General features: G+C 45.4%; 1 protein-coding gene across 1 annotated transcript; it reads left to right on the top strand.

Moving 5' to 3' along the window:
- Positions 1–5,803: 5,803 nt before the first annotated feature.
- Positions 5,804–56,702, top strand: CREB3L4 (cAMP responsive element binding protein 3 like 4). Its single transcript, XM_078668525.1, has 10 exons — positions 5,804–6,073; positions 12,668–12,846; positions 16,137–16,404; positions 30,248–30,387; positions 31,239–31,325; positions 41,812–41,918; positions 48,544–48,612; positions 50,045–50,129; positions 53,614–53,710; positions 55,238–56,702. The coding sequence occupies exons 2-10, from the start codon at positions 12,676–12,678 to the stop codon at positions 55,600–55,602; spliced, it is 1,389 nt and encodes a 462-aa protein (XP_078524651.1). The 5' UTR covers positions 5,804–6,073; positions 12,668–12,675; the 3' UTR covers positions 55,603–56,702.
- Positions 56,703–72,089: the final 15,387 nt, after the last annotated feature.

Consider the following 72,089-nt stretch of genomic DNA (forward strand, 5'->3'; position numbering starts at 1 on the left):
AATCTCTTGTTTACTCTTTCCTTCGGGTCATATCCATTTATCTGCGTCTGCTTTGAGGCGGAAGTACAGGGTCTTGGGATTCTCTCCTTGGATCCCTCTTTCTTTCATGAACCGGACCCTGTAAGCCGCGGCGTCTAAGCCGAGGTGGTCCAGTATTATAGTTTTAATGTCTTGATAAGGTGTATCTCCCGTGGCATTAGCCACCTGGTAGGCGGCTTGCGCTTCCCGGATAACAATGGGGCCAAGAAAAATGGCCATTTTTCTTCAGGCCAGCCACAGGCCCTAGCAGCTCTTTCGAAATTTGTCAGAAAGGCGTCCGGATCGTCGCCGGCCACATATTTTTGCAAGGACACCCCAGAGGGGTGTGGTACTTGCATTCTCCTTTCCATCAGAGGTGTACATGGCAGATTGGAGGCCTTCTATTTGTGCAGTCATAGCGTTCTTGAACACCTCACGGTCTGCTTGGGCCGACGTCATTTGGCGCTCAATGGCCCACTCCAGCTTCTCCTGCCCTTTGATTAGATGCTGTATTAATTGATCCATTTCAGGTGAGGGGTTGGAAGGGGAAAATCCCACTTCTGACACCAGTTGTGGCGGGGTAGAAGGAAGGGCACGGAGACCAGACCTTGGTAACTAAGATTTTATTTTTATAAAGGTTTTCTTCTTTCTTAGGGTGAGTCTCTCCCGGGCCAAAATGTCAGGATCCGTAATTTCTTTCACACCGTTTGGTCTTCCTGGGTCTTGGGGCTTGTAGGGACTTCCTCTTGGTGTTGGTTCTCCAGTGCGGGACATGTGAAAAGAAAACACTAATGTCAGGGAAACTGCTATCTGGGTGTTTTATCGCATAAGGTACCCGGGGAGTGAAGGATCACCTGGTGCACGATTATATACAGTGTGTAAGCATAGGCAAAGAGTAGTGAGGGTACGTGTTTTGTGTGGGGAGCGGGGAGCGGGAACACTCGGTTTCCTATTTACAAAGGCCGTACGCCACCAGTGACTAACTCACTCAGCTGCTTTCTGTCAGTCACTCCTCGCCTCCCCATCCAGCCCGACACACGCTGACGTACCTGGCTGAGCCACACTCCTCCTCCGTGAGTGTGGCTGGGCGGTTCGCGGTGACGGTGGCCTCCAGGCACTGCAACCTCCAGGGCTGACGTCTCGATTTCCCCAATTCTCGCCTCCTTTTTCCGACCGTCTTCTTCTCCTCCGGTATCCACACGTTCGCCTCGGCAGCACAAGAACTCCTCGGTGATGTCACACGCCGACCTCTTCTCGTTTTTCACCAATCCCTGGAGTGCCGCGTCATCCGGGGGTGTGTCTTCCTCCTCGAAGCTGTTCTGTTTAAAGGGACCGTCCTCCAATTCATCGTGATGTTCATTCCACAGCTCGGCAGCGTCTGTTCTCCACTCGTTCTGGTTGGGGTGTAAAGAGGGGAGGGTCGAGTCAGCGATCCACCACTCTACTTCTGGCACTCTTCCCTCGGTTGTTCTAGTCCCCCTACTACACCCAGGTTACCTTTTCCCATCGTCCACCAACTGTACCCATCTGGTAATATCCCTCTGTTTCAGAAGCTTCGCAAGACTGTCAAGCAAACAATTCAGCGTTCCTTGGGAATCCCATATAGGGGACAACATGCTATAGTATGCGATATCCAAAAGGAATCTGACCTCGTACCAGGTTCTTGCTGCCGCCTGTAGATATTTCAGTCTTCGGGATCCTGGTGAATGATAGTTTGTTGTCATCCGTAAGAACAGATATGGTCACAAGCTAGGGTTGCCCTCTTTCCCCCATACTGTTTGACCTTTATATCGAACTCTTTGCTCAAAGTCTAAGAATGAACAATGGGATAAAACCCTTTGAAGTCGGTGCATATTCCAGGAAGATTTCTTTATATGCAGATTTAATGGTTTACACTTCAGATGTAGTTTCTTCTTTCCATATCTTATGACAGAAGCAAGGGAATTCAGTAGATTTGCAGGATATGAGATTAATGAAGAGAAAGCAGAAATAATGGCTAGGAACCAAAATAGTGGAAAAATAACAGGTGTTGCTGAAATGAGATACTTGTGGATAAAAATTAACAAAGATATAGAGAAAATCACATCGATAAATGTGGATAAGTAATCTTTATTGTACAGTTAGTTAAAACTCACAATTTTTTTTAAACTTACGATTTAAAAAGAATAAAAATAACTTTCAAACTTTAAAATACATGGGTCGGCATTATCTCGCTTTGTGAGGTAATGAATAAAATTCATGTTTTCAATTTAATTTATCGGTGTTATTATGTGAGCTGGAGCCCCAATGTGTTACTCGAGGAACGCTATCTGTCTGCAAATAATATAAATGTGGATAAGGAGGCCTGTGAGATCGGAAAGATATTAAAAAAGATGGCAGAATCTTCCTCTCTCTATATATGGGCGGATTAATTTAGTAAAAATGTTTGTTCTTCCCAAGCTTACTTTTTTGTTGATAAAATCCCATTACATTTCGACAAAATGGCTCTTTTGAAACTACAAGGGCGAATAACCTCATTTATTTGGGTAGCAAAGGAATACACCTTTTTTTTGAAGGATCTGAGATGGAAAACAGGTAGGTAGGAGGCTTAGGACTCCACGACCTACAACTTTATTGTTGGACTTTTCAGCTTAAAAACAATAGATTATGCTTCTTCTACGTCCAAGTGAGACCTTGTTAGGGGTTATGTTCAGGGCTATGCAGGTGGGCTTAGCAGAGGAAGGCTTCTCATACAAATTTGAGGCACCAAAAATTCTACAGCTACATTTTCAACAGACTTTAACTGAACCTTCAATGGTGTTACTTTGTGTAATGAATGTTTATGTGCCTGAGTTATTTAATTGCCTCTCTTATCTTACCAGAGAGGTATTGACATCCTGTCCATTACACAAGTGTAAAGCCTTGCTATGAGGCCATAATGGTAGAAGAAGCGACCTTCAACATCTAAGAGGCTTTGATTAACACCACAGGAACGGACACACACATATCGTTTGATCCATCAACATTTGACGATGTCGAACTAAACTGCATTGAGACACTCGTAGAATCCTACAAATTGGGCAAAAAATCCTGCAATTAGTGTCAAACTAATAACTTCAAACATATCACACAAAACAAAAACAGATGTGGAAGAATACACAGACTGAACTTTCACCACTGATTGACAATCACAACCTATAGCATTTTAAAATAACCTGCCAATCTTAATATTAATTTAGTTTAATACATATCATGAGTGCATAAGAGTGTTGCACACTGACCACAGCAATAATTTGTAAACTCTGCTCCTATGGTTCTGGAGTTCTGACTTCACAGCATACATAAATGCGCCTAGTAGTTCCTTGCAACATCATAGGAGCACCCCTCTGATACTTACGCACATAACATATATGCTTCCCTATAAATCATGCTCTCCAAACCAACAACAAAGAATGATGCAGCATTTTACATGTACGGCTGGAAGTTTTTCCAGGTTTCATGACGATGGGTGAAGCGCAAAGCTAATGATACTGTACATTACAATATGATTTGGGGGTGACGTACACAGCATTGCCAGCCATGACAGATATAGGACAGAAAATCTTTAGATTTATTCATCATGAACTGCAGTTTTGAAAAACTAAATGCAGATGTTGCATTGAAACACAAAATGCGACAGAGGCTGTCAGCGATTTCTCCCCACCCAAAGGCTAGCTTAGGTGCTTAAACTCTTCAGAAAGACACTCGGCGTTTGGGTAACAATCTCACCTCTTTCTACAGCTAATTCTTAAAAGAATTTACTTCTCTAATAAAAAAAATTGCAGCCTAATGAATTTAATTTTTTCGAGCTTAGGAACCTTCTTTGTACGTTTTCTGCCATGTTGGTCACAAAGTGACTGGTAATGCTCGGCCAGTTCATTATCTATTGCAGAAATCTGTGTGAAACCTGCAGGGGATTGGTTTCAGACCCCTAATTGTTCATCGTTTACAGTTAGATGTAGCAAGTATAATAGTTTTAATAGCAGAGTCTGTTATGGGCAGCACAGTGAAACTGGTGGTAAGCGCTAAAAATAAATATAAAAGAAAATAGTGTAGTAGTGGACGGGTGGCCACTATGTTTTGAAGCGAAATTCTTGCGATAATAGTCTTTTGGGGACCGTTGTGAACTGGTGTCTGGCTAGGAAAACTCGAGAGGCTGGGTGAATCTGTAAATGAGATTGCTAGGATTTTGGCTGTGTCTGGTATCTGCAGTTCTATAATACTTCATTAGGAGTCCTTATCCTTGGCTCCACCCCCTCCGCATGGGACTCCTGGTGGCCCTTGGAAATTCCCCCACCCTGATGGACCACACACGAAACCTCAGCATCATTCTAGGCTCATCACTCAGAATGAACCGCCAGATCAACTCTGTATCCTCAACCTGCTTCAACACCCTCTGCTTGCTTCGAAAGACTTTCAGATGGATCCCAACCGAATCAAGAAAAACTGCCATGCACGCATTCATCAGCAGCAGAATGGACTGCGGCAATGCTCTCTATGCTGGAATCAACAAGAAACTCTTTCGCAAACTCCAGACTGTCCAGAACGCCGCAGCCAGACTGATCCTCGACATACATTCCTAGTCGCAGTCACATCACCCAACACCTCCGTGATCTCCTCTGGTTTCCAGTCGAAAGAAGACTAACCGTCAAACTCCTCAGCTATGCATACAAGGTCCTCAGCTATGCATACAAGGCCCTTCCCTACACCAGACCCGCACACCTGAACAGCTGCCTCTCCTTCCACGCACCCAAATGACTCCTCCGATCGGCCCAGCTCTCTCTGGCCACCATCCCACGGATGAACAAGACCAGAACGGGATGAAAGCCCTTCTTCTTCCTCGCAGCCAAAGCTTAGAACACCCTCTCCCTCCGGCAATCTCCCACATTGCCCCAGTTCAGGAAGGTCCTCAAGACCTGGCTCTTCGAATGACCCCAGCACTCAAGGGAGACGGCCGCCTGCCCCCCCAGCGCCTTGAGACCCTCACAGGTGAATAGTTGCACTTTACCAACCCTGATTGATTGAGTCCCTTGTAAAATGTGGTGAGATGGTCCCTGCCAGAGTCCCCTGTAACATGTGGGGAGGTGGTCCCTGCCAGTGCCCCTGGCAGCACTGAGCATTGGCGTGGCAGGTGTGCCGCGGACCCTAATGCAATCAATGAAAATGGCACCCAAAACTCAGGGTAGCAAGAGCTATATTTGGCTATGGAATGGGCCCCAAGCATCCTTGGGCGAAGGACCACCAAACTAGTGGTGTTGCCTTTCTCAGCGAGAAAGACCATCCATTTGTGCATGTTTGTAGGTTCTGGGAGAGCCGGGAGCTGATACTCGAATAACATTCTTTGTAAAATATTCTGCTATTCTAAGTATATACACTTAGGAATAGTCTAGCCAGCATGAACATTGTTTCAAAGTGTTTTATCTTGTAATTGTTGCTTTACCTTTGCATTGCAAAAGGGGAACAATACCGGATTTTAAAGATTTTCCAGTTTTTTACCGACCAGTCCGGTGAAATCCTGTTTGGGTGGCAACTCTGCATTGCACTTGTGGCAGTTTCAGTGAAGCCACTTTACAATTTCAAATTCTCCCCTCTCTCCATCATTCTTATGCCGGTAAATCTTTCTGAGGAGGATGACGGGTCACGACTGGTTGCTACAAGCATAGGATGGTTCTTACAACTTCTTTCCAGGCCTCTGTGCACGTCTGCACCCGCCACTCGCGTGAACCCGGACCCTTTCCTGGTGTGAGCTCGCGCAGTGTTTACTTCCGCGTGCCCCGGCGCACCTCTGGGGACGGCGCGCGCTACGCTCCCGTGTGCGTCGAGGAAGCGCAGCGTCCGCACCTCCGGCAGGGTAAACAGGCCCAGCCCATGAGCCCAGGCACCGGGCGGGGGTGGAACTTGGACGGGCCCGTCCAGGATGCGGAGATCCTGCTGCGGCGCGAGCCGGCCTCCCTGCACGCGCCCGCGCTGCCGCAGAGCTGACCAGGGCTACCCAGGCACCCCGCGACCGCCGCGCTCCGCATTTCATCAGAAAAACGCAAGTTGAAAGCCTGTGATTTTGTATTTTTTAATGGAAACCCTCGAGGGAGGAGGGATGGCGTTCGCCTCGGGAGCTGCAGAGCTCGCTGTCTCGTATTCTCTGGTGATGGGGCGCACTTCCCCTCAATCTCCTGGGAAGTGGCGGGCGGCATTGCTGGGGAGAGTTAGTGTGGCGTATTTTTTTTATTTTGTATTTAATTTTCTGCCATCTGCAGAGTTCTAACTTTTTTCCAGGAACGTGCGCGTGGGGATCTTTCCCCTGCTTTGTCTTTGCTTTCTGAGACTTGTAGTCTTGTTTTATGTTATTATCAGTGCTTTAAATGTAAAAAGAAAAGTGCCAGTACTCACCAAATTGATTGAGTGTCTGATAGGGACGTGGCTTCGAGTCAGGTATTTAACAATAGCGTCATTGTATTTATTTATTTTATTTACTTGAGTTTTATATAGCGCTGGCTAGACCCGGATGTATCAGAGCGCTCTACACGAGGAGAGTTACATAGGTTACAAGTTACACATTGTTACTTTTCTTATTCAGTGCAAAAGCCCCCTAGTGACTTTCTGCTACGTTCCTTCATATGTGCAGAGCGTGATTGGTGCTTTTTGCAGTTTTATATAGTGCGAAATTGGCCAAAGGGCATTAAAGCTTTTTACTTGAGAAGCAGAAATTTTAGATGAAAACATACTTTTTTTTAGTTTTTATGGTACGGGGAGTTTGCCTAGAATAACAGGATTGGATTTCAACTCCCCGTGCCATAAAAACAAAATAAAGTATGCTTTTGTGTAGAACTTGCACTTCTCATTTAAAGCGCTTTAATACCCCCCTGCCAAGTGTGCACTATACATAACTGCAAAAAAAAGTACCTATTGCGCACTGTACACATGAGCCAAACTTGGCCTAAGGTGTTGGGTGCTCCGACAGACAATGACGAGTACATTCCAGCGCAGCTGCCGTACACTGACGGCGCAAAAGTTCCAAAGTGAGGAGCTCTGTCTGTCAAGCCACATCTCCTTACTGCTGTCACACTGTCAGTTAAAAGTGTAAGGTAGCAGTAGCAACCTAGCGCAGGAATACACTCACTATTGGATGTCAGAGCATCTCACAGACACGCTCCCTCCGAATGTATTCAGCAGCACCTGCGCTGCATGTACCCATACCTCAGAGCCTGACCCCAACATTCCTCTAGGAGTACCGGTACTCTCTTGACACAAGGGGAAGTTCCGGTACTCTAGGGGAGAGAAGTGCCGGTACTCAGTACCGATGAGTACCTGCCCATTTAAAGCACTGGTGGTTACAGGGCCAGCTTTAGGGCAGTGCGACCTGTGCCGCCGCACTTGGCGCTGACCTATGAAGGGGTCGCTGACCTCAGGGGGAGGGGCGCTGTGTTTAGCAATAACTTATGATTGGAGAGATGTGGGGCACTTTCGTCGGTAGTGAGAGAATCCGAGGAGGCGGTCATAGAGTGTGGGGGTGCCAAAAATGATTGTCGCACCGGGCACCATCAGCGCTAAAGTGGACCCTGGGTGGTTATAAAAATCGGGACTGGGTGGTTATAAAAATCGGGACTACAAGATCCAGAATGCAAAGTTGAAACCTGGGCTAGATGAGGAGCTTGTCACACACAGACCCGGGAAATGTGAGAGCTCAGCGTCCCGATCGGTTACGTGAGTGTGATTTTATGTCTTTTGCCGATTTCTTAATTCTACAGCTCTAAGAATGCCGGGAATTGTAGTTGCACCTTTTACCTAATATGCATATTTTCTACAGTTACTACCAAGGCTTTAAGTCGGATGAAAAAACTTGGAGGGGGAAGGGGGTCTCTCAAAGCGGCGTGGCCGATGTAATTAGGGCGTGGATTAAAACACCTAAGCTAAAAGTGGTTGCTTAGTATAGTTTGAAACCTGACTGGTAGTTTGCTGCTTCTGTCATTGCATCCAGATGTATAATACAAGTAACAATACACTTATAACAAGCCAGGACTATTGGCTTTGCCAATGGTTTTTAGTTGCATAAGATAAATATAGGCAACAACTATTGCTTCCTTGTATAGAATATTGAAAATGCTTCAATTCTCAAATGACTGTCAAAGAACTATAACGAGTTTCTTTGTAGTTAAATCAAAACCAGTAAAGGGTGCTGGTGCTGCCAGAGTTAAGATTTTTTTCCATCCTGAGGTTAATGGCAAAAATGGAGAGCCTGATAGGGACCCGTCTCAGCATCTGCCTTTTAGAACTGCCAGTGCTGAGCACGGGCAGGACCCGGCCCACTTAAAGCCCTGGTTACTAGCATACATATTATCCTGGATAGGCTGTCTGTAGGGACTCGTACAAGTGTCCTTGGATGAAGGGTTGCGCTGGTGATGACCAAAGCTGCAAATAATGCATTTTTTTTTTTCTTGAGTGCACACAACTAACCTGAATAACCACCGGATAACCTGCTCTGCTAGCTAGCCAAATATAGTTGTTGTAGGCCGTATGATGTTTGGTGCATGTGGCCACACACTTTTTCTTATCTTGATAAATATCGTATGCCCTGAAACCATTCAACAGATAAACCAGGAGCTGTCCACCAATTGCTGCCATTCTTGTCTCAGAGCCTTCCTTTGTTCACTGGTCCGAGCTCTCAAGCTCCCAGGTCCTAGTGTGAGTACCTCATCCTGTGCAGGAATTACTTTGCATTCTGGGACTTATAGTCATGTGTTTGCCCTTATAAAACCTGGCCTGCATATCCCAGAATGCAAAGTGAAAAAAGACAGACTGGATGAGCTATGCTCTATGTAGTGTATTTGTAGAGCGCACCTGTTACTCCAAGGAGTGTCCTGGTGCTAGTGCAGAGAGAGCAGTCAGAGTGAAATGGGAGGGAGGCACCTAGGGACTGGAGAAGAGCCAGGTCTTGAGTTTTTTCCAAACACAGGTGTAGCCTTGATGCATTTGAGCGTCAGTAGTTTATTCCACAAGGAGGGGCCCCCGAAGAGAGAAAGATCTGCCCCCACCTTGCCTTCCTAACCCGCAGAACTTTGGCAAGACAGAGATTTGCAGAGCGGAGGTGTCACTGAGGAATATAGAACTTAATTCTATTTTGTAGATTGCCCAGGCTGGTTCCGTGTACAGCTTACGGAGTAAAGAGCAGTATCTTAAAGATGATCCTTTTTCTCACCGGGAACCAGTGGAGACTCTGAAGAAGTCCTGTGGCATGGGAATTATGAGGTAACCCAAATATAGTACGAGCTGCTGCATTTTGAACCAACTGCAGCCTAACAAACAGGTATTTGGGTAGGCCCATGTAACATCCGTTCCCATAGTCCAACCGTGATGTGATCAGGGCTTGGATCACTTGTTGTCTGGCCGTAAAGGACAAGAGATACAGGAACTTTCGCAACATACATAGCAGGACAAAACAAGTACTCACCACCGAATTGACTTGGGTGTGAAACAGCAATTGTCTGTCAAATTTAATGCCCACGTTTTTCACCGAGGAAATTTGAGTCAGCAGAGGAGAGGCATCAGATGGCCAGGACTGACAAGGTACTTCAGCATCTAGACCGAAGAAGAGGAGCTCGGTTTTTCCAGCATTACATTTAAGTTGATTTAAAGATAGCCCCTTAACACTGCAGTAAGGCATTTATGGATGTTATCACCTGGGAATGCCTCATTCTTCTTCCAAGAAAAGAGCAGTTGGGTGTCATCAGCATATGACACGATCTTGATCCCTAGTGACGCCGACAGTGTGACCAAGGGAGTGAGATATACATTAAATAGAGTAAGGCTCAGAGCCGAGCCGTGTGACACTCCAACCGTCAATTTACGAGAGTTGGCAGAAAAAGGGGGACAGCACACCTCTTGTCCTCTCTCCTCAAGAAAAGATGCTAGTCATGTACCTTGGAAACTTTGAAATCTGACCACTTCTTGTCCTCTCTCCTCAAGAAAAGATGCTAGTCATGTACCTTGGAAACTTTGAAATCTGACCACTGTGCATGCTATTATCCCTACCACTTACAGACCATGTATAAACTCAAATACTGGACGCCGCTGCAGACCTTCCACCATTTTCTTCTCTGCCCCAGGCCACTTTCTGGTCAGTGCCATCATTGCCGGACGCAGGGCTACACACGTAATTTTAAAAGCATTAGCAAAGGCAATAGGTCTGAGAGTCATGTGATAACGCATGAAGTTTTAGCACATTAGAATGGGACACACTGGAGGGAGACAGCAGCAGACTGAAAAGGCTATAGTTACAAAGTAGTCCCTCATTCAGACCAATACAAGCACTCAGGAAGAGGTGGAAGGATACACTCAGAGATCCACTGGAAATAGGCGAGAGATATATTTCATTGGGCTGAGCCAAGACCTGATTAAGTCTGAAGCCAAAAGCTGAAAAAGGCTGGTTGAAGAAAGCCAATGGTATATTGCAGCAAAGGGTCTGTTTGAAGGCTGCACTTTCAAAACAAAGATTTAAATAAAAAGAGAGGAGTTTACCACACTTACAATAAACTTGTGTTGAAATATATAGCATTATAGATTGGTAGCTGTGATTAATGGGGATGTTTTTCACCAAGGGCTTCTGAGCGAAGTAAATTGACAACACGAGTGAAGCTGTAGTTGCCTATGATGTCACGAACACTCCATCTCCAGCAGTGCTTGAAATGGAAAAACAGAAGTGCAGGCACTCTGTAACAGAGCCCCTGCTTGTTTCTGAAAAGTGCCAGTACTCTCCAATTAAAAGTATTACGTCTCTCTTGAGCAGTGCAGGTACTCTCCCTCTCAAAATAAAAAAGTGCAGGTACTCCGTACCGGACAGTACCGGCCCATTTAAAGCACTGATCTCCAGACTTAGAAACCTCTCTCCTCCCTCTTTTCCCTTTCTCTTCCCTGGGTCACAGTTTGATGACGAAAAATGTGTTACAATCCATAAAAATGAGTGCCAGGGCTCGCCACCTTCAGCTGCTGGCAGAGATGAAGCACTGTTTTGGATTACTTGCTGCATTCTGGCCCGGTCACAACAATGGAGGCCTCAGTGGTTCTGCGCCGGTCCATTATGGTGATGCTGATTCTGAGGAGGAGGGTATGGCTGTGTAGGGACACCTACCACAGTAGAGCGCTGAAGAGAGAGAATATGGCTGCTGCTTTATGAAAAGACTCCTGCCTTCCTTTCATCTTGTGATGTTTCATATTCACTTTCTCTTTCTCTTTCTCTTTTTCTCTCTTTCTCTCTTTCTCTTTTTCTCTCTTTCTCTCTTTCTCTCTTTCTCTTTCTCTCTTTCTCTCTTTCTCTCTTTCTTTCTCTCTTTCTCTCTTTCTCTCTTTCTCTCTCTCTCTTTCTCTTTCCTTAGTGTAAAAGAATGAGTGCCGGTGCCCAAAAGGTCTTCTCGGAAGCCCGGCAGGCGCTATTTAATGTCAGTGAGCTGAATACCCAGACTGCTAGGGCTGAATCCACCTCAGACCTCTTTAATCCACTACCAGACACTGTCTGCCCCTATGCCGCTCTGGCAGTTTTCAGCTTTTCTCCCTTGGTGATGTTTTTTCTGTCTTTCTCTTCTTTCTCTTTTGTGTGTTCTTCCCTCTCTTGCTCTCGGGAAATGTCTGAGGACAAATAAGTGCCGGTCCCCAGAAATGACTGCTGGTACCCCACCGGCAATAATTAAGTACTGACCATAAGCCTGGTGCTGACTTTTTCAAAATGGTTTCCATTTTATTTGCGTTACAGTCAGGCTCTGACTTTCTAGAGACAGGCGGTCAGTAGAGGCAGCGAATCTTTGTCAGATGAGTGTATCACCATTAAAGAGCTAAATAAATGGGACTTTTTGTGAATGTAATCCTGTCATACACTAATTTGTAATGTGGACACATTTTAAGAGCAGCACAGAGTATTTTTTTCGGAAAAGAGTGCACTCGTACTTCAGAAATCTTTTATACACTTTTTTTTGCAGTTTCATATAGCACAAACTCGACCCAAAGGTATCCGAGAGCTTTACATGAGCACCAGTTGCATTGACGGACAAGTTCAGTTAGAATGTTTTTTCTTCAATTTTTAAGCACGGGGAGATCAAATGATTTTCCCATAATCCCAGGATGTTTGAGCCTCTTGCTAGACAAGAACCATGGTTCCCCAGCTTGAAAGTCAGCCTCTCTGGCCATTAAGCCACACCCCCTCGTTAGGTCGCCCTTAGCTGTTTGGCTGCAAAAGGCCTATTATGGGCATACCAAGACGTCACTGTGGCTTACCGTCCTCCCATTGCTTGGTTTTATTGTCACTCTGATGTACTTGTTTCTTAATGGATGGCGTTCCTTATCCTAGCTTGTTTGTCCCTCCTCTGAAGCTTGGCTTCTTTACCATCTCTCTGACTGGCTGGCTACTATCCCTCCACTGCTCATTTTAGGGGATTTGTTTTCTTTTTGGTTAAAGAACACATGATAGGGCATGTATTTTCCAGCTCTCTCCTCTTCCCTCAGCATGGGCATCAGGCCCACCTGGGTGTTCCTATAGAGCAGAGTGTCTTCCCCTGAGCTCCCATCGTGTATCCCAGACTCTGTGATGTGTCCAACAGGTATCCACCGGGGTCCTTTATTAACACTGGCTCGGTCTCATCATATCCAGGTGCTACAATGGACCAAGAGAACGAGGAGCTGCTGGGGGTTCTCTTCGGACAGCAGGACGAGCTCTTCTCCAGCAGTACGTTCCCAGACGCAGAGAGTGGCACCTTCCCGCTGTCCGAGCATGTGTACCGGGCTGCAGCGGAGAAACTCTTCGAGGAGTGGTCCGTCCATGAAAACCGGGTAAGGCTGAGTCCAGTGCATGTACTTTGGGAAGGCTGTGGCAAGAGGTGGGTTCAGATGGATGGAGCTTGTCTTGGTGTTGCTACAAATTTACAGGCTTGGGACAGTTGCAAGGGACGAGTTGGAGAAGGTAATACGGATTGGGCTAGGGGCAGGTTTAATTGAGGAGTAGGGCAGGTGCAGAGTGACAGATTGGGGTGACTTTTTGGGGTGGGTACTAAGAAATGGACTCGTGTTCGGTTCTAAAAGATGGGCAGGGAGCAAGGACAAGCGATGGACTGGGAGATAAAATGGATGAACCAGGGCAGGTAGAAGAAATGATCTAGGCAGAAGCGAGAGGACTGGGGTTGGGGCATGCACAGATAGTCTGAAAGAGGGCAGGTAGAATTGGATGGGTTTGTGGCAAGTCAAAGTTTCACTGGGTTTTTTTGGGGAACAAACTTCAAACGGAACACACACACACAACATCTCAGACCTGTCAGCCAAACTCAGAAGCAAAGCCCCTGTAATATTCTAATGCATCATCACAATCAAAGTAGCAATATTCAACCCTGCATTTAAAAGGGATAAGATTGGGTGAGGGTAGGGGTAAAAAGAGTGGGGTGGAGGGAAGGGGTAATCAAGAGGACCTTTTAGATCCAGAAATAGAACTGATCCACACAGTGCAAGCACAGGATCTCCTACTTTCCACGTCACTGGCTTATGTTGACAGACATTATCCAACAGTAACTCGCCATCAGCTAAGAGACAGAGAACAAGTACTGAACGTGCACAGCTAGCCACTATTGTCCTGAGAGGGAGTCACCCACATTTCGGCCACCAAAAGAGATACATCTCCCTTTTCTATGTCACCTTAGATCTAGCTGGGCGCCACAGTGATGCCTCAACTCCACAGCCTAACAGCTTCTATTGCCCGAACTGGTACTACTTCTCTTGTGTCTCAACGCTTACATCCAGAAGTACTATAATCCTCTTATTCTTGCTGTGTAGACTGTTTCAAAGAGTTGTCATTTTAAAGTCTGGTGCACCGATCCCCATGTCTTTTAGCTTCACAATAGTAATACCCCTTGCTGCGTCTTAGTATGGTTTTGAGGCTGTAGGGCTGTTGGAAGCATTTTTAGGCCAAAGCATGTTATGAGACATTTTGTCAGCTTGCAGTGGGCTTATAACCCGCCCCTTCCATACCATTGTTTGGCCTTATTGTCACTCTCATTTTCTTGATTCAGATTTGCTAGATCATGGGGGCTTTCCTTCCTTTTTATGTGTTTGTTCCTCCTCTGGAGCGTGAATACATTACATGTGACATTCCATTGCTCACTTTTGAAACACAACTTTTTAAGTACTCCACAAGGGTGCATGTGTTTTCCAGCTGTCTCCATTGTACTTTTATCCCCCCTTCGCCGCCCTCCAGGTACCTCTCTCTTGCCCTCGTGCTTCCCTTCCAGTCTCTGCCTATGTTGCTTTCTCACCGGTGTGCTTCTCTGAGCCACCTCCAAATCGCTCTTCCACCCACTTGCTCCGCACACCCATGTCTGCTGAGTTGCTTCTGCCCACTCACGCCCTTCGTGTTGCTTCCACCCAGGCATGCCCTCCGTTTTACTACTTTCTCGCCCCCACGACCCGTGTTGCTTCTGCCCCTGCCTTACTTCGAAGTGCGTCACCCCATTAACCCTCCTGTCACGTTTGTCCCCCGAGGCTGCTTGCCCCATGTCGCTTGCCGCCCCCCCACTACAAATACAATGCTTTAGTCCGCTTTTTTTACCGTCCCAACTGGGATGAGTAATTAAAAAAAAAAACGGCATCATTTTGTGGGCACATGCATGCAGCCGGCTGCATCAGAATTGCATTTTTTTGTTTTATTCTTTAGCCGTGCTGCACAGCATCTGCTATGCTGTGCTGCATGACTAAATACAAGTAGCAAAGTCAATAGGTCCAAAAGGCGAGGTCTATTGGCTTTGCCAATGCTTGTTCTCTAAGGGTGCTCATGCAGTCTGAGGGGATCAGATAATCTGCAAATAAGGCTTTAATGAGAACCCCCGAACTCGAGCATTTGTGCATATTCTTGCAACTGAATATGTGGCATTCCTAGTTCTAACCTTAGGCAACTTTCCCTCAGCCGGGTCCAGTGCTAGTAAGGTCTCCAAGTGGTCCTTGAGGGTCCCCTGAGTCAAAAGGCTGGGGATGTCCACTGCTGGACAGGCTGGCGGCTCGAATAGTGGGGTGAGCTGCGGATACTTACCGCTGGACAGACTGGGGCAAGTAATGTTCTGGGTGAACACCGGGTAAGGCAAACTCTGCAACTCCTGGAGGCGGAGGGTAAGGAAGTAAAGGAAGCGGAGGAGCCTGTCTGGCTGCTTGGCAGGTGTAGACAAAAGAGAAAAGATCAGTTAAGCCCAGAGGGCAACCTGGCCTACAAGGAAGACTTGCTAATCTCTCACCAGGCAGGTGTAGCAACCAGTGGTGCAACAGGTTTAACGCCACCAGGGCCTGATAATTGCTGTATTTTACTATGCATGCTGCAGTTAGGGACGCTTATTTTCCTTTCTTTCACTTGGGCCCATGGCACCATGGCTATGCCACCGGATGCTTCTGAGAGGCTGGTCAGGCAAGAGTAGAGCCAGATGCCTGACTCTCTTAACTCTGCCTCACCTAAATTTGAGACAACAGCCTCTTGGGAATTTTCACATTTTTTCAGAATCCCTCATATAGAATTTTGCCCAATAGAAATATCTTGTTCTCTCAATATTAGCTAAAAGAGATTTCCCTTAGCTTATGTGAAATATGTTCTTTCATAAGTCTCAACTAGTGGTTCTCAGAGTAGAGCGGTACTTGTTAGACAAAATTATTATTGCATGAGGTTTTTGCATTTTGATGTATTATTGTTAATTCTATAATCAGATTGCCCAAAGTAATATGTTTTTTAACATTTTAACTGGTTTGAAACAACACAAAAAGATGAACACTTTATTTAAATTGTCTTTAAAACAAAGAGTTGTTACTGCCATTATTGCAGGATCCCTCTGTTAAATAATGCAGATAAACAGACTCTGAAAAACACACACATACAGACATCCACCGACTTGCACAGACTCTCTCACAGACATCCACACCCCTACTTCCCTCCCACAACGAAAGCTACCATTATTAAATTGTATGTTGGTGGCCAGGGCGTATGTATAGTAGTAAAGGGATCACTGCTGTGTTGCCATGCCTTGCTTACCCCCCCCCCATTTGCTTGCTTCTACTGACTGTACCATGTGTGTCCCAATCTTTGTGCCCTGATGTTTTAGGCCATGAAAGACCGAGACGATCCAGACGACTTTCTACAGCTGATGATCAACCCAAACGACGTGTACAGCTCGGGCACCCCCATGGAATCGCCAGAGAGCGACAGCGGCATCTCTGACGACCACCCACCGGATAGCCCTCAGCACAGTGAGACGAGCCAGTCGGAGCAAGCGTTGGCAGCGCCGTACGAGGTTGTCTTTGACATTGGCTCCCTGGGTACCATCAAGAGCGAGCCGGTCCATGGCGATGACATCATCTCCATACAGCTAGGTCAGTGCACTGGTTTAGAAATGTAGCCGTATTGGGATTATTGATAGAACCTTCTCGAAAGGCCTGAGATAAACCTCTGGGCTTCACCCAGGAGGGACTGACCTGCTAAGCAATTTTAAGGATTACCAATAATTATGTGGTCCTCTCTTCCACTGCCTTCAACTAGATCAGTGCTCCTATAAGGTAAAGAATAGGGAAGGCAGCCTTAGGGCTATCTTGCTAATGTTGTTCCGCGAGGTCAGGTCCCCACTGAGATGCATCTCTTACATGTCCATGAAGATCAAACCTTAGCTCCATCTCACAAATCCATAGGGAGTGGCCACGACATCTGGGATTGTATCCTTTACCACGTCCAGTGGATCACAAATGCAAAAACTTAGATTTTAAAAAAATATGGATGAATAGAGATGCAGATACAAGTGAACTGGCTGTGGAGACCCACAAGCAGCCTCCGCAGCAGGTACGGCCTAAGCAAACCATCGCGTTAGAGTTACAGCCCATCACAAAAACAAGAAGTTACAATATTGACTTTTCTTAGGACGTAAAGTCTGTGGTTAGGTGTGCGGCAGGAGTCTGAGAGAATGCCTGGGGGAAGGGCTGGAAGCGTGCCCACAGTTGCACCACCAAGTTACCTTTAAATCACCTTTATGCAGGGTGACGGGGATTATGCAAGACTGCAGACTTTTGCTCAATATATGGAATTGCCACGCAGTGCGTCATGTCTTCTTGAGTAACTAACAAGCAGTTCTAACAAAAGAAATTGATGCTCTAACACATCAAACTGAGCCGCTGCCTATGGAATGCAGTAGAGCTTGTGACACCTCTCATCTGCTGATGGCCATTGGGAGGGGTTTAAATTGTGTTAACTGCAAAGGGCGGGCTTAGGCGAGGCTCCTTTGTGGAATAAAGGAACTGCCTAACACTGACCCATTTAAATGTAATTCAAACTGGTGGAAAAACGGGTTTTAATCTGACATGATACTGGATTTCATTTTCTAGCCGTGCACATTTTCCCTGCAATCAGTGTTGTTAAAGCAGCAGTAATTTAGAAGAATCCTAATCAATTTACATTTATTTTTAATATCTGGTGTGTGGTGCTACCGTGTATGCTGCTGAATCCGTTCAATATAAATATGTAATGTATATTCTGTTCTGTAGATCTGCTTAATATTGTAGACAAGAATAAATATGTCACTGAGCTTAGAAGGCAAGTTTTAAAGTTTAGCTGGTATGTGCAGAATAAAAGAGGTACACATGTAATAGGGTTATGTACCGAGCGAGTGGAACTCTATATATGTTTAATGCCAACTATTCTACTTCTGGAAGTAGAACGGACACTATTAATAAATGGTGTTCCTCTGCTGTTACGCAAGACCAGATCATTAAATATTGCATAATCATCTAAAATTGCACCCACTGAGGCACTATTGGGAGGTTCACTCCCACACTGCGCCAGAGGTATATTTTCTTTTATCATTTTTTACCCACTTTTAGTTGCACCCATCCAGGACACCCCGACTGTCCAGTAGTCGTGCCTTTTTTCAAAATCTAGCTGAAGGCTCTTTGTGTATCTTTCAGGATATTTTAGCAATGCGGGTGAACAGTTCAATTCTGTTGCATGTGCTTCGCATGTGGTTAGTGCCACCTGAGTTGGTTTTATCTGGCATGCTGTGGCAAGAATCGGAGACGTTTTAAGGCACGGGCAAAGTGGACAATTGTCCAGGGCCCCCACCTTTCAAGGGGCGCCTTGGAAAGAAAACTTTATCTCACCTCTGCTTATTTCCATAGCTCAACTTTTCTTTTCTCTGCCTACTTTTCTCTACCCCTGAGCCCGTTTCTCTTTGCCTAGTGGAATCTTATTGATTTCTGGGGGCCCTGGAAAGACATATTTTAACTGTTTTTGTGTGAAGCCTGTTTTTGTTAGTTTGACTCATGTTGGATTCAATTAGTAGAAAATAAATTACAAAATTGAAAGCTGTTACGTACAGGGGGCCCCAAAACTATGTCTTGCCAAGCGCCCTGAAAATTCTTATAACGCCGGCAAGAATGAACCTCACTCCAGGGTTGCAACATGTTTGCTTAAGGGTCAGCATTAGTCTCTTCGGTTTGATACACATAATATTTATAATAGTTGCATTGAGCCAAAAATGGCTTCTGTCTGGGGTGGTTGTATGTCAGGACCACGCAGGCATTTATCACGCCTGCCTGAATTACGCGGTTCGAACCACAAATGTGTCTTTACAACACATGCCTTTACTGCGCAAGTCATTACAACAGCTTGGCGCAGGGAAAGCGCTGGAGTTGAAATAGTAGAATTTACCATTCCAACTCCAGTCTGTGCAACAGTGGGGAAAGTGTTGAACTTAAAGTCCAACATCAGTACAACAACGCTTTCCTTTAGGCAAATTATTGTAACGACTTGCACGGTTACGGAACGCGTTGTAAAGACACATTCGTGGTTCGGACCTGATTTTTTTTTTTTTTTAGGCACAGCGTGGTTCGAGCTGCATTGAAAATGCTGTTTTCTGGGGCGTGGCTTGGATGGCAAGGAGGCAGGAGACCTAAGTCCGGAGCTCCCGACCCCCAAGTTTGAACGAGCGGCGCGCATCATAGTCCAACGCGAGAGAAACGAAGCCAAAAACAAGGGAGGTGTGTGGGAACCGAACCGGCACCCCACGAGAGGCTCAGCGAAAAAAAAGGGCAGAGAACGAAGCTACGGCGGGGGAGAAGACGAGCTGCCAGGGGGAGAGAGGAGCGATCCCAAGATGGCGGCGTGACTGAAGAAGACCCGGGAAGAAAACAAAGCCGCACAAGCGACAGGCAGAGCCAGCCCGAACACAGCATCCAACCGCCCCGGCCCCCCCCCATCTCAGGAAGGGGGAGAGAGAGAGAGAGGCAGTCACGACGAGCGACCGGAGCAGCCGGTATAACCGCTGGGACGCAGCAACCAAGTAAGCGAGCCCCGGCTTAACGAACAGCGCGAGCAGGTCAACGCAGCAAACGAGCTGGCTGTTTATTCACAACGCGCAAGTCCGATAAGGGCTGAGAACTAAAGGGCAGCCATTTAGGCACAGCACGGGCAGCGGCAGCGGCAGCGAGGAAGCCAACAACACGGCGGCCATCTTGGTAGAGGGGAGGAAGCACGGGGCGGCCATCTTGCTGAAGCAAGCTCACAGCGGAACAGCCCCGGTGATAGCCCCAGGCTTCACGACCAGCGCAAGCAGGTCAGCGCAGCAAACGAGCGGCCCGTCTTCTCAACTCGCTATTCTGATGAAGGCTGGGAGCTAAGGGGAGCCCTTTAGGCACAGCACAGGCAGCGACCAACAACACGGTGGCCATCTTGGTAGAGGGGAGGAAGCACGGGGCGGCCATCTTGCTGAAGCATCTTACAGCGGAACAGCGGGGGCACCGGCCAAAAGCAAGGCGGACGGAGGCGGCAACAAGGAGCAGGGCGCAAGCTCGCAACGCGGTATAGGCAAGCCGTGAGTTTCGGACAATATCGTCGTGGAGCGGCTGGTAACAGGGCGATCACCCCTGTACAGAGGAGAGCCAACAACGACGAGCGGCCATCCTTTGTGAAGGGGTAAGAGACACGGGGAGGCCATCTTGTTGCAGCAGCTTGTCGCTGCAGTAGGCGGAAGGCGGAGAACCAGCGCAGGCGACAAGGGCAAGAGTGGGGACCCCTCTAGTTGGCTGCAAATAAGGCGCGATAAGGCGCTAGCGCGAAACCCAGAAGGCGGCGCACACAGGCTGTGGGCTTTACAAGGACAGGAACAGCCGATAACACGGCGGCCATCTTAAGACAGAAGGGAAGCACTAGGCGGCCATCTTGGTGAAACGGCAACAGCAAAGTGAGAAACAAACAAGCACACAAGCGACACGCACAAGCGGGCGAGCTCAGGCAGATGACGTTGAGTGGTGGAACGGAAACAGCGGTGGGACACGAAAGACTAAGCACAACAAGCACCCGACTAAGGAGATAGAGGGCGCAGGTAGCCACCTCGGCAGCAGGTACACACGAGCGCAAGGGGTGGAAGGGGAAGCCCAGAGAGCTGTGGAAGCTGTGAGCCACGGCCAGGCCCTAACGCGAAACGCGCAACAAATAACCACCAGAAGAAGGGCAAAAAGACTAGAGAGTACAGCGCAAGAGGCTGGCGGAATATAGGACAAAAACCAGAGTGGTCAAGTGGCCACCCAGGTTCAGAGACAACCCCATAACGTCGTTAAACGCCCTGAGGGACAAAGAGGGAAAAGGGGGAGACAAAGCCGCAAAAAACAGCCGCCCCCAACAGAAGGGAAACGCAAAACAAACCAGGCCAAAAGGGGAACCGAAGCCATGGCAGGCAGAGACGGGAAACAAGGCACAAACGATTTGAAAAAAAGCAAGAACGAGACTCCACCCTCTCCGGGCAAGGAGCGCAACAACCATGGGGAAGGCACAATCACGCTAGATATGCTCCTGAAGAAAATAACAGAGGGGAACGAGCTGGCAAAAGCCACGAAAAAGACAGTAGACAGCATTCAGATGGAGCTAATAGCAATCAGAGCCGAGCAAAGCCGAGCCAATGGCAGAATAGACGAGGCAGAGAACAGAATAGGCATGCTGGAAGACAACGCAAACATAACACATAAGGACCTGGGGCTTGTGATAAAAAGAACAACGGCACTACAAAAGGCCATGGCGGAGCAAGAGGACAGGAGCCGCAAGGGGAACATAAGACTCCTGGGGGTTCCCGAAGAGGAAGAAGATACACCGGGGGCATGCGCCCTGATGCTGGAGGCCTTAATACCTAAAATCACCGGACTCAGCTTCGACAAACCGCTGGAGATCACCAAAGCTTATCGCATACCAGCCAGGAAGCAAATGAACAGCAATGCCCCCAGACCCATAATATGCAAACCCCTAAGAGAAAATCACACAGAGGCTATATTTGCGGTAGCCAGGAAGGGCCGCCCGATGCTGCTAAACGGAAGCAAAGTAACCATCACCCAAGACTTCTCCAAGCTAACAGTCGAGGCGAGGAAAGGCTTCCTAGCACAAAGGGAACACCTGCGGAAAAAGAACATTGCATTCACTTTTGCGGGGCCGTCCAAGATGAAAGTGACAGATAGGCAGGGAAGCAGAATTTTCGACGACCCCAACGACCTACACCGATACCTACAAGGCCCAGAACCAGAAGAGATGGAGCTACCAAGCCCCGGGGCAAAGCGAAGGGCATCCTCTGACGAAACACACGAAGGAGGCGAATAAGAAGGAATGCTTGGTGTAACACGCATGCGCAGCCATGCACCTAGACTCTAAAAACTAACGACAACAACAACAACCTACCTCACAATCACACAACAAGAGCAACCGCAGCCATCGAGACTATGATCGTAACGAACAATATACCTCAGACAATCGCACAACAAGAACAACCGTATCTACCCCTGAGCAAAGCCACCGCAGCCACGAGAGGAAGGGGCTGGACACCGACTGCCATATCCTTTTTTTTCTTAAACAACGGCGAGGGCGGAGGGTCGGCTAGCACCAGAGACTTAGGAAGAACTTGGGGGGGGGGGGGGTGTGAGGACCCTTGCTGTCGCACACCCGGTTTACTACTGATGGGGGGGAGGGGGGAGGGGGGGAGGGGGTCGGGCAAGGAGGGGGGGCGAAGTTGGCGGATAAGACAGTACATGGTAAAGCCGCCATTTGTGTTATGAACAAGAGACCTAGAATCTTGCCTTTCTCCACAGGCACCCTATACTTTTTCTCTCTCTCTATTCCCATCCAACACCCCGGGGGGGCTGCAGAACGCGAAGCACAAGCGACGCAACCAGACCACCATGACAGACCCAACAAGAGCTGGTCTGTCCACCGACCTGAAGATAGTGTCCATGAACGTTAAAGGACTTAACCATCCGGTCAAACGAAGGAAAATCCTGGATCACCTGGCCAAACTAAAAGGAGATGTGTACATGCTCCAAGAGACCAAGCTCTCGAAAGAAGAAGCGAAACTACTCAAAGCTAGATGGATAGGGGAAGTACTCTGCTCGCCGGCAAAAGGGAAGAAAAGAGGAGTCATAACGATCCTGAGCAAGAGGGCCAATCTAATAACACAAGCAGCGGACGCAGACGAAGATGGCCGCATGCTCATAGCAAGCGTCCAGAGAGGTAGCGACAGAATCCACATGGTCAACATTTACGGTTCCAACTCGGAAGACAAACAATTCTGGCAGGGAGTGGACAGCAAACTATCCAACCTCCCCCAAGAAGACCTCCTGATCACAGCTGGGGACATGAACAAGACCATGGACCAGGCAACAGACAGACACCCAAACAGACCAAGCCACAACTCCAACAACAACAACACCCTGAAAGACCTATGCGCTAAACAGCACCTGGCAGACCCGTGGAGGCTCCAACACCCGACGGCGCGCGAGTACACCTTCTACTCACACCCACACAACTCCTACAGCAGGATTGACTATATACTGATGTCCAACACACACACGCACCTCATAGAAGAGACGGAAATAGCTCCAATCACCATCTCGGACCACGCTCACATAACACTCACTCTAAGTGGGAAACACAACGAAAACCCAACGAGGAGATGGAGGCTGAACGATGACATCCTCCAGCATGGAGAGAACGTCAAAGAAATTGAAGCTGCAATCAAAGAATACCTCGAGCACAACGATAATGGCGAAGTAGGGAAAGACACCGTTTGGGACGCCCTCAAAGCGACACTAAGGGGGAAACTGATAAACATCAAGGCCAGGATGAACAGAGGGAGGAACAAGAAAATCCTTGAGCTCGAGGAGGAAATAACAGCACTGGAGAGGGGCCACTGCGCAAACATAACGGATAAGAACACGCTCACCCTGCTCACAAAAAAGAAATATGAACTGAACAAGATCTTAAGCGAAAGAGCGGGGTCCTGGCTGAAGAAGTTCAAGTCAGTTAACCTATGCACAGCAAACAAAGCAGGGAAGCAGCTGGCGTCCTACTTAAAGGCGAAACAGAGGCAACACACGATAGCAGCAATAACTGATCGAACGAACACATCTCAAACAACTAACAAAGGAATACTAGAGGTCTTCAGACAATTCTACCAAGAGCTGTACACTGAGGACCAAACGCTAAGCACGGATGCAGGACTAGATCTGCTCAGAAACACCAACCTGCCGAAACTCAAGGAGACGGAGAGGGAGTCGCTCGAAGCCGACATATCGGAAGAAGAGATTGGAACAGCCATATGCCAACTGAAACGCAACAAGGCGCCAGGGCCGGATGGTTACTCCGCAGCATTCTACAAAACCTTCAGCGAACACATTAAAACGCTAATGGCACAAACGTACTCCACATGCATCCAGAACGGGAAGATGACGGAGTCCATGTGCGAAGCCAACATCACCATAATTCCGAAGGAGGGGAAAGACCCACAATATCCCCAGAACTACAGACCAATATCGCTAATTAACGTCGACTGCAAAATCTACGCGAAGGTCTTAGCCAATAGACTAAACAGGATTCTGCCAGACATCATCCACACCTCACAAGTGGGGTACATCAAAAACAGACTATCGCAGGACAACACAAGGCTACTGTGCCATCTAATCAACCACACAGCAAGTAGCAACGAACAGGCGGTCATGATAGCGCTGGATGCGGAGAAAGCTTTCGACAGAGTTTCGTGGCCCTTCTTGAGGAACTGCATGGGAGCTTTTGGCCTAGGCGGGAAGTACACGGCAATGGTCATGGCCCTATACAACAAACCGAAAGCAAAAATAGTGGTAAACGGGAGCGCATCCGAAACGCTCACGCTGGGAAGAGGCACCAGACAGGGATGCCCTCTCTCCCCCGGACTCTTCCTGCTCGCTCTAGAACCCCTGCTAGCCAGAATCAGGGACGACACAGAGATAACAGGCGTCACGTTCAAGAAGAAGACCGTCAAACTAGCGGCGTACGCCGACGACATCCTAATCACAACAGCAAACCCCGCCACGTCAATAAAAGCGCTGATGGCCACAATAGGGAAATACGCGGAAGCCTCAGGCTACAAGCTCAATAAGGAGAAATCGGAGTGCAAGCCAATGAATGTCCACACCACAAGAGAAGTCCTAGGCGAATCCGGCCTGGCATGGCAGACGAAACCACTAAAATATCTAGGTCTCCACTTTGGGAGAGACCTCACATCAACGCTACAACACAACGAAGACCTCACGCTGAAAAAGATAAAAGAGAGGCTGGAGTTATGGTCACCAAAGTACATTAGCTGGTGGGGGCGAATTGAAACGATCAAAATGATGATAACACCGGCGATAAACTACACGCTAACAATGCTACCACTCCCAATGACAGAGATATTCCACAAAAAACTGGACCAACTTATAAACATCTTCCTATGGAAAAACAAAAAACCAAGGATAAGCCTACAAAAACTACGATTGTCAAGGGACCTCGGAGGCCTCAACCTGGCGAACTTCAAGACATACCAAACGGCATATCTGGCGAGACAGGGCATCGCCTGGATGGATGCCACACAAGCGTACATACCAGTATGGCTAGAGGTCGAGCAGGACATCCTAGGAGGGCTCAAGCCAATAGCACTCCTAACAGCGAACCGGCACCCACTAAAAGCCAATGCCATACTAAAACACACGACAGAGGCCCTGCTGAAAGTGGACAGGCACATGGCGCAGAAGCTGAAGGGCACAGCATGGGAATCCATCTGGTTCAACACTAAAGTGACCTACCAGGGAGCGACATTGCATAATGACACTTGGATCGGGAAAGGCATCAGCACCCCCAGCCAAACAGAAACCAGGCAAAGACCGCTGACGTTTCAGAACCTACAGCAGCTACATGACCTCCCGAACCAAGAGCTCTACAACTTCCTAAAGATCAAGACAGCAATAACAAAAGCCAACCTATGCGGGGGAGAGCCGGGAATCATCAAATACCTGCAGCTCCTCAACTCAACAGGTCACCAAACGGCAAAGATCTATAAGCTCCTAAGCCCATCCAAACTGGGGCAGAACAAAAAAACCACTAATACATGGGAAACGCTCCTGGGCAGGCAACTGAATGAAACAGAACGAGCAAAAATGTGGAGCTCAGCGACAACAAACAAAATTACCCCACAGCTAGCGCAAACAAAATATTGGCTACTCCACAAGGCCTACTGGACGCCATCCAGGCTCCACAAGGTCGGCATCGCAGATTCAGACAAATGCTGGAACTGCCAGAAAGAAGAAGGCACCCTCGAGCACCTCATCTTCACCTGCGTGAAAGTCAAGAGGTTCTGGACACAAATCAACACCTTCTTGAACGATATGCTCGAAACCGATCTGAAAATCAGCTTCGTGAGCCTGGCTACTGAGCACCTAACAGCGAACCTAAAAAGTCGAGAAGAGAGAGAACTCCTAGACCTACTCCTCACAGCAGCCCTTAAAATAATCCTCACGAACTGGAAAAACACAGCCAAAGCAAACTTCAAAACATGGATTAATTGGGTCACCTTCCTGAGAGGAGCCGACAACATTACGGGCAACTTCTCAAAAGAACATAAAGCCAAGCTACACATGTGGGACCCACTCGACGAGCACCTGAGGAAGACCCAGTAAAGGACAACCCCCCCCCCCTCTTTCTTTTTCCTCCTCTTTCTTTTCTCTTCCAGTGGAGGGAGAACAAACGCGCATCCACGAATGTACTGTTATAGATATGACCGCCATCATTGTACGCACACCTGTATATATATATTTTTGTACGGCTTTCTTTGTATGCCAATAAAAATTTTCTAAAGAAAATGCTGTTTTTCTCGTCTGGGGTTTGTGTTTTATCACCGCAGGTCGTACCTTCCTACGCCAACAGCCAGCCTGGCTTAAATTGTCCTGCATCTTTTCTTGTTTAATCCTGTTGCACCAATGGCTGGAATAGTTTCCATATTTGTTTGGTGTATGGGCTAACAAATCACAATCACCTCCGTTTTCTGCAAACCGAAATCTTTAGAACTTCCTACAAATGGCAAAAGTGTTCCCATCCAACATTTCTACACTTCAGTGAGCCCACCCACACCCTCTACTTGTTTGGGGGAACTAATTGAAAAAGACAGGATCAGGCCAAAACATTTGACGGCCTATTTATGTTATTAGGGTAGGTAAAATGTTACAGCGTCAGCAGAGACGAGATAGAAAGGTGAGAGAAAACATAGTCATCTGACCTTTACCAGAAAGTATTGTAATGCAAAGGTCAACACAAGCTCCCCAACAAAATATCAAATTAGGGGCCTCTTCTCACAAAATATATAAATATTTGTGGCCAGAGGAAAAAAAAATTGTGTGTTACGAATGACAAACCTTTTTCCCTATCAGCAGCCAATGAAAACAATCTGTATTGCGTAAATAGATTGAAATAGGAGGTACCGGTTAAATCTGAAATTTGAAAACCGTGTACCACCTCACCCGCTCAAACACAACGCAGAATGTAAACATGACTGTGCCAGTGGTATTAAGAGATGCCAAGAATATGGTGCTTTCAAGTAAATGTAAATGTGTTGTACTAGGCACCGAGGCGAGAATTATCAGGTCCGGGGAGAATGAGTCCAAGAGCCGCCGAGGCGGGAATTGAACCCTGGTCCCGGGCCAGAACTCTGCATCAGGGTCTGCCGCTCTAACCATTGAGCCACGCTTCTCCACGTAGCTGGTACTTCCTCGTTCTGTTGATCACTGCCTCAATCAATATATGTTCCAGTAATAGATCTTCTCATCCGGTTTTAAGCCAGTAAGGATGTCGTAAAGCATACATCGTAGAATCGGTGGCATCGGTATTGCTTTGCGGTAGTCTTTCGTAAACATCATCTCCATTTCCTACTTAATCCGACATTAAGAGCTCCACTTTCCTTTTACCACTTTCCTTGAATTCATTTCAATTGTTGTCAATAGCCAATAAATGTTACCCTATTATGGGCTAGACTTGGACTTTGTGTTTACGATTCTCACTCTGTTCATGTTTAGTTGTTGCAGTCTTGTTCCATACTTATCTTTCCTTTGAGTGAGTTTCACATTCAACCTCTGCTACTAGAGGGAGGGACACTGTAAGTCTCCCCTACGGACAGCTTTAGCCATCAAAGACCTTTTTGTGGACAATACCAATAATTATTCTGGATTTTCACTCAGTCATTGGTTACCATTTTTTGGCTTTCTTGTCGACATAATTTGACATTCTGCTCATTACATGAAATATCATTGTAACAAAATTACAATAGGAAGAAAATCCACATATAATGAAGCAAACTAAGTTACTTCTTTATATGTAGCATAATAAAAAGATTTACTAGAAATACAAAAACACTGGCAACATAGTATGATTGAAAAATAATTTAATATAACTTAAATTAAATGAAAGAAAAATATTGTTTAGAATGGAAAACGTAGTAAATATAATGATGTTGATTTGAATCTCGGGCCCTGAACATGTTTATATTTTATCTACAGAATTTAATACAATGACTATTTTGACTGATGCATTAATATTGAATGTAAATTAAATGGTAATAAACTGGAAGTTGATGCATAAGTCACCACCATCACTGCGTCCTACTTCCACACCCTGAAGATGCTGAAGATCTTCAAATGGCTCCCAAGCAACACTAGAAAAACTGTCACTCATGTTCTAGTCACCAGCAAGTTGGACTGTTAGAACACCCTCTACGCCGAGATCACCAAGCAACTCACCAGAAGACTACAGACCATCCAGAACTCAACAGCCAGACTCCTCGTCAAACTCCCACATAGAACTCGCATCACACCAGCTGCGGCCCGTGCAGGTAAGAGCGGTGAGCGATGGGGGTCGGATTTCGACAGAAGAGGACAAGGGAAAATGTAATTATTTATTTAATTTTCCCTTGTGGTCGTCTATCGAATTCCCCCCCCAATCCAGCCCGCCGCTCTTACCTGCACGGGCCACGGCTGCATCACGCCACACTTCCGGGACTAAACTGGCTCCAGGATAAACAAACGTGCTCAATTCAAACTCATTACACACACATTCAAGGCACTACACTATTCAGTCCCTAATTAATTAATTAATTAATTGTGGGTTTATATAGCGCTAGAATCAACTCCCGGAGGAGTATCTCCGCGCTTCGACCGCTGGGGAACCCGTCCTGGCTCACCCTGAGAGATGGTCCCTAATGGGTATCTCTAAGGTGCGACCAAGCATCCCCGGCGGTCTGGGGGGCCGTTGTGAAGATGAGGCAAGCTAATGCCCAGAGTTGCCGAGTGTGGCCCCTGACTGGAGTAGGCACCGGGGCGAGAATTATCAAGCCCGCTGACCCTGGTCCACGGCCCTGCCGCGTCGGGAATCGAACCCTGGTCCTGGGCCGTCCTCTGCTTACGGGTCTGCCACCTCTAACCAGTGAGCCACACCACTCCCTAGCTACCGGAACAGTCCCATCTCCTTCCACCAACCACCCAGACACCTCTGCAGGACTCCTCCCCACACACATCCCATGCATATACAGAACCAGCTCAGGAGGACGGGCTTTCTCTTACATCGCTGTTAAAGCGTGGAACGACCTGTCACTCCACTTTAGAGACTCTGTATTCTGCAAGAAGCTGAAGACCTGGCTTTCTAATTAACCAACTTACCGTAGGCAGAGCTAGGTGCACACACACACCTGCTCACCACCAGCATACCCTCACGGGTGATAGTGCGCTTTATAAATAAACATATCAGAACATATTATTTTTTACCTCATTTTTTTTAATACCCTTATTCCTTCTGTTATAAAATTAAGTGACATACAGAGTGACACCCAAGTCAGATTGTCCTACTTCTGTTTCCACATTGTTGGCCCAAAGACAGAGATCGCATACAGTGTGGGACCTAACTGGGGTGATTTTGGTAGTGGAATCGTGAAAGATAAAGGCAGCAGTAGGATTGCTTTGCCAAGCACTTCAGAAATGTTAACATGGAACTGGATAGGAACAGAAAGGGGGATTAAAAGTGGGTAAAAATATAAGAAGAATAAGCAGAAAAATAAGAGGAGGTTGAGAAAGGAACCACTCCTTTGAGAAAAAAAGACCCAGCATTGGGGATGGAAACCACCCAAAACAAATTGGCATGAAAGTCATTTTACAGTTTGTGTCGGCTGCCTAGCACAAACCTTTCTAACTGAAAAATATGTCCGTATTGGTTGGTCAAAAAAAACAAAACATCGGAACCAGTTTCTTCAGGTAGGTTTTTCACTGAATACACATACACTCTTTGAGATTGCTTCATGGCTTCACTTACTGCTTTACAAGCAGCCCGCATACCATACGTTCAGAATCTTTTTCATTGGACTTTCAGACCATAAACAATGGTTTTTACATGGTTTGAGATGCGATAACACTTTTGACTGAACGAGTACCTGTGTTGGAATGAATCACCAATTTAATTTTGATTGTCTAGTGTCCCTGCAGGCTTACATTACATTTTGTCAATCATAAATATGAGACACCGAGCAGTGCACACCGTAAATGCTTTGGAAGTGTAGAGAATTCAAACATACTCTTTCTTGCATCCAATACTGAAGGTCTATATTAATTGGATTAACTTCCAGACTTTTTGATTTCCAGTATGTTTTAGAATTAATAAAGTGATATTTATTTATTTGGATCGATGAATTAATCAAATCCATGTACAGTTGTGAAAGCGAAGACCACAGTCTTGCAACAAAACATTATCATTTCCAGTGACTTCACTAGTGAGACAAGATTAGGCTCCCCCCAGCACCCCAGGACTAAACTTAAAGCATGATGAGTCGACTTCATCAGTGTTACTGGTGCCTCACTTGTCTCTCTTGAATTACAGATGATTGGAACACCCCCATACTGGTCCCAAACTCCCGCATGGTCCATGAGTTGCCAGCTCTCCCCGCCACCTCTGTGCCGAAGCCCCTCCAGTTGCCGCTGATAATGACAGCTGCTGAGCTGCAGGCTATGGAAGCTTTGGTAGGTCCTTGTCAACCCTTCCACTTCTGATTTGTGTTTGAATTCCTCAGTTTCAAAAAGCGTTTACATATAAAACAACATTTGCCCAACATAATATCTAGTTAGTACAATATTGAGAAACTGCAATTAGAACATTGGGGTGTTAAGCGTTCCATTGAAGATAACGGAGTGCTCTGGGCTTCTCATGGCCGGTAGACGCCTGAAGCATCAACATTCTAATGTGCTATTACTGTGAACAAAGACCTCACGGAACCATAGGGGACTTCTAACCCCTTCTGGCTCTGTGAGGCCTTTGTTTTGCAAATTAGAAAATTCTGCTCTGTAAGGGCGGAATGTTATGATAGCCTTAGAGTCCTCTGTAGTGGGCTCTACCGACCATTAAAGGCCTGCTCCCATGTTAACCGCTCCGCTGCGCCGAAAGTTCCGCACTGGTGCAGAACGTTCTATTGCGCGGGCGGGGCCGAAACGTTCAGCGGACGTGCGCAGCGCTACCGAGGTAGTGCACTCGACGTCCGCTGAATGTGCGCCGCAATGAAGGGGTTAAAGGCCCGAGCGGAACGCTGGAGTGGGCCTTTAATGGCTGTTAGAGCCCGCTACAGCGGGCTCTAAGGCTACGTTGGTATATGAATTAAAAATTCAGGTGTGGGTGGTATATGGGAATGCAACAAGACAATCCAGTATAACCAGTTTAAGAATATCGTGCAGGGCTTCACTATCGGTTCAGCTCATTGTTCGAGACCTCGTATACCCTGACAAAGGCAGGCTCTTTGAGAGCAGCCCAGAGGGGTTTTACTGGGAAGAGGCTGTTCAGTGCTGAATAATGCTTTGTTTTCTCTTTTGGTTATGGACAGTATCCAGAGCTCATGCTGACAGATGAGGAGAAGAGATTGCTATCTCAAGAAGGAGTTGCATTACCCAACAATTTACCCCTTACCAAGGTATGGACAGAAAATGTATAAAGCTATAAGAGGGAGGAGTTGGATTGGATGAGCAACAATGTAATCAAAATGACATAGGATGCATCGCAATTGAGGGGGTGGAGGGCGAGGCACTGGAACAGAGAAAATCAGGGGAAGGAGAAGGCGCAGCAGAAGTTCAGACACCCTTCCGAGACAACAAACACACATTATGTTACGTTACAGTATTAAGGGTGCTAGTTTGATTACTATCAACAGGCCTCTTGTTTGTATTTTTATGATCATCAAAGAAAGTAGCGGAGGTCTCTTTAGGGTGTTGGCAAGACCCATGGTTTAAACTAAACATACAGACAGTAAACCCATTCAGTGAGAAATTCAAGCAGAACTAAATCGCTGTTAAATTTTTTTTAGCACAAAGCTTGAGCGCGTGATCCCGGAGACTGTTTATTATGGAAGAAACTTTTTTTTTCTTTTTGGTTTTAAAGAAATTGTTGAATTATCTCTTTGTTTTTGTTTTTTATTACTTAGAAATAGCAAGGTAGAGCCTGAAAAAAGTTTAAAATCATCACTGCGCCGTTATATTAATTTTTTCCCACACAACTGCAAAACATAAAAAAACTAAATGAAGTGGGCTGGCTTAAACCGAGGAAAATTGATCAGTCTCTTAAAGATAGACCAGACCTCCTTGAAACATCTATTCACTATATTGTCACTTACTACCAAGTTATAGTTTTCAAAAATGTGGAGTAAAAATCTGTAAATCTTGACTGTGTTTCATACATTTTTCACTTAAAAAATCAGTTTTGGGTGTGTTTTTTTTCAAATCAATATTTCTTCTTGCTGTTTTGACGTATCAAGAAATATCCCCAGGTGTCAGACAGGACCTTAAAATTACCCACAGTGTGCCATCTAGGTACCAGTCAGAGCGATGATTTAGAGAGGGAAGCTTTGCACATGTCATGCCACAGTAGTGGCTGATACAGAAGGGGGTTGGCGGGGGGGGGGGGTTAAAAAAAAATACACTTACCTCTCTATTGCCGCTGTCTTCCTCCGTTGTCTGTCCTTGCTTCTCTTCCAGGAAGCAAACAGCCCCCCCTAAGCTAATCACGACACTGCTGTCACCAATACAGCAGCATCGTGATTGGTATGAGCGCTGTTGTTCGGTGCTCAGACAGGGATTGCGGGCCTCCCAATATGGCTGGCCAAACCGTCATGCACACTTAAGTGCCCCAACCACTCCATCCCCTGCTGGCTGTGACGACAGCCAAGCCCCGGCCCAAAGCAGGCTTCAACACTGAAAAAGAAAATGATAATAACATCTTATTTCTCCTTTTTTGCACTGCTGAAAAGAAGTGTGGGGACGCTCTTCCACCATAGGGGAGCAGTTGCCGCTGTCATGCCACCCAGACTTTGTGGACCCTTAACATGCCCACCCATGTCCTCCATTCCTTTTTGTATACACATCACAACCACAGAGAGGTATATAAGGTCCAGTGTCACGACCTTCTGTTTTTTATCTTACAATATTTTATAGTTTTTTCAATTTTTTTTTTGTTTTTGTCTTGCATAATGCCTAGAAATTGACTCAAGCAATGTTGAGATTTGAAGTGACATATATGTATGTTGTGCTTTGGTACAAATCAGAACTCTTGTACCTGTGACTGTGCAGGAGCATGCACCCTAGAACCAATGGGAAAGTAAGGTCAGACATTTCCTGGTTATCCACGAAAGTGCCTAGTTAGTCTCTTTCCAAATATAAATCAGGCTTAGAACCGCTCCTGCAATGCAGTGATGAAACCTGTTCACTGTAAAGAAGTGGACGAGGAAGAGTTTGTGCTATAAGTAGTGTTCCTAGCGAACCTACCACTTGTGCTTGGGTTGGGCCATTGCTGCTGGGGGGGTTTTGAAGTAGGTTAAGGCACCAAACCTCTTCCTCTGAACCTGAACCCATTTTTAAAAGCTTTAGGTGAGCTTTGCCACTCCCTCTGCTGTTTCAGAGTTTTTTGTGCCCAAAGCCTCTAATTTGCCATTATTTAAAGACAAAGCACATTTCCAGCCCTAAGCCTCAATTACTGCCTTGCTGAATTTGCTGCACAGACTCCAGCACGCTCTTGGAGCTTCAGAGCCAGCACTCATTGTTTTCTTCTTCGGTGGTGCCAGTAGCTTTGCCTCAGGAGCAAGAGGATTTGCTCCCACCCAACCTACTGTTTATTAAATGAATACATGAATATAATTTATAAAGAGCAACTTATGCCCATGGACGTCTTGGCACTATAGAAAATGAGGAGATGTCAGAAGCAAGTCAGGCCGATGACCAGGTGCCTTCTAATCCTTCGGGAAAAGCCACATCTTAAAGGCCTTTCTGAAAGTAAGTAAAGAGGGAGCAGCTCTTAATGTCAGTGGAAGGCTGTTTCAGAGCACAGCTGTGGACCTGAAAAAGCTCTTCCCACCCCAGTCGGTCCTCCTAAATGAGGGGCCAGTCAGGTTCATGGCAGAGCCTGAGCGAAGCGTCCTCACTGGGTCGTACCATTTGAGTTTCTCTTTGAAGTGGGCTGGCCCCAGTCCATGCAATGATTTATAGGCCAGACAGAGGGCCTTAAACCTACATCGTTGTCTAACTGGCAATCAGTGTAGTTTCCTGATGGCTCCTCTAGCCGATTCATGTTTAGGAACTTTTAAAAAGGAAACTGGCAGCAACATTTTGCAAAGTCTGAAGCCTCTTCACGAGACACACCGCGATAGTAATATAGAGACTGTTGCAATAGTCGATCTTTGTCAGTACGAATGCAATGATAGTAGTTCTCAGAAGTTCAGGAGGCAAGAATTTTTCGATCTTTTTATAAGCCTTAAGGAGCAAAATGAGACTGATGTCATTTTATTTACTTGGTCCTTGAACTTCAGTTCTTTATCTACCAGGAAGCAGGCCCTAGTCTGTTTCAGAAATCCAGGGCATAGAGGGATTCTAGCCCTTATGTGTTTCTCAATTTGTAGTCTACCGAGGAAGAACTGAAGAAACTTCAAGTCCTCTCTGAACAGTGGGAGGAATATAATTTGCAATTGCTTGACTGAGATCTTGGAGCGGGACATATGGATATTCAGTAGATCTTCTTCGCAGACAAAAAAGGATCAACATTCTTAAATGTTATTTTCTGGGTAAACTAAGTAAAAGCTGTGTTTTAATTTGGCTGTCTGTAGAATGCTTTTTATTTCTTACTGAGGTATTAACAAACTATAGCATTTGAGCGAGAAAGCATCCAAGTACTTTTTTTGTCCCCACCTAGGATTGACTTGTTTTACATTGAAGCACCAATGAGGTCCTTCAGTGGCTTCCTGTAGTTCAGAGCCTCCATGCTTCGGGTTGAAGATATTAAAGTATAATGTTACCTCCTTGATGTTCAGTGCAGCTGGGATTGGCCTGCAGCATTGTCTTTCTGTGTGCAGATCACTATCACATTTAGTGATATGTAGGCTAAAATAGCAGTTTCATTCATTCTGTTGGTTGCAGCCGACGACTGACTAAGTCCAACTCACTTAACATGGGGTGTGGCCGACATTGACACTAATGTGAATTTTCTAGAGCGAATGGCTCATCGGATTCAGTTTCTCACTGTGGGTTAGGATTTTGCATCTTTTGATTGGATGATATATCCTCTTCCAATTCCAGGACTTGCACTTTAGAGACATTGTTTTTTGTTAATCCTTAGGTTTCATCCCTAATTCTTGGCAAACGTGTAGGAAACCCAGAGGTTCGGTGAAGAGTGGCAGAAGAAAATATTAAATAGAATCTTTCTCCTATTGCTGCTTCAATGGCGGTGGAAAGGTAGCATCTATGAGGGGAAACTGGTTGGTAAAACTTGCAGGTTTAACTTGGATATAAAAGACAGTCATCATGACTAAGTACAGAATGTGCTTTAAGGGTCGTATGAAGGTTGAACAGGATAGTAGGTGGGTAAGAGCTGTGCCCAGTCAATTTAGTGTGAAACATTACACTTTAGAAAATGAGGGAAATAAGAAAGGTCTTATTTAAACCAGTAGATTGATTTTAAAGGTTTAGATAAAGCTGTAAAACGTTGATAACAAATATGTGTGGTTGAGTACGGAGAATGTTGGCTTGGTGCTGGCTTCATTGTTGGCTGCTGTTGCAGGTGACACAATCACGCTTGGATGTGGATCTTGTCCAGATGTTTACTTGAGACCACTAGAGTTGTTGAATAACAGTTAACCATTGTGGGTTATTTTATATTTACGTGTAAATAGGCATATTATACCTGAGCTTAGATTGAAGCTCTTAATAAAAACATGTGTAGAAATGTATTTTTTTCTTTACCAAGGCTTGTGTCGTAAACAGTCTGTGTGCTAGATTTTCTTTTTGGATGTCACTGTTTCAGGGATCATCTTTACCTGAGCTTGCTGACGGACATACACTACTGGTCGCGTATCAGAAATTTGTTGTAAAGAAACATACAGTGAAATTGTGGCTTTCGAGCTCAATGGTTTTTAATTTCCATGTATCGACATTATGGCTTTAATTAATTATACAATGATATTATTCGTCTGCTAGATTTGGGGTTAGAGATGTATCAAGTTTTTGGCTTTGTCAATAATCATAAAAAGCTTAGTATCCAATTTATGATCTAGTTATTTCTGGATGTTTTTAGGTGTTTGCACTTGTCCTCCTCAATATGCCATTCACCTCTGTTTCTATCTTCTATATAATTGCTTGATTGGAAATGTCTTTTCTTTTGTTACCATTTGCTATAATTTTTCGAAGGTACACATTATCTCTGAAAGTCTGAAGTATTAGAACTGGATGCCGATAAAACTTTAACGCCCTTATTTCTACTAGGACAGGATCCAAGACCAGGTCTTAATGCAGCATTGTCAAAAGAGCATTCTTAAAACATTTCAGTTTACTGTTCAGCTGAGGGTTTAAGCCTTTCTTGACGTGGGATGATGCTATCTTAAATTGAATGCCCACAATCATGTTTTAATCTATTAATGGTAGGTAGGGAAAGGGACACACTCCAAGAGAACATCATACTGAACTGGTTTCAACACATTTATTCAACAAACAAGCTTGAAAGTAAACTAATCAAACAGGCATGAGCAAAGGTCAATCTGCCAGCAAGGTACAAGAACATAATTGTTTCGCCCACCCTTTTTTGAAGTAGCAGATCCATGTTGAATAAAATTTCGGCGCGAGATGGCAGGGCAATGCTTGATGCTTTGGATGCACCATTCTGCTGAATCCTAGTTTGTCTACCTTGCACGGCACTACGTTTCTAACAACTGGCCTTCGTCCTCATCTGCTCGATGCATTGGATTTGCAAAATCATTCCACATGCCCCCAAATTTCTCAGTTCAAAAAAATTCCAGCCCGCGGCTATCTTTTTCCAAAACATCATGTTGTCTTATCAGTGTCTGATTGATACCATTGCTCAAACAATGTACTTCCTTATTAGAAATGCTCCTTGGCACCTTGTAAGCATGTGGGACCACGCTTTCTGAAGGAGCGTGGGTTGCTAACACTATGCATGGGCCTACATATTTTGTCTATAGAGTACCGTCCTTCTAAGTCGTGATCTATGAGGTTCAGAACTAGGCAGACTGGTGCAATTTTGTTTATAAAATGCCATCCCCATGCAGCTCCGCAGCACCATACCATCTTTCTGTCTGGGACCAGCTTAAAGGTGTTTTAAGGCAAGGGTTAAATATAAAAGAATTGAGGTGCAACATTTTCCCTCCAACAATGGCGTTGCTGAGGGGGGATGTGGGGTGCACTGTTTTTGGGGGCAGTTCAGGTGAGCAAGTCCTGTCTGATAACTACCACAATCCCCAACCTCCCGAGAACAAGTGGTCCCTTGGCTGTCAGTAGGACACGTCGGCTGCGACCCCCACGCTCTTACTTGCGCCAGGTGGCAACCACGTTTAAATTCAAACCTGAATCACTACACATGGAGATTGTTGAGGGTAAACTAGCAAACTAGCTGCACCACTTTACTTCTATCTGCATGTGGCCTGCATCCCTAAAGATATGTTGTTAGGTGGTAAATATGTTGTCAGCAGAGTTATCTCATGGGTTGTACTTCAATGTTGGATATAATCTAGAAAAGAATTGTCAAGGAGACTGATAATGGATTTAAAAGAGACTTATTAGTTAGGTGCCATTAGTTTGAGTTATAAATCTCCGACAGAGCAAATATGTTATAAAGGGAAAGGAGAAATGTTTCCCTTGAGGGCTTGGGCAGTCGAGTGCAGGCCCTTTTTGATTTATTTCTTTTAACATATTTTTATTAATTTTCTGAGTGTCATATTCTACATATACATCACTTTATATGAATGTATCATCAATTACATACCTATTTGTACATTTTGTAATTATCATTGAATATATTGATATCATTATATTATCAAGAACATATATTGTCACACTTTTATACAACAACTGAATTAACCCCTCTCCCTGAACCCTTATGTAATTGCAAGTAGCTTGTATAGGTCACATCACATGAGTGCAGGTCCTGTTTGATAATACCAGTATCACACAAAAATCTGGGGTCTGTCTAAAGGTACCTGGTTTATAAAGGAGCTCGCCGCCAGAACCTTGATGATTATAAGTAGGGCACCCAGTTTTACAGATAAATTCAGACAGAAAACTATTTATTTTCCTCTCTGTATTTATTTTAAAATACAGAAAAATACGCAAAATAGGCTTTTTTTGGATTTTTTTTCTACTGTCAATGATGAGTGTCAGATCATTTGGAGTTTGGACTGATAAGTAGGGGAGATTAAAAAAGACAATAGATTTCCTAATTAAGTTTAATTAAGTGTAGATCTGCAGTTATTTATGCTATTGTTCAATGCATGTGTTTTCAGATAATGCTGTTGTACTGTATACTGCTGAATCCTTTTGGACATTCAAATGCGAGTATACATTTATCAGTTAAATGTGGAAAAATACCCATTGCAGCTTTATTTATACAGAATACACAAAACAAAAAGGTATAAATACAGAAAAAACGAGTAAAAAAGAAATATGGATACATAGACGGAAATGTCAAAAATAAATACCATAAAACAGGGAGCCCTAATTATGATAAACATAGTTGTGGAAGACATTACACAGACTGGTTTTCGGCCTTTTCCTCACAACCAGATGGCGTGCTACCTTTAAGCATACAACGGGCTACTGATTTATGGTGGACACCTGTAAGAAAGATTTTCTTAACAAGAACAATGTGTGTTGAAATGTCTTTCACATTGATGAATTTGTGAGTTATGCAATAAAATTGTGTTAAAAGGAACTGTATGTATTTAGGTCTCGTGCGTTATTGTTAGTTTGGATAATGGATTGTATTTGCGTACACATCTACAATGTGTGAGTGGAACTGTGTAAATGGGCAGCATTATGTGAAGCTAGTTGTTTTATGAAAGACTGATAGCTGGTTACACAATTCAGTCCCTGCAGAGAAACCCAGTGTTTTTGCATGTGATTATGCCCAGGTTCTGTCAGGGTAATGCAGCCTTCCCTTGTGATCACACGTTTATGTAGACTTTGACGTTATGGATGAGGGTTTTTAAGCTGATATTTGATTGGGACACATCTGGAGACGTTTGAGAAAGACTATCCCAGTCTTTCTGGTTAATTAAGAAACAGAAGAGGGACACTGGAAAAAGAATAAAAGACTGTGTAGGCCGGGCTTATTCCAAGTCATGGGAAGTCAAAACATTGCCTGCCTGGAATTTGTCTAATTGCAATGTTTTAAATATCTAATTCAGTTAATTATTCAGCTAGGTTATTTTGCGTTCATGGAGTTCGTATTATTATATGAGTTTCTGTTACGAAATGTGCCTTGATTCCCACTAAATGGGATGTTTATTTGTTTGTGTGGTGATTTGTGCATATTGACATGCGCCATATGCATCATATCGGTAATGCATGAGTCTGGTTAAGCCGTTTCCATGTAAGTTGACTTCTGTTGTTTGGGAATTGCAGTTTGTTAATGGTTCTTGTGTGCTGAATGCTTAGTATTGCAACACAGATTGGAAAATGTAATTTATCGCATGTAGGTTGTTTGGAAGTATTGTGTGATCATTTCGACTCCATTTGGAGTTTGGTTAGCAGTTTGGAGAAGACATTTTGGAACTGTTGTGGATGTGGGGCAGACTAGAGCCACATCACAGGAGATTTGAGAGTAGTAGCCTTCTGAGTGTATTGTGTGAACTTTGGAAAGAGTCAGTGCCGGACTGGCCATAGCAGGCACCGGGGTTTTTCCCAGTGGGCCAGAAGGGTGGGGGGCGGTTTTTGGACCGTGGGGGGCAGTTTTGTTACTGGAGGCCGGGTTTGCAGGAGTGATGCAATATCGGACTCCTGTAACAGAAGCAGCAGCGGTGCTTGAGACTAGCACACCCCAGTCATCCATCCACCCACCCACCCAACCCCGGACCGGCGCTTCGCAGTAGCTATAAAGCCTGCCCCTGGAGGCCGGTCGAGCAGAGCTGGTTTCTTTTCACAGTCCGGCTGTGGAAAGAAGTCCCGACTTTGCCTGGTGCTGTTTTTCCAAAGGGTATGGTACCGGGTGTAGATGAAGTGAATTCGTCCTTGCTCTTGGTCATATTGGTTTGGACAGTTGGTTTGACTGTGTGTATGGCATGTTGGAATGCTGGACTATACTTTTGTGTGTGTGTGAGGTTGCACTAATTTTTGCAATGCAGCTGCTTGCGGATAGAGTGCTTTCTCTAGGTTAGCAATCTGTTTCAATACTAAACGCAGAAATAGTAGTCTCGCACAAGACAAGTGAAGCAATGTGTTAATATTCATTTGAGCCGTGTTTGTTCCTGCCAAAGGCTATGCTACACAAGATTAAAACACATCAATCTCTGAGCGCTAATGCTGTTTGTCTCTGAGAGCCTGTCCCAATAAACACAGAGCTGGTAATGGCTACCAGAGGCGAATAATACCAAAAATGGGACATTTTTGTAATGAAAACTAAGCCATTGTGGTAAAATTGATTGTAAGCACAAACAGGATGTGATCCTATCCTGTAACGTGTCTCTCTGGTACAGAAAATCAAGAGCCGTAACCGCCATTCTCCGATACCCCCCGCCCCAAAACTGATACGAATACATTTGACTTGAATAGTCCTTCAGTTTCAAAACCACAGTATCAAAAACAGATATATGCATTTATCACCATACAGCTTCTACTGCTCACTTCACCAAAAAGAGAAAACACGACATAGCTAAAGGGTAACCCTGGAAGGCCCAACATTTACAGTGATGGGACCCAGAGTTTTACTGCACCTTCTCACCATCCAGGTCAGAAGGCGCAGGAACATATCTCACCCAATTTCCACAAATGACTAAAAACTCATCCTTTGCCGACAGCCTCACCAAAATGCACTCGGCACCATAAGCATAAATAAGGCTTACAAGGGCGTGGAGGGGTGAACCGAAAGTATGCTGTAAATCCTTGGGAAGGGAAAGAAAGTAAAATCACAATGTAGCTTACAGCCTTATTCATCAACGGGCCGTTTTGCGAGCCCCTAATAGCGATTCATAGCGAATCGCTATTAAGGACTCGCAAAACGGTATTCATGTAGGAATTGCTAAATAAATAGCGATTCCTACACATTCCTTATTTGCGAGTAGCAAATTGCTAATCGCAAATAAGGAATAACTCCCTATTCATTCCTATGGGCCAATAGTCCCATAGGAATGAATGGGGAGTATGCCTTATTTGCGATTAGCAATTTGCTACGCGCAAATAAGATAGCGATTTAAAGGGTGCCCGGGGTGTCCAAAGGACACCCTGTAGCACCCCTTAAATGCAAATTGAAACTGGTGTTGCGCACACACATGTCCAAAGGACATGTGTGTGTGCAACATGCAACTTAGAAAAATGCTTTTAAAAGCATTTTTCTAAGTTTTTGCTATTGACCGAGAGGTCTGACCTCTCGGTAAATAGCGGTCCGAAATTGCGAATTAGCAATTTAAAAATGGTTGATGAATAGCATTTAAGGAATCTCAAATAGAGATTCCTTAAATGTAATTCCTCGCAATTTAGCGAATTAGCAATTACCGATTTTTGCATTTGGGATGATGAATCCCAAATGCAAAAATTGCGCTCGCAATGGGCCAGATTCTCAGAATCTGGCCCTTTGCGAGCGCAATTCGGCTTGATGAATCAGGCTGTTAGTTTTGTCAAGCATGGGGTGCAGTGAAAATCACAACATGGCTTTGGTGCTCAGAACATTCATTCCTCTTTCAGGAAGTTGAGCGACAAAGGTCCCCAGTTGGTAAGTGACTGGCAGCAGCATTCTGAAAAGGAGTTGGAATCTGTGGATGCTGTTTGGAACATTTGTAGGAGATGTTAAACCCAGTGTGATACTAAAGCAGGGCCATATTGTGAACACAAAGATTGCTAACCTCCTGCTTGATTCAGTACTCCCATTGCAATTGCAGATGTACTTTATCTCGACTCTTGTAATCTCTTATTCAACTCTAGGCAGAAGAGAGAATACTGAAAAAGGTTAGACGGAAGATCCGAAACAAACAGTCTGCCCAAGACAGTCGCCGACGGAAGAAAGAATATATAGATGGACTGGAAAGCAGGTCAGTGAAGCATTAGAGAACAGGGAAGAGCTCAGTTGCAGACAGCAGGCGAGAGCTTAGAACAGTATGTTTTGATTTGTAGTTAAATCTGTATAGCGTTTCATGTCCAATCCAAGGTGCCGAAGCACAATTACAGACGAGTAGGATGCTACACCATGGAAATGCATTGATCGAGGATTGAGCCAATAATGAGGCCCATCCCACCACTGTTCTCATGCCATTCATTCGCACCAACACTTTGCTCAAATCTTATTTTTGTTGTTGTCTTGGTACATGAGGAAGCAAACGGCATAATAGGATGCTTAGATTATGGAAGAAGAGAAAGTGAAGAAAGTAGTGTGGTTTGTGTGGGAAGTGCTTCATTGCAATGATTGTTTGGGGAAAGCTGTTCATAAGTGTCACTGCTTATCCTCCGAGTGCAGCAAGGGAGAGCCTAATAGCTGCACGTCTTTGAGCCTACCACCCCTAGGGTGATTTATTCCAGGTCCGGAAATCTGCTATCCCGAGTTCTAGGTCATCTGCCAATTGTCCACTTCTTGTGGAATCATCTTCCGTAATAAAAATAATCTAGTTCCAATTACTGGCATGAGTATGCCATGGAAAAGGATGATATTGGGCAGAGAGAGGCAGACTTGCGGCAGATCAATATGAGATCAGTGGAAAAGTTAAAACATACCTTTGCAATGGTGCGTATCATGGAGTTAAACTAATCCCCTAAGAATGACAAAGAAATCCTCATGTTTGACTGATCATGCATGGCAGTTAATCATAGAAAGATTTGCGTTCATTAATTTCTATAAAGCTGGTTAGGAGTTCCACCCATATAGTTTAAAAAAGACATAACGGCAACAATTTTAAAAGGGTGACAGCCACTGCTCACTTCATGTACAATGCAATATTACAGATTTGGAATCCTAGATGTTTTAAAGCGGGTGGGCCTCAGCAAAAATGGTCATGGTCCTAATTTCAGCTTGTCGCCACTGTTTTGAAAATCCTGTAGAGGCGGAGTTGTGCTTAACGTATATGAGTAGGGAGGACATTAATTTTCCAAGGAACGTGTAGATGCTACTGTAAGACATTTTAACTGAGTCCCTGCTACCACACCTGTCCAATACCTGTGTGGAACAAGTTCAACTAGCCCAGAAGACCTTAATCAGTCTCCGCCGATTCCTTGATGCAGAGTTTCTGACCGCTTATTTATTTATTTATGGGATTTTTAATGCGCAGCTAATACCCTAGGGTGTCTAGGCGCAGTAAGATACTTTAGGATACAGTGATCAGCACACAAACTTATTGATTGAAGAGCCAAGTCTTCAAGGCCTTACGGAAGCAAATAAGAGTTGGGGCGGTTTTGATATGTGAGGGGAGTGAATTCCACAATCTGGGAGTTGCTACCAGGAATCGTCTGTCACCCCAGGTGGTAGTTCTTGTTCGGGGAACAGATAGTAGACAACTAGCTGCTGATCTTAAGTTCCTTATAGGGGTATACACCTGAAATGCCTCATTTAGATACTTCGGGCCAGTATGATGAATGGCCTTATAGGCAATACATAAGGCTTTAAATTTGATCCTGCTCTCCACTCTTAGCCAATGAAGATGGCGTATAGCTGCCGAGATGGACTGGCGCCTAGGAATGTTGAGAAGGATTCTAGCTGCCATATTTTGAACAGATTGGAGCTTGTTCAGAATGTATTTATGAGTGTTGAAAAAGAGGGCATTTCCGTAATCAAGCTTGGAAAACACTAAGGTGGTGATTAGTGTTTTTCCAGCTGATGCTGGTAGGTACGGTAGCAGTTTCTTTATCTTTTTCAACATAAAGAAGGCAGCTGAGACAACCTTGTCAGGGCTCGACAAATCATAAAAAATGCTCTAGACCTGCAGGTCTAGTAAACTACAAAATCTCCTCGACCTAACTTAAATGAACTTGACCTCAAACTCTGAAAACTGAGCAAATGTGACAAATGAACAAGATTTAAAAGCATTTTTATTGTTCATTTACTTTGTGAGCAATAAAGATGCCTTTAAATCTTCCTATCTTGTCACATTTCCTCTGCTTTCCGAGGCAGAGGTCAAGTGTCAAGTTTGTATTCCTACTCGCCAGAAAGGGCGAGTAGGACCTAAAAATAGCTCGTCCTTAATCAATCTCACTCGCAAATGCGAGCGGTCGAGTGAATTTGTCGAGCCCTGCTTGTTTACATGATGTTTAAAAGATAGGTGTTTATCAAAGATCACTCCAAGATTCCTGACCTTTGCGACTGGGGTTGGGGGAGGACCCATCTGGGTAGGCCACCACGTCGGGACCATTCTGGAGAGATGTTACCAAAGGTCATAACCTCCGTTTTCTCCGCATTCAGTTTTAGGCAATTACTGTGCATCCATGCTTGTACCTCCAGTATCCCCTCCTGAAACTTAGCTGCCACCATTGGGCCGTTCTTATGCACCGCCAGCACAAGTTGGGTGTCATCAGCGTAGGTAGTTAAACGCATCCCATGAGATTTTATGACCCTTGCCAAGTCTGCGACATAAATGTTGAAAAGCGCAGGACTTAACGAGGATCCTTGGGGGACCCCGCATGGCAGTTCAGAAGTCGGTGAATAATAATTGCCCAATTTAACTGCCTGTTTGCGGTTAGCTAGAAAAGAAGCTATAAGATCTTTGGCCAGGTGGTTAATCCCCAGGGCTGCAACACGGTCGACCAAGATGGCATGGTCGACCGTGTCGAAGGCCGCCGAGAGATCCAACAGAATAAGCACTGCTGCTCCTCCCGAATCCAAGATGTCTCTAATTTCATCGGAGGCCTTTATCAGCGCTGTCTCAGTTCCGTGTCCCCTCCGGAATCCGAACTGCGTATCATCCAAGAGTTCGTGTTGTTCAATGAACTCTGAGAGCTGCTGGTTCATGATGGCCTCTACGATTTTTGCGGGAAAGGGAAGGCATGCAATGGGTCTGTAGTTGGCCGTAATAGTGGGGTCTAAGGAAGGCTTTTTGAGCAAAGGTTTAACGATGGCCTTCTTCCAGATCTCTGGGTAGACACCTGTTTTGAAGATGGCATTACAAATAGTGGTGAGCGGCTGCGAAATGGTATTATGAAGTTGATTCATTATATCAGGAGGGCATGGATCGAGCGGAGAACCCGATTTGATCTTGGCAGCTAGCATGCTGACCTGGTCTTCTGTCACTAGCTGGAAGCCAGAAAAAGGAGGATGGGTCACAACCAAGCGAGTGGATGGATCAGTCCTAACTACCGCCGGTTGCTGTGGAAAAATGGAATAAATGTCCATTACCTTAGTGGTGAAAAAAGTGGCCAGCGAGTTACAGAGTTCCTGAGATTGCTCAATTACAGGTCCAGTTGGTGGGATAGAAAGAGAATTCACCACCTGGAATAACATCCTCGCTGAGTTCTGGGCCTGTTCGATTTGACCAGTAAAAAAAATATTTTTTTGAGTGGTGATGGCTTTCTTATATATCGCTGGAGCATCTTTATAAGTTTGCTTAGCGGAGGGACTGTAGTGCTTTCTCCAGCGTCTTTCTAAGCTTCTACAGTACTGCCGTTGGAGACGCAATTCCTCTGTATACCACTGGGCCGATGGAGTAGCTCTATTCGGACGATAACATTTCTCAGGTGCCACCTGATTAGCTGCCTTTAGTAACCAGCCTCGAAAGTTAGTGGACAAGATTTCAGGATCACAAGAACTCTCCGGGACCTAAGTCCTTAGGAGATTTGAAAGGTATGGAATATCGGCATTTTTCCAAACTCGTATGCCCAGTGACGACCGGGCTTTGGGCTGGGGGGGTTAGATTGTAATGCTCGAATTCTAAAGATAATGGCTTGGTGGTCGGACCATACCAATGGTAGCACTGCTACCAGGTCAATACCCGGATTACTTGTAAACAGACCATCCAGTGTATGCCCAGCTTCATGCGTGGGGCCCCTCACCAACTGTTGCAGTCCTATTGCTTGCATGTCTGTAATAAGTTGGGCTGTATCCTTAATTTCCATATCTTCCAGCGGAAAATTTAAATCCCCAAGGATTGTATAATCCAAGGATCCTATTACGGCTTCAGTGATTTCTGCGAGTGCTGCTAAGAATTTAGTCCGAGGACCTGGTGGCCTATAAACCAATGTCCCTTTAAAAGCTTGCTTCTGCGTGAGATTGATAGCAAATGCGATAGCTTCGCAGTTTAGAGTTGGAATATGCTCAAATTTTGTCCGATAAGCATCTTTATGGATAATGGCTAAGCCACCACCTCGCCCATAAATTCTATCTTGTCTGGCGACAACGTAGCCTTCGGGGGTAGCCGAGACGAAATCTGGGCCTGATGCCTCATCTCCCCAGGATTCGGTGATGAAAAGAATATCCAATTCCTGGTTGATAATGAACTCCCTAATAGATAGACTATGTTTAGGGAGGGAGCGAGAGTTGATCAGTGCTGCTCTAAAATACTGTTCAGCTTGAGATTGGGCCCTGGTAATTGGAGGAGAATAAGATGTACGATTAACTGCAGATAACGGCAGCGGGAGGGTATATTGACAGCCCACACATGATGTCAATATGGGTGTTAGATCGTTAGGGGGCGGTAGCATCTGGCAAGACCTACCTAACCCTGGGTTCATCCCTCTCAGCTGACCGGAGGTGTAATATAATGTTGGCATAGTATCTTGGGTGGCAGCTGGGACAGGGGGGGTAGCCCTGGGCCCGGAGCTGGCTCGGACGGGCGCAGACGGGCTTGTCTTAGGCGCGTCTTCGGCGCGCGCCCGCTGCGCACGTCCGCTGCGCATCCTGGCGAGAGAGGACTAAATAGCTCTCTCCCGGAAGTGGAGAAGAGCTAGCACGCGTCCCAAGGCAGCCCCAAGATGGCGGCTGGTACTCGAGGACGAGTCCGATTCCAAATGCCCTATTCCCTCCTCTATTGAAGATAGGTAAGCGCGAAATGAGATGTGCAAATAAGCGCTAAGTCAGTGCAGCAAACTCGATGTAAATGGTCAATTTTAAAAAGATACAATTTAAAAACATAAGGCAACCTAAAAATGCCTGAACATAGGGCTAAAATACACAAATGCTGGGCAATAGCGGGGTACAGTGTCAGTTCGTGCTCTGTGCCGTATCATAAAGGTATCCTTATACAAGTACGGTCTCTGTCGATGAACCCACCTGTGCCAACGATCTGTGTGCACTCAGGCTCACAAGAACTATATAGTTAATTAACAGCAGAATCTGCCATTAGTGCACAAAAGGTAACCTAGTTTGTTGTCGTCATCCATTATTTTGTAGGGATACAAAGGCGCATTTCATTTCAGTGTTCTTCAGCCTGAGCAACATACTGTCTAAAGAATCTGTAATAAGTGTCCAGTGCTAACAAAAACAAGCAAATAGAAAAGAATTAAGAACAAGCATTTGCAATGCAATAGGTCTCGCATTTGCAAGAGTTTAAGCTATTGGCATTGTAAATGCCAATGCCTTTTATTTATCTGTTTTGATAATCAACACATAAATAAAAGGAAAGGCATTGTCATTTACAATGCCATTAGTGCAAACTCTTGTAAATGTGAGACCTATTGCCTTTCAAAGAAGCGGCCGCCATTGTCCCGGGCTGCTTGAAAAGTGAAAGCGCGCATGGCGTGCGGAATGTTGCAGGAAAGCATGTCGTGTCTGCAGTAGGAGAAACTGATTAAAGAAAATAGTGCTTACAGACTAAAGAAAACATACTGTGTAATGACAGAAATAAAAGGGCTTGTCCTCATGGGAGATTACAAATGAAGACAAGGGGGTACTAAGGAGGACTAACAAGCCTATTAATAAATCCGAAGCCAGCATTTACAAAGGACAATGACCTAAGACAATGAAAAATATGGGTGGAGAGTGGGCCGAGCTTCAAGTCCATACTCGAATACAGCATGGCTCGCAGAGCAGCGCATGCACTGTCCAGGCTCGACCTAAAATGCTTACTCCCCCCACCTTTCTTCTTTGCAGGCCCTGCAAAGCCATTGCCACACCTATTGTGTTCAAAGAACACAGAGTCTCCCTACGAGCTAGTTTGAGATTATTGATGTGAAATGTTTTGATTTTTTTTTAATCATTTTTCTGTTAATTTATTGTATTAATTGTATGAAAATAGGTGAGACAATAATTTTGCACTTTCTAATATTTAGAGTTTAACGTTGCCACTTCAAATTTCATTAGTCCCCTATTTTAGCGTTTTGCTGAAAATGTGCGGCACAATTGAATAAAAATGTTTTACCCCAGTTTTGTACCTCTTGTACACGAATTTGCTGTGTTTCACGCTCCTTTTGTTCCATTCTGTAAGACAAGCTGCTAAAAAGTAGTCGCTTGCCTGAAACTTTTTGATCAGATCCGTGCTGCAAGTGAAGGAGGGATTGAGCACTGGCTGGGCTAAGTGAGAAGTTAACGGGATTGATGCTCCGTGCATTGCTGGAATCTGGTAGCAGACTCTGAATAGTTTGTAAATCAAGAGACTCACCGATACATTCACTGAAGCTTGGTGCAGCTTTCCATTCTTGTTATGCTGAGTAACGGTCTATGGTTTTTGCTTCACTGGAACAGAGGAAGATCACATAATGTCTGAGCCCACACACACTCACCACTCACCACTGTTTTTCTTTCAGGGTAGCTGCATGTTCGGCCCAGAACCAGGAGCTGCACAAAAAAGTTCAGGAACTGGAAAAGCATAATGTGTGAGTACCTTACAAACCAGACCCTAGGAAAGGGACGCCAAGAGGACCTCACTGTCTCATTCCAAGCTCATGCAGTTTCAAGATACTTTACACGCAGGTTCCAAATTCACCCTTGGCTAACCAGACACAAGGGTGTTGCGTTGATGCTAGATCCTTGAATTACGTACTGCGCTGGGATGCACTTGAGGGAGCTATTTCCAGGGTACTGGCGAGCTACCCATTACCTCCGAGCTACCCATTGGAGACCCCTGGATTAGACTAAACCTATTCCTTCTTGAGTAGCGCCTAGTGAAAGGCTGGAGCGTGGCCCTCATGCGGGTACAGGGGAACTGCTGTATGGTGAGGAGGGACAGAGTTCACATAGTGGGTAACCCTTTCATGCTTTACATTTGTTTAAAAAGGACAGAATAACCAAGTTTAATCACAAACCCCAAATGTAGGCATGAGAGAAAGTATGTGTAGCATAAACATGTTTCCATATAGAATAGGGGTGTGCTGGCTAGAAATGGGCAATAATCTCTAGTGAGCTGAAACATATCAGCCATGTGTACTGCCTCCCACCATACCCAGGACAAGTGGGCACACTGGAGTGTTCACATATTTTTAGAGTGCAGTTGTTAATCCAAGGGTGTCCTGGTGGGTGTAGACTGTAGACTACATGAAATGTACGAATATCACCGGCTTCCTTTTTAATTAACGAAAAGCCAGGTATTTAATACTGGGTGCTTATTAAATTACATTTACTAAACGACCCCAACAATATAGAGTCCCGCCTCTTATGATCCCCCCCGTCCCCCCCTCCTGATTGTCTGCTCTGCAATCCCCATTCAAACTTATGGACCGGCAATGGTACCCATTGACATGTTCTGTACCTGTTGACGCAAACAGGGCTGTTGTTTGTTTCAAGATATCTATTTTCTTTACGCGGTCTCCTGATGAAGAGCCAATACCACATGGTGGCAGACGAGGCTTGCTGGAAACCCTTCCACAAACTGGATTTATAGCTCTTGTGTAGGCTCTGCACATCTTACACCCAACAGGAGTGTTGCAAACTCTTTAGTGGCCTAGGTTTTTGTTTGTGTTGTTTTAGAGAGGAGTGGGAGGGGCTCAGGCCGTGATCGCCACGATTCCCCGCCCCATTGCCATGGGTTCATCCCATCGGAGACCTCTTTATGGCTGGTCTTTAAGGCCTACTCCTTCCTTATCCTGAACTCTCCAAGACCTCTCCTGCTCCCCACTCACACAGTAAAATGTTTTTGAAGGTGGCAAATTTAGAGTGCTAAAATATTTAAAATGATGGTAGTTTACAAACACCTATTAGTATAACAGGGTCATTCTGCAAATATGAATCAAAATCGTGTGTGGTCATTCAGGTGCTTGCAACCTTACAAACAACCTTTTCATGCCAGCTGTCATTTCTTTCAATCCACAGATCCCTCCTCACTCAGCTGCGCAGACTGCAAACCCTGATTAAACAGACGTCCACGAAGGCAGCTCAGACCAGCACCTGTATCCTAGTATGTATGCCATTTACACTTAGATTGGAAAGAAAATATTGAGACCGTTTTCACACACGCACCTGTATTCCATACTTTCACACATTATATGGTGTTTGTAATGCTTCACAAAATGTAGATACGTATTGCACGGTGGGTTACACCTTTATAAAAGTATGGTGAGAACTAACAATTTTGCTGCTTAGAAATTTCCATTCCAGATGTAAAACAAAACCGCTAAAACGTAAAGGCCTGGTAGGTCACTAAACGAAATCCTGCAGGTACAAATGGGTGTTTCTGAGATAAATAAATTGGCAAGCAAAATTTAGACTTTCTGGTTGGGAGTAAACAATATACTTGTTTTAATGTAAACAAAGCAGTGATACAAAAAGGGGGGATGTGAGTGTTTCTGATGCGCATATTTAATTGAAAACAACATATTCTGATGTTTTTGTGTCAATCTTATAGCGGGTGTATGCACATTTACTCAAATTTGCTTTCTCAGCGGAGGCTTCACAATTGGGATTTCCCAATTTTGTCTCCCAGGCTCAGCACATAAATGTATCCACATATTGCCTCACCATGGGTTCTGGGTGGTTCAGACAAACCTGCATGTAAGGCGTATGTATCTCCTCTGCAGTGCATTCTCTCATGTTGGTCATTCATACCTTTGTTCACCTCTGGCGTTTTCTTGTCGTATTGTGCAGCCGCTGCTTGTAAAAGGAAATGTACTTTCTCAAAGAACTGTGCACGGGCTTCGACAGCTGTAAAACCACATTTTGAAGTTGTATATGCATCATAGGTTTCTTGCTAACCTTACCCTAACATCTGTGTAGTATTATATGTCCTAGACGTGAGAATAACCCTTGGCTTATTTGTAAAACATTTCTTTCTGTCTCTTGCACTTTTAATGTCTCGTCTATTTCCCCCAGCACAGTCTGCTTCTCTTACAATGAAGCCTCTTCACCTTGAGTACATTTTAACCCGTTCCATGCTGAGGATGGATGGGGGCCGTCCCACGTGACGGTGTGTGTGTGTGTGCGGGGGATGGCTTGGGGCCGTCCAAACCCCACCCACTGATTAAAATGCCCGCACCGCTGCGGAATTCATGCCGCGTCAATGGGTTAAAGATTGTCTTGACCAGAACACTTGTCCATTGTGCATGCTAGCCCTATTCTTTATAAGGACCTTTTCAGGAATTGTTTGAGCTAGCACCTACAATTGTCACCAGTGTTCATAGAGCCCTTAAATTTGCCATGTGATGACAGACGCAGCTTAGAGTAGTCTAAAACATGTGTCTGAACCTTTGAGTTGTTTCTCTGCGTGCAGAGAAAATTCCTCTGTTCCTTATCTTCTTTTTGCCGTGTGATATCTCTGTATGTGTTGATGGAACAGAAATGATCACTACCCCATTTGTGACTCTAAATGGAAGGACTCCCATTAAACTGAGTTGATGTGAGACTGTTTTCTTTGAACAGTAAATGAGAAACCTATTTATCAGCCTTCCATTAAACTTTGGGCTTGATTCAGAGTACCTGTGTTCTGAATTTAGTGTTGTTCGATGGCAAAGCGGACAGTTGTAGTCACTGGCAGGAACCACTGTGACTGCAGTTCCTCTCAATGAGCCAAACGTTTGACGGACCTTTCTCTCAAACATGACAGCTGCCTGTCAAGCGTTTAACCCAAAGTGGGTTTTAATAAAAAAACGAATTACCCCCGACACCATGGAAGCTTTCTCCCGTGATGTGGGGGTCATTAAATAATTTTTACTGTCACTCACCTCTGGGCTTTTCACAGCCATGATGCATAATAAAAACTGCCTGTTCGACCACCCTAACCTCCGACAACCCTAACTCCATCGGGCCATTGGAGGAGAATGTTAGCGATGGAACCAGTGTAGGCTCTATCGTGGGCGGACCTTCAGTTTGGCGGGGACAGTACTCCATTGCCATTGCGAAGGAGTACCCGCTTTTCCAAACTCTAAATCAACCACTTTATACAGAACTCAATAACAATTATTTAAATCAGAACAGTCAACTTAGATAAAATACTGTGAATATATTTGAGCACACTTGATTTGCCAATTAGCATAGACAAATGACATGAAAATATACATGCATTCTATAGTAATCACATGCATTCACTTCTAAATTATTTACATGTGTAACCTAAAAGGGGAATATCTAGTAGATAAAAACCTTCATAATCCTAACAACTGCTGAACATAGCAGTTAATTGACACAAAGTCCCCTTCTCTGCTCCATGCGGTAGAGTAGCCTTAATTCCCAATAACTGCTACAACCACCAAGTGGCTTTATGTGTTCAGCATTCCGCTCTGTATGAATTGTTGCTGCCCAGACATAAATCACGTCTCAGATTCCAAATCTTATGCTATACACATTCCCCATGTGCCCTGGAACACACATCTTAGGTTTGAGGAACATCTTATCAATGTCTCAAAACAATTTCAAATTGTCTGGGACCTCCCTATGTATTTATAGACTAGTCTACCAAACTCAAAAGTAATATTTCTAGGGTGTACATTGGCAGAAATGTAATCCTTGAATTATGTTGGGATTAATTGCAGTATATTTACAAGTAAGATACACTTGAGTAGAAAAAGTAAAACATACACATAATTAACTACTGTTTCTGGTGTATGCATTAGGGTTCAAAATAAATTGTCAGAAAAATCAAAGAGGCAGTTTTCAAAAGACAAAACCTTTTAGTTCTAAAAAAGCAAAACAAAGAGGATAGAAGAACAAATGTTTCAGGTGTTCATATTTGCTCTAAGAGTTGGCATTTAAAAGATGGGTTATTTCATTAAAGAGGCCGAAAAAAGATTTTGTATTTTTAAATAATGTTAATGAAAATTTTAAAAATTTGGGGATGAAGAAAAGGTATAAATATATGTACATCCAAAAGAAGGTATTTCTGATCTCTACCGTTGGTTGACAAATAACTTTAGCAAATAATACATTTACTGATATTTTAAAAAATGTATGGGGAACCAACCTATTCTATTTGTGGTTGGTATAAAATTCTTTGCGACAAATTGCTTTTCCATTAGAAAATTAAAAGATCTACTGTTTCAATAAAAATGTATGCCTCAAAGCATCTGTGTTTCGGATGTGTGCCCATGGCTCTCATACCTTAGCTCCTTCTTAGCACATTTGAAAGAGTTGGTAAGCATCAGTCCTTTATCAAATTGGAAAGTGGAATGGACGTTGTGGTAATTTTGTTTCACCAATAAGTTCTCTTCCCTCCGGAAAGATTGCTTTTCCTACTTAGCCGATCTGTAAGGTAGCTAAACTGCTTGAACTCTTGTGCATCTAGCTTTTATCCTGCAGCAGATCATGGATTCCAATTTTGGCTGAGATCTCCACATGTGTATTCTTCCAAGGTTATGAAATGAGTGATATTGACTTGATGCTATAACGACTGTTAAACAAGTAACAAGCCGCCTACCTGCTAGCTTGCTAATAACATATTCATTCTTTTCTAGATCTTCCTATTCTCCCTGGCTCTGCTGATCTTTCCAAGCTACAGCCCTTTTCGATCTAGATCGGCACTCAGCGAGAACGGATACAAGCCCACAGGAGGTAACAACTGTTATATTCCATATAGCTACCCCATTATAGGCTCAGGTACTAATCGCACCTTTCACCTACATTGCCCTCATATTGCACTACATAACGGTTCTTAGGACAGACCTTTTACCTATTTGAGGTAATGACTAGAGGACCTGGGCCTAAGCCTAATTTATTATGCATCAGGATTCTTGGAATCACAGCTGGACAGCAGGCCGAACATCTCCTGCATAAAAACTATGTACAAGGGTTATTCCATCCGTCAACCTAGTTCGACATGACACAGTGAGGTATATCCCCAGGAGGTATTACTTTGGGTATATATACACAATCTCTTGGTTGGGTAGAGCGAGGAGAAAAGGACTTCCATGCCGATACACTGACGTAACACGCTAAGGTTCTTGCATGCAGAAACTCCAGCTTGCAGTGGTCTAACATCCCTTGCGGGGTGGCCACCACAAGACCAGAAAAAGGTCTCACTTCAGGTAATGGGGTTGACTTCATCCTAGAGGGATTCTTGACTTCCAGACCTACATACATGCTAGGTACACTTGGGTACATCTAGTTAGGGTCGCATCGTAGGAGCACGCTTTTATAAATGTCATATATTTTTATACTTGCCTGTTTTGTTTTAGCACTATGGTAGAAATCTACCATCCATTTACTCAGTGCTTATAATCATCTATTTCTGTTACTGTCTATTGATTGTGTCAGCACATCTATTTTACACTAGAATGACACTGGTTTAATAAATACTTATTGTAAAACGTCCCATCGTTTATTCTATGTATCTCTCTCCGAGACAAAGTGAGCATGAATGACTGACCAACTAGTAGCGTGGTTCTGAGGGATCAGGGTTGTCATGTTCGATAGTTGCCAAGAAGTATTCTCTCCTTGGTAAAAGTGGTTTCTAGTGGCATTGTGAGCTAGGTGGTATACAGGCTAACCTACTCAGTAGGGGTGTCCGGAATCAGTTTGGACACCAAGCCCTCAGTGTATGTTGTCTAAACTCGCAGATCCTATATGGGTTTATAGGGACTACAAGCCACAATACCCCTCAAGGTTTTTCTTCAGGAAGCTACCGGGCTAGATCCATGTTATTTGGCTGGATAGAGGCATGCAGCATAGGTGGAGGCTCTGTCCAGGGTGACTGGGGCTATAGAGAGATTTCACAGACAGGCAAGTGCCTTCTGAAAGGTCAGCTGGACAGAAGCAGGTCATTTACATACATGTATGTTACATGAAATTGTCAGCCTCACCCCTATTGGCTTTTCAGGATAATAGGCCAGTCCACCTTCAAAGATTTATCATCATTCTTGTGAGTGAGACAACATGTTGTGGTTATTGTGTCGCATGGACGTGTTTCTATTTCACTACCAGCAGGCCTGCTTTAACGTTCTAGTTGACTAGATCTTCAATAAAAGTTTCCTGATTAAAGCAGCATAAAACTGTATGCTGATTGTAATTCCCAGTTTTCGTCCTCTAGATGTTTCTGTTCACTATTGACTCACCGAGTCCTCTTTCCTTACTTTTCTTTAGTGATATCAAGAAATATTCTGAATGAGGCCGAAGCTCTGGAAATGATAGACGTCCCAGCAAAGGAGGATGCTGTTCCTGGCCCAAATCCACCAGGAGAAAATAGACAGGAGAAACCGTGGGAACCCCTCGAGCCTTTGGCCCCAGAAGATGTCAAAGTGAACGTGGTGGCACAGAGGCACATCCAACCACCACCAGATCCGCTAGGTCAGCTGAAGGCCAAAAACACTTCTCTTCCTAATCAAACAGAAGATCCAGATCATGTTGCCAAAAAAAACGCTGAGCACCCAGGAAGAGAACCACAGGGAGCATCTCAACAGCAGAAGGACCCAGATTTAGCCAAACCCATCCATGCTGATGAGATGTGATGGTGATCGAGAGTCAGCTGAACTGTGAATGGACACCCCTAGCCCTTCTGTTCAGGCTAATTAACTCCTATGGCTGAGGGTGGAAACTAGGACTTTGAATGGACACAGCTAGGTCCCATGGGTGGGATTTTAATGGAAGAAGTAGAAAGATGTGGTCTTCTCCTAGGGAGCCTTATCAGTATCGTGACGCCTACTTCTTTTGGGCAAGTTCATCTCCTTGTGGGAAACAACTGGCAGATGCATCTGCTGTTTTGGATATTTTGCTTTGTTCTGACATATGTTGACCTAATGCTTTTATGGTCCAGCGCTTATACCAAAGTGGGTGCGTGGTAGCGGACTCTCACACTTGGAATATTGGGTCCCAGAAGGTAAACGCTTGCTTTCCTCTTCACACTCCTCTTTCCACTCCCTTCCAGCACCAGCAAGAAAAAAACAGTAGGCTTCGGCCTTAGTTTGTCCTTTGAGAAACACAGCACCCAGCAAATGCACTTGTTCTTTCCCAGTCTGTGACTCCATCATCCCAACCTCCCAAATACATGCATTAAAACTAAAGAGAGGGATGTTTGGGGTCAGAAAAGGGTCAGAGTTTCAAAAGTTTAACATGCATCAGGCAGTATTGTTTTAAAAAATGTGAAAAGAAGAAACAATACATATGAAATGGCTGATCCTCCTATAGAAGAACATCTTAGAGATGGGAATGGCTCCTTTAGCCATGTAGGAGCAGCATGATGCAGCTAAAGCAAGCAGTTGATAAGGTGGTGGCCTTTGACTTCCTGTGTGGGACAATCTCTGACCCCAGCCATACCTATAGGGTATGCAAAAAAAAACCAAAACAAACTCCTAGGCATATAAACCAATGACACAACTCTGCATTCAACCTTCACCCATTGTTCTCCAAAGAAATGAGTAATGTTCCTTGCCCACAATGCTATGTTATGTGGCATTGTGTTAACAGAATGAATACATAGGAAACCCATTACCCCCTGTGGTGTTCACAGGTAGGTAGTAGTTCGGTTAGTAGGTTACCAAGTTACGTTTTTTCTTTACAACCCTATTACTTTCTTTTTTGAGTTTTCAGTAAAAAACAAACAAACAAAAAACTACATGTATCAGGATATTACCGAAGAAGGGTATACTGCGTAAGCTATTCCCATCTAAAATGGGCAGTTTGAGAACTCTTAACATGTCACCGCCAAAACTGCTGCCATGAAGCCAAGACATAGGAAACAAATGATCCTCCTTTTTCATACTTATTGCTACTTTAGCCCCAAAAACAATGCGAGGACATCTATGTCCAGGCACCCAACCCAGACAGCTCTTTCAACCCGCTTACACCAGCATATGAATTAACAGCTGCATTTAAACACAAATAAGATTATGGGGATTCCTTTCCAGTCCTTTTCTTACCCTCTGCCAACAGGACAACCACATACACCAGACAAATCACTTCCCTCCTAAATCAATGGAGATTAAGGCACACAAAACAAAACCCACCTTTAGACCCATGACATAATGTACCCACTTTATGCCTTTGATATTCAAACCGAGTATACAAAGTTGTCTCCTGCCTAAACAATGACCTGAGAACTGGAGACACAAAACAGACCATTTCTCCAGACCAAGGGCATTGTATCACCGTACATCAACCAAACCCTTTCTACCTTACATAAATGGTATGATATCTAGGTACTCAAACCAAGCCATTTCCTTTTTACAACAGTGGCATGGAAACCAGGTACTCCAACAACATCCTATCCCCTTTCACCAAGAGCAATTCATCCAGGTACGTGAATCAAGCGTGTTGTTCCTTACAGCAACACCTTCGCTCTCAGCCACTAAACCCACCTTTCCTTCTACGCCAACAGACTGCCACTCGGTGCTCAAACCAAGCATTCGTCTACACCCGTGAGGTGAAATTCAGGTATTGAAGCAAACTTTTCCCGACAGACCAATGGCATGACTGCCAGCAACACTAACCAAACCTTTTCCCCTCTACTAATGGTGTGACTCTGAGGTACTCAAACTAGACCGTCCGGCACACACACCAGTGCCGCGACACTAGTGTACCAAACCAAACCTGTTCCCATGCACCAAATACATGACACTTTCATTGAGGAATCCAATCCTTACTTCTACACCTGCGGTACGACACCCATACATTCAAACTAGAGTGTTAAGCCCACTCAGCCTGTAGAGTAATGCCCAGGGGCTCAAACTCTGCAATTTCTGACCAAGTGCATGACATACAAATATTCAAATCCAACCAATTGCGCCTTTCTCATTCCATTTTCAACCAATGACCTGACAACCTGGATAAACAAACCAAAAGTGCAAAGTTCTCAATGTATTGCCAAAAGATGTTCTATAAATGCCAAATACAGTCACATTTCCAATATTTACCTCTTGAAACCAATATGGCATCTTCTTATACAAATTTAACACTCATGCCAAAACCGAATCAGCGTACTCGTTCCCACAGAGCAATGAAGGCCCACCTAAGACCAACTATAAGCCCCCCAAGTCTCTGACAGAGGTGAATCCAAGCATGAATTCCAATGGCTCGTCACACACTGCGGGAAATTGTTTATAAATAGGTTTCACTTTGGAAGCAGAGCACAAGCACATCTTGGGAACATCCGCTTTTAGCTTTGATTATTCCAAGCAAAACCTCAGAGTTGTGTTGTGATACGAAGACCGTGTGGCTTTAGACTTTACTTCATTAGACATGGAGATGTCATACAAAATGCTTCGCTGTGAGCATGGCGTTTCTAGCGGTTGTGACACCTCTGTATGCTTTTGGTTTAGAGTAAGCGGACTCGAGGCAAGCTTATTCCAAATCTTCCCGTAATCCCTGGAGATGGTCAGACAGTTGAAATATCCAACACGCTGTCACTCCTCCTTCCTCTTGAATTGTTGCAGTACACCAGCAGAGAACACTCCACCCTGCCTCCTGCACTGTTGTCCCCACACACCACCGGCCCCCCACAGCCACCAATGAAGACAGACCAGAAATCACTGCAGGACCAAAATAACCAATCTGAATGTTGGGCATTGAAGTTTCAGAGAGCTCTATTTTGTGCTATTTATTTTAAGACTAGGTGAAGGATGCCAGAGAAGAAGCAGAGTGATTTCTTGCGACCGACCTGGTGACATTTGTACAATATTTTATTTCTTATTAAAAGAATGTATTTTTTAGACTCACTCTACCTCTGTTGGAAATGTCTTGCTCGCTCTGGGTTTGCCTTTGGGTACTATGAAATGGAAGAGCTGTGACTGTTGGAATACCTACGCATATCGAGATGGGACAGGGCCATGGACAAAGTTTTGTGGATTCCACGACTGGGGTAGAAGGGTGTTCAGCAGGTCGGTGCCGGGGTGAATTGGAGGAGGCAAATCGGTTTTTACTCTGCAACAGTAGGGTGGAGATTGGTGGCGAGGGAATTGCAGGTTAGGTTTTAGGAACACTTGAAGATGTATGTGTTTCCCAGTTCTGGAGTACCAGGGGGTGCAGCAAGTATGGCCTGAGGTTTATAGGCCAAACGTTAAGGGGACGTTTATTAGAAGATACGGGTGGTGGGAAGAGTGAGTAGGTCTGAAAGATAAGCCACTACAGTTTTTTATCCTGAAGAATGAATCATAATCACAGGGTTCTGTGAATATACTGTGATGAATCAGTGGTGGTGCAAAATACTGCAGTGGTAGCAGCAGTTTCAAGACTGCAAGCTTCTAAATGCTAAGCATGGGCAGCTTCTTACTGTGCTAACCAGTGCCAGCACACAGTATGGCAATTATTACCCTCCCTGATCGTGTTAGTACCTTACAAACAGAAGAGAATAAAGAACAAGTAGTTGCAATGCAATAGGTCTCGCATTTGCGAGAGTTTATGCTATTGGCATTGTAAATGACAATGCCTTTTGTTATAATAAAGAGGATCTCTGAAGCCAGGTAAGTTCAAACGTCTTTATTCTGTCATCCACTCTCAGCAGCTGACAACACATCCAACATTCTAATGCGAACTCTAGTGGAATGTTCCAAAAAGCAGGTAGAGGCGGGGAGAGGGAGAAGGCACCAAGAGGGAGGAGAGGAAGGAAACACACAACGGAAGGTATAGGGTAAAAAGGGAAAAGAGATTACAACACATCTCCCTTCGGAGGGAAAGGGAAAGAAGGGGAAAGGCTAAAAAGAAGGGGAAGGAGAGAGAGCACAAAGGAACCTGTGAAAGGGCAAAACATAATGAGGCAACTGACCAATCAAGGGGGTATAGGATTTACAAACAGATCTCTTCCCCTGATGGAAGCAAAAGGGGTGACTCCTGTTAACATATCAGGAGAGGTGTGAAATACCCAAATGCAATCTCTTAACATTTTATCAACGTCCATGTTTTTGGTACACGTTAGCTGAGTGAAATCTTTTATCCAGAGCATTGACCTACGAATAGGGTCATTGACAACGTGGCTCAGTGGATTCCTCAAGCTTGATGCCCAGCTCACAGAGGAATTACTTCATTTCCATAGATGAGAATTTGATGTCATTGTTGGTGACTATGCACGCAGGCACACCTTCATATGCAAATGAATCTCTTAAGAAGTCGATAAGAATTTTTGTCGAAACACATTTGTATTTGATCCAGTGGGATGTGTAGTCCATGAGAACAATAACAAATCTCTCATGGTTTCCTGATTGTCCCGTTGGACAGATTATTTCCAATGCAACTTAGTCCATGGAGTCTGGGGAACTACAGTGGGATTACAAGAGAGATTGCGTATGTCGGAACGTGCAGGCCAACTCTTAACCACATCAGTACTTGATACAGCATGAACCATCTCTGGCATGAAATACATTCCCTTGGGAGGTACGTCACAGGCATTTTTATTTACAGTTTGCCCTATTTTACTGAACGACTCAGAACAAATGTTTACCTCCTTGGTTTCCTCCACTTGCTCAGCTACGAGAACTTAATCTTTATTATTAGGGTCGAGTACTATTCCCAACTCTCTTTGATGTTGCCAACCCAACAGGTTAGACCCTTTGCTTACCATGTACACTTTGCCCCTTGTAGCTCTTCCTTTAAATTTATTGCAAACATTCATCATTCCTACTAAAGGAATGTTCTCATCGGCATACCCTACTGCTGAAATGTCCGGTTCTAGCATCTTGAGGTCGGAGGTATCCAAAATATCATTTATGACATCAATGTTGAGTAAGGATACAGGGGCGCATGAGTCGGCCATCACATCTATAGGCTTATTATTCACAAAGATGGTACATTTGGGATGTAAGATGGGCCTGAGGTCATTGAATAGTCCTAGAGAACTTGGGGAAGTTTGACTGTCTCTAAGTCTTACTTGGAACACATACTTAGGGGCCGAATCCTCTTCACTGTGTACTACTTTAACTTGCTGGTTATCACTGTTGTTGCTCACTCTACCCAGGTGCCCCTTCTTGTTACACTTAACACATGTGACATTGTGGGCAGTACAACGCACATCGTTGGCAAGGTGATTGCTGCTGCCACATCTATAGCATTTTAATCTTACCTTTTCTCTGGCAGAATGGTTAACCTTGTCTTCTCCGGGTTTGACCTTGAGAACCTCAAAATCACTGAAATTAGCTTGTGCATCACAGCTACTACGAACATTGGCAACAAGCTCATTGGGAGTTCTCATCTCTTTGATACACTTGGCAGTATGTTGGCAGTATGTTCTACAGGGACTGCTATGCTAACCGCTTCCTTTAAGGTGGGGTTTTTTGCCAGGAGCTTTTCTTGGATGCGACTATTGTTTGTACACTTGACAAGTTGGTCCCTAATGAGTGAATCAGTGAGTTCACCAAAGTCACATAGTTGTGTCAGCCCTCTCAGAGCAGCTATATAATTAATGACAGATTCCTGTTTACCTTGGATGCGGGTAAAGAACTTATGTCGCTCCAAAAGTACGTTCACCGTGTCACCAAAATGTGCTTCTAATTTTAAAAGGGGGACTTTAAATTCATCTGTATCATCCTCCTCTAGCTCCAACTCAGGTAAGGTGTCATAAATCTTCCTACCATGTATGCCTAGGTTATGCTACAATATATGTTGTTTGCGAACTGCTGAATACCTTTCGCCACCTATGGCAATGAGGTAGGAGGCGAATAAATGTATCCATTCCTTCCAGTGAATTTCTGGTTCTCCAATCTCATTTAGGAATGGGGGAGGTTTTCTCATAGCTTGTCCCGCCATGGAGGGAATGGAGCTGGCTAGCTAAGCCGCAGCAGGAATACACACTGGTCCGAAGGGTCACACAGTACCTAGCAGCAAAAGGGGAACTGAGGGGCTAGAAACAGGAGGTGGGGGTCCCAATTTAGATGATAGGATGACCAGTAATTATAATAAAATTAGCAAGCTGACAGCAATAGCAGGCCAATCACCACAGCATAGAATATTTACCCCGACGGAGAGAAAGAAGAACAGAATCTGCACTACCAGGCTTGAACATGGTAACTATACAACTTGCACATACACAAGAGGAATGAAATATACAGAAATGAGGCGTATTACCCTGCAACTAAAAGAATGTCAAGCTGCCCCCACAAGTATTGTCAAAGCAATTACAGAATTACATAAGAAATATTCTCTCGTAAGAAAGGTGTGCATAACAGTAAACATGCGCATGGGGAGAAATGTAAGCAAAACCAATACGCAATAGCATTTAGTAGGGATGAAACTTGTAAGGTAATGATGGTTTTATTAAGGAAAGTACCTTGGTTATGGCTGAATTGTAGAGAAGGTGTGCGTATCACCGTGATGAAACGCACATAACACACAAAAAGGTGAGTGTGTCCGTAGGATTGGTATATGTGAATCACAATGGTCAAATAAATAGGATGGATACCTCTGTAGAGAAGGTGAGAATATCACCGTGAGGACATGCACATGGCACACATCAGGAGAGTGCTACTCTAAAAAAAAACACCAAAAAAAACATCCAAGTAAAATGGTGTGCGTTCCACCGTGGAGTTACACCAATGTGAGGCAAGCACAGTTAATTCAAGAGGAAACGTCTTACTTGAGAATTTGCTGGCAAAATTCGAAGAACTGAGGGTTATCACACAGTCAACTGCGGAGAAGGATGCCAAGAATGGTGCAAAGACAGCTTGACAGGAACTTCCAAGATGATTGAATGCAAGAATCGCTGAAAGACCACCCTGAAGTAACAGGGGCGCCGGGAGCGTCACACGGAAGAATTTACCATATGACTGAAGGATAAATGCGGCTGGGGCGCCGGGGCACATCGCAGAGTATACAGCTGACAGAAATAACGCAATTGCTGAGGCGGGCGAAAGAGGTTGATGCGCCGGAAACTGACTGGAAAGTAGGAGCCTCTGCTCGTCACCTCTGAGGATCACAGAGGAGGCTGACTTAAATCGCTGGAACTGCAGATGGCTACTTGATGCCTCTGAGGAACACTGAGGTGGGCGAAAGAGGCTGGAGCGCCGGGAACTGACTTGAAGAAAGGAGCCTCCGCTCGACGCCTCCGAGGATCACTGAGGAAACCGACACAGTCCGATGTCTCAGAAGACGTCAGGCGCCACAAAGCACAACACCGCCAGACACAAACCCAGGGGCACAAGTAACAGGCAATGTGGCAGGCAGACCAAGAATGCCGCTTAAGTTCCCAGGAACGCCAAGGCTCTCCACAAGAACAAGGACGAAGCTTCCCGGTACCACACCGCAGGCTCACAACCCCGTATCTTGTCCCAAAAGAGTAGACATAAGTCGGAACAGCCCGACACAGCTGCAAACGGCAACAGGTGCTCAGACGACCACTTTACAATGTGTGCCAACCAGGTTAAGCAATAAAGTAATGCCAGCAGGAGTTGAACCCGTCCTCTCAGTAACTACTCCTTGGTAATGCCACTTCAGAAAGTACTTCAGTGAAGTGAGTGTGCAGCAAAGCAACCGATCACAGCTTGTCATAAGAATAACATTGACGGTAATACTGGAAGTAGATGGTCCTGAATGAAGTAGATGCTGGAGAAAGTACTGAAGGGGAGATAATTGGCTGCCCCTTGCGCAGGATCGCCGCTGCCCGTTCCTTCATGAACTCAGAACTGAAGAAATCACCATTAGACTTGCAGAAAGGAGAGAGCAATGAAAGGGGAGATGACAGAGATGGCCCCCTTCGCCAATCCGTCGCCAGTGTTATAATAAAGAGGATCTCTGAAGCCGAGTAAGTTTAAACGTCTTTATTCTGTCATCCACTCTCCGCAACTGACAACACTCTAATGTGAACTGATATTGACAAGAAATGCTGATCAAGCCATCATTCTCTTGCATATGGATGGTGGCAGTGGTGGCAGCGCCTTGCTCCATGGTCTTCCAGAGCCTCTTAGGGGCATCCTACACGGTGCACCATTAAGAGAAGAGCTATGGGTCTTGTTCAGCTCCTGCTTTGGCTCTTTATCAATTAGATGGCACAATCTACCCTGATACCAGTTCTCTGCAATCCGTCTGTTTACAGTGGCGGCTACCATGTATGAGGGTCGGTGGGTGGGTGACAAAAATAAATAAATAAAATAGACTTACCATACGTCACAATGGCCTCCTTCAGACCTAGCAGCAAACTTCCCTAACTAATCCTGGTGCTGCTCTCACCAGCATGAGAGCTGCGCCAGAATTGGTTGAAGCGGCCTCGCTCCGCGCTCCTAAGAGCACTGGAGGCCTGCGCTTTCTATAACCCAGCACTCTAAGACAGCTCGGTTAAAGAAGTTTAAAATGCACATGTCTTGCTGGCCATCGCAAGACTACCAGCCAAAGAGACCTGCGCATTTTAAAGCACATAGCTCCCTGCTGCTGCCACTCGGCACGGCAACACTGAGCTCATTTCAAGATGGGCCGGTTGCTGAAAAATAAAACAGCAATAAATAAGCGCTGGCCTGGGCTTTCTTAGTGGGGTGATGCTCCTCCGCTCAAATGGAGGATCAGCCCCTGCCTTTTTTTTCTGTAGTTCAGTCTTACCCCTGTACGAGAAAAAAAGTGCATATCCAATCCTGTTTTCAGCAGAGTAAAGAAAATGTAAAGTCCATTTTGTCTCACAAAGTTAATCTGTACTCACAGAAAAGGAGCGCATCATATATGGAAAGGCGGAACAGCAAAACAGCATCACTGGGCCAACTGCTTAAGTCAAACCCAGCACACACATTTCACCCAGGCCTTGCATTGCAAATGCCAACGCCTACAACATTGCATCCATACCACTGCTGCAGCAACAAGGCATGTGTCGGATTGTATGATGTGGTCTAGTGGTTGGGGTGGAGTTAAGAGGGAGGAGCAGGAACGGGAGGAGCCAGAGACAGGAACCACGACAGTTAGAGTAGGGACGGGGAAAGAGATAGACGCATGAATAAAGAGCTAAGTATACACAAGCCTGTGTCTGTGTATAATTGTCGTAGGATACGACAACTGGCGACGAGGGTGGGATTCGAGCACACAGCGTGACATGTGCTGATCCTGTGACGCTGCCCGACACTGTGACCCTGTCCCCGGCAGCGTGAGTGAAAAGCCGACCCTGAACCTCCATGACCGCGTGGAGCGGTAAATGAGCGTGGTCGCGCGTAGGAGGGTCGGAGCTCGCCCGTGTGTGGGGCTGGAGCACAAGAACAGAAGTGCCCACCGGGAGCTTACCCCGGCGGCAACTAGCCTGAAGCTCGCCCTGCGTGTGGGGCTGGAGCGTGGAGCTGAAAGCGCCTACCGAGTGCCCACCTCGGCGGCAGAAGCGCAAGTGGAAGCGCCCACCGAGTGCCCACCTCGGCGGCGAACAGAGCGGAGCTCGCCCCGTGCCTGGAGGCTTGAGTGTGCCCACCGGAGCCCACCCGGCGGCAGTAGCAGCGAAGAGCACCCCACGTGTGAGGAGTGGACAAGAGACAACCAAAAGCCAACCGGGAGCCCACTCCGGCGGCAAGAGACGAAAGAAAGAAATCTCACCTGCAGCAGTGACTCTGGCGGTGGATCGCGGCTGAAAACGGCGAGTGGTGAGTGGAAAGCTGCAGCCCCGAGTGAATGTGTGGCTCCGGTCGAAGGAACGAGCAGAAACGACCAAAATCTCGGTGAAAACGAGATTCCCGGCGGCCATCTTGAAGTCAGGCAGCATTGGCCAATCCCCTGCGAGGGATCATCGGCGGCCATTTTGAAGTCAGGCAGAGAGCCTGAAACCTCAATGAAGCATTGGGAAATACACTAAAAACAGCAAACAACCTTTGGCAAGTGTAAAGGCAAACAAGCACAGGCTGAAGCAAGAGGCAAAAAACACATAAACAAGCACAAGGACATGCATGAGCTGTCGGCTCTCCCCGGACCCCAACGAGGAGTGTCCAGTCCCTGGGCGTCGTGAGAGGAGATTCGCAGTTGCGACACACGAGCCCCAAAAGAGATCAATAAGCACTGGCAAGTGCAAATTAAATGAGAAGAGATCTAAACAACAAGCAGCGGCAAATGGAAAGTGCCTGACTGAGGACACGAACACAAGGAAGACAGGCCAGACTGCCCCAAAGAGAGAAACTAACACCGGCAGAGGTAAGAAGCAAGCATAGACGCACGCAAGAGATAGATGGAAGCAACACAAGCAACACGTGGACACCAATAAACCCGAGCAAAGACAAGTACCAAAGTAAACCTCAGCACCACGGGAAGACAAAGAGTTGCAGAAGTGGGAGAAGTTAAGAAAACAAATGATCCAGAAGCGGGAGCAGACAAGTATAAAAGAAGTCGTCTCTCATCAACTGAGTGACTGGATAATCTGCATTAGCTTGGAACGAAACGCAAGAACACTGACAACAAACACAAACAAACACGTTTCGTATATAAACAAGCCCAAGCAACTGCAAGCCTCGACGCTAACAAGCTCGGGATCATGCAAATCTTGAACGAAACTGACACAAGCAAACACGGATCCTGCACGTAAGCAAACACGAGCAAAGGCGAATACCGAAGCATACCTCCGGCGCCACGCAACGATAACTGATCAACCTACCTGATTCCAAAGAAGATAACCAAACAGAGACTAGAGACCGGGAGGGTCAGCAAAAGAAGACAAGAAGAAGAGGAAGGGAACGGTCCTGCGATATTGTCAAGCCAGCGCAGTCCACCATCATGTCGGTGAGAGAAGAAACTCATACTTCGAGCCCCTGCATTGGAGTGCCACCCCCGGTGACACAGACTAGCAACCAGAACCTGGGGCCAGAATGGAACCGGTGGCTGGAATCACTGGACGATTTTCTTGAGGCAATTGGTGAGCGAAGAGACAGGAAATGTCTGATGCTACTCCTTCAACTGGTCGGTCATGAGGGCCGACGCTTAATCAGAACATTTCCCAAAAGGGACACAGAGAGCTATGAAAGACTCCAAGTGAAGTTACGTGCCCATTTCCATGCACCGGTGGAAGTGGATCATGCTCGCATCGCTTTCAATACAGCACGGCAGGAACCAGGAGAACCATTGCCGAAATTCATCACCCGGTTGCTAAGTCTGGCACCCCACTGCTATTTCAATACATTTACAAATGAAGAAGCAGTTCGGCTCCGGATAATCGAAGGCTGCTCAAGCGCAGACACAAAGCGCAAGATTCTTCAGGAACAGTGGTCGCTAAAGAGAATCATCAGAGGGGCCGAGGTTGGAGTGCGGATGAAAGCAAAAGACTTATCGAAAGACATGCACTCGAATGCAAGTCACATGGATGTCTGGAGAGAAACGTCCCTCATGTCTGGGGGCAAGGCCCAGGAAACAAACAAAACTGAAAAGAAGGCAGGTGAATCAGAGCCAAGACGAAACAAGAGACACAGCGTCATGGAACACCCCAAGTCACCATCACAACAGACCAGGATGAATCAGGATTGCGAAAGCGACACTGATACAACCTCGCAGAGTTATTCAACCTCAAGGAGTCAGTCAATGGATGACTATACTGATACAACCTCACGGAGTTACTCAACCTCAAAGAGTCAGTCAACCGATGATGAAAATGGTTATGAAGCAGATAAAGTGTCAAGCGGGTCAGATCACACCCATGAACAATATGGCAGATTGCTCAACAGGAAGGCAAGCAAGACAAACTACAGAAGACAGGACCAGTCCCGTCAACGCCGGAAATCGGCACATGAACATCCCCGGGCATCCTCCCGCTATGCACCAAAGTCTATAGATGAGTCCGAGGAAGCATCAATCAGCGAGACATATCACCCCAATGGCACGGACGTCAGCACGTCTAACGAACGAGAAGAAGAAACCAACCACATGAGGAGTGGTAAGTCACTCAGACACCGAAAAGGGAGGGGCACGTACACTCAAGACAGTTGTGTCAATGAGAAAACGGAGAAGGGACAAGTGATGTCCCGTGTAAAGGGTAAAGACCAAATGCGCCGAGATCAAACTAGAGAAGTAAATGTGTGGTTAACAAACAATCTCTCCATCACAACAACACAAAAGACACATAAAGAGACGTACCCAAAGGAATGCTCCATAGATAGCTCCGACTTCAGGAGCATGTCATCCCAAACCACAGACTCAATAAACTTATCAGTCACGATGCCCTCAAAGGAACGTTCTCAAAAGAAATCCACGAACGACTCCTCCGAGTCGGAAAGTATGTCTGTCCAATCGTTCAGGTCAACAAAATCATGGTCCCGACCACGTCCATGGCATCAGTCACCCGACCGCACAACAGAACCAAAGGACACCATGTCTCATCAGTCATCGCCATTTCAAGACATGAGTAATATGCCGTCACCCCTGATGGGGTCAGCGAGGCTGACTAAAAGAACTGACGGAAGGAAAACAAAGAGATGGGACAGTATCTACCAAGTAGAAAAGGATTATCCTGTCACCCCGGGAGGAGGACCAAAAGTGGTGACAGAGATCGACTGTCACCGAATGAGAGAGAAACAGGTACCTGACCGGATGGTCAGGGGTTTCGCCGGTCTCAAACATGAGCGAGAGAGAGAGAGACAAACAGAGGCAGCAAACGAGTCCAGGAATCAAGACAGGACACCCATTTCAGATAGTACATTAATGTCTGGCATGCCCGATGGTGAACAGAAGAACAGTGCTGCTCCCAACCCGACAAGACAAAGAGAAATAACCTTACAGGTGGGAGCTCGGAAGAAGACCGGAACATTGTCCACTCCCGAAGGAGATCAACCGTCAACAGAACAAGAGTCACCAAGGAAAGCAGACTGCCACTGCCGAGCTGAGCCAGCAGCAGTCACACAACATGAAAGAACCATGATAACTGCGGAAACGGATAATAAACAGCCCACACATAATGGGTTGCATTCTCAAAAGTGTACTCCCGTAGTCAAGGATGTCTTGGTTAAGGCACCGAAAAGATTGGTCAATGTCAGGACCACCACGGATTCGACACTACTGATGCTTGAAGAACAAGCCGTCCGCCAACCCGTGTGGTGGATTGAAGAATTGCGAACACTGTGGAAATTAAGTTCAGTTTGTTAAGAAGGGGGGAGATGTCGGATTGTATGATGTGGTCTAGTGGTTGGGGTGGAGTTAAGAGGGAGGAGCAGGAACGGGAGGAGCCAGAGACAGGAACCACGACAGTTAGAGTAGGGACGGGGAAAGAGATAGACGCATGAATAAAGAGCTAAGTATACACAAGCCTGTGTCCGTGTATAATTGTCGTAGGATACGACAGCATGCTATAGATTAGTGATACACAAAGTACTGCCTTGGGCCCGCCTGCGGCTCTCCTGACCAGTCACGGCCGGCATGACTTGCGGGATGAGGAGGGGGGCGCAGGGAGGGGACGCGTGGGGAGAGGTTTAATTTAAAAAAAAAAACTAAAAAAAAACGTACCTTAGCCGGCCCGATCCGGTCCTGAATCTTCTATGCTTCTCTGTTCCTCACTGGAAGTAGGCAGCCTCCCTCCCCTAAGTTTATCACAATGCTGTAATGGCAGCGTTGTGCTTGGTGGGGGCGGCACCCAGCCAGGCGCCTTTGGGGAGACCTTTTTTCTCCATGTAGGTTGCATGCAGTCTACATGGGGAAAATGGCAGAATGAGCATGACTGGTTTGGTCGGCCCCAGAGGGCCAACCAAACAGCCAGGGCCCGCGACATTGGACTAGCCACTCCCCCTGTTGCAGGACCGTCCGCCCTCAACCAAACACTTCTGCTTTCTCGCAGTGCCAGAAGCAGTAACATAAAATAGTATTTATACCATTTTATGTTACTGTTTCTCTCACTGCGAGAAAGTAGTCAGGTGACGCTTCTCACATGGAGGAGCCGCCCCTGCTCCTGAGCTTTACATGTGAGCCCCCCCCGCCCCCCCCCGGACGTATTGGTATGTTCCGAGATTCAGACATAGTCTCCTTAGCCTCAAACAAGAAGGTAACAGGAACCATCTCAACCTCCTTATCCGTGGTGTTCATGCAGTGCCGCCATTTTGCATCTCTCTGCCTCTGAGCAAGCAGACGGTCATTAGAAAACCTAGGATTTAGCAACAAAGATTTTAAGAGCAGTAATCTAACGCCACCAACCTCTTTATTTAATTGTATGTTCTTCCTCATATGTTAGGGAAGCACCTTAAATGTGTGTTGTAATACCGCTGATCTACCATAAGAGGTCACTCTTATCCAATGTATGTCAAAGTATCCAACTAGACACGTGCAGTAGAAAAGATAACCCCCGTTGTCTACAGAGGTTTGAGAGTTGTTCTGCGTATCATAACAAGCACTGGCAAAGCCAACAGGCCTAGACTAAAGAGCTCTTGGTTTGGTCTATATTTTTTGTAGCCATGCTGTACAGCAGCGTGGTTAAAACTATAAAAAAATAAAAATGCTATGAAAGGCCACAATTAGCGTTGTCAGAGTTTAAAAAAAAATAAAAAGTGTAGTCACATGCTCCTGTGAAGCAAAATGGAGTGAAAGGACAAGCAAGAGTTGATAGAAGAGCACACAGACACCTGGGGGTGGTGTCAGGCAAGCAGACGTATAACCGGTGCAGATGTCTAAAAGTAATGAAACAACCAGCATTGGTAAAGTCAATAGGTTTCGCCTATGCAAAAGCTATTGGCTTTTCCAATATGGTTTAGCCATGTTGTTCACCATCGTGGCTGCTATTCAGCATGGCTAAAAATGAGTGGAGGAAAAGAAAGCGGCATAGAGTGGAGGGGCTTAAGTGGAGTAGAGTGGAGTGCCATGGAATGCATGGAGTGGCATAGAGTGATGTAGAATAAATTTGAGTGGCGTGCAGTGTCATGAGATGGCGTGGAGTGTTGTGGAGTCAGTAGAGTGGAGTAGAGTGTTGTAGCAGAGTGTTGCAGAATGGAGTGGCGTAGACAGTGTTGTGTAGAGTGGAGTCGAGTGTTTTAGAGTAGATTGACGCTGAATGGAGTAAATTGTTGTAGAGTGGAGTGGCATAGTGGGGAGTAATATAGGAGAGCAGACTGGCCTAGAGTGGAGTAGAGAGTTGTAGAGTTGAATGGTGTAGAGAGGCAGAGGCTGTCAGAGTGGTGCACGGTCAAGTAGTGTGTCATAGAACTGAGTGGAGTAAAGTGACGTGGAGTGGCAGAGAGGGAGTTGGGTAGAGCGTTGTAGAGTGGAGTAGTGTTGTGGGGTGGAGTGGCATAGAGTGGAGTACAGTGTCGAGTAGAGTTTAATAGGTACAGCGTCATAGAGTGCAGTGTCGTATAGTGCAGTAGAGTGGCCTAGAGTGAAGTGGGGTAAAGTACAGGGGTGCTAAGTAGCTTTGCATAGAGTGCAGTGGTGTAGAGTGCATTGGTTTTGAGTAAACTGGTGTCAAGTGTATTGAGGTGGAGTTGATGTAGAGTAGAGTGGCATTGAGTGCAGTGGTGTAGAGTAGAGTGGTGCAGAGTAGATTGCAGTGGCACAGAGTGCAGTTGCGTAGATTAGATTGTTTCAGAGTAGAGTGAAGTGGCATAGAGAAGAGGGGTTCAGGATGCAGTGTGAGTGGTGTAGAGTGGCGTGGAGTGCAGTGGTCCAGAATAGAGTGGCGTGGAGTGCAGTGGAGTAGAGTGGTGTAGAGTGCAGTGGCATGGAGTGCAGTGGTGCAGAGTAGAATAGAGTGACGTAGAGCGCAGTGATGTAGAGTACAGTGGTGTAGAGTGCAGAGGCATAAAGTGTTGCAGATTAGAATTTAGTGGCGTAGAGTGCAGAGGTGCAGAATAGATTGCCATAGAGCATGGGTACTCACAAACTTTCTCTCAGGGGCCAAATTTACAGTATGGTTTGTGGCTGAGGGCTGCACCGGTGGGGGTGGGGTCAGAGGGCGGGGGGCAGGGCTAAAGCACAAAAAAAAGTGACCATGAGGTTGAACACAGGTCCCTGCAATAGATGCCTTCGTCCACTGAGCCACCAGACCCGGCATACACACATCTCTCTCTCTCTCTCTCCCTCTACCTCTCTCCCTCCCCCTCTCTCTCTCCCTCTCTCTGTCTCCCTCTCTCTCCCTCTCTCTCCGTCTGTCTCCCTCTGTCTGTTTGTC

This window comes from Lissotriton helveticus, chromosome 12 (assembly GCF_964261635.1).
Source record: "Lissotriton helveticus chromosome 12, aLisHel1.1, whole genome shotgun sequence".
NCBI lineage: Eukaryota > Metazoa > Chordata > Amphibia > Caudata > Salamandridae > Lissotriton > Lissotriton helveticus.

What these genes read in the sequence shown, in the direction of transcription:
- CREB3L4 (XM_078668525.1), top strand. Translation starts at nt 12,676, where the DNA reads ATGGACCAAGAGAACGAGGAGCTGCTGGGGGTTCTCTTCGGACAGCAG. An exon ending in ATAGATGGACTGGAAAGCAG is followed by an intron (nt 41,919 to 48,543) that starts GTCAGTGAAGCA and finishes TTTTTCTTTCAG; the next exon opens with GGTAGCTGCATGTTCGGCCC. An exon ending in CGGATACAAGCCCACAGGAG is followed by an intron (nt 53,711 to 55,237) that starts GTAACAACTGTT and finishes ACTTTTCTTTAG; the next exon opens with TGATATCAAGAAATATTCTG.